The 57306-nt window shown below is 44.3% G+C and overlaps 1 protein-coding gene and 2 long non-coding RNA genes across 6 annotated transcripts; 2 read left to right on the forward strand and 1 right to left on the reverse strand.

The window, feature by feature from the left end:
* Window positions 1-2764: 2764 nt before the first annotated feature.
* Window positions 2765-34927, reverse strand: POMGNT2 (protein O-linked mannose N-acetylglucosaminyltransferase 2 (beta 1,4-)). 3 transcript variants are annotated; one of them, XM_086850106.1, is made up of 2 exons: window positions 34567-34927; window positions 2765-5103 (listed from the first exon to the last, which is right to left on the reverse strand). In XM_086850106.1, the coding sequence occupies exon 2, from the start codon at window positions 5009-5011 to the stop codon at window positions 3275-3277; it is 1737 nt and encodes a 578-aa protein (XP_086706232.1). In that variant the 5' UTR covers window positions 5012-5103; window positions 34567-34927; the 3' UTR covers window positions 2765-3274. The 3 variants fall into 3 exon arrangements, with proteins under 3 accessions (XP_086706232.1, XP_023775066.1, XP_086706239.1); XM_023919298.2 differs by lacking the exon at window positions 34567-34927 and adding an exon at window positions 33992-34095; XM_086850113.1 differs by lacking the exon at window positions 34567-34927 and adding an exon at window positions 26546-26734.
* Window positions 3359-23084, forward strand: LOC147655818 (uncharacterized). Its single transcript, XR_015276179.1, has 5 exons — window positions 3359-7734; window positions 7941-8006; window positions 8254-8366; window positions 19121-19533; window positions 19622-23084. It is a non-coding gene; the product is annotated as an uncharacterized LOC147655818 (long non-coding RNA).
* Window positions 34928-48064: 13137 nt separating the features above from the next.
* Window positions 48065-53856, forward strand: LOC111923525 (uncharacterized). Of its 2 annotated transcripts, none has more exons than XR_002861142.2 (3): window positions 48065-48273; window positions 50234-50354; window positions 53821-53856. It is a non-coding gene; the product is annotated as an uncharacterized LOC111923525 (long non-coding RNA). The 2 variants fall into 2 exon arrangements; XR_002861143.2 differs by lacking the exon at window positions 53821-53856 and adding an exon at window positions 50418-51893 and having other exon boundaries at window positions 50234-50332.
* The last annotated feature ends 3450 nt before the right edge of the window (window positions 53857-57306 follow it).

Here is a 57306-nt window from a genome sequence, read left to right on the forward strand (position 1 = left end):
GGCCAGACAGCACCAGAGAGCATAACGTATTCCCTTTGGGAGCAGAAACAACTGATGCAGTGGTAGAAGTTCCAAATCTCTTGCACAAAGCAACTTGTCAAAAGGAGCCCCACAAGCTCACCCAATGAAAAAGCTCTCCTGGAAACAGCCTAATCCAGCTCCAGTCCTGCATTCCTGCACACGTGAGAGATGCGGCCTCGGCCCCTGTGCACGGAGAGTCTGCATACATTACAGGACAGAACTTTGTCTCCAACACCTGCCAGGCGTGCATTCCTTCTGATCCATCAAGTGGCACTGACAGAGAAAAGCAAAGGAAAAAAAGAGCTCATGGGATAGGGGAGGTCTGGGGCTGAGAAATAGAACTGGCCTGCAAAGCACTGATGGCAAAGTTATTAAAAGAAAGAAAATTTACTATGGAAAGATGCCAGCACTCCAGAGCAGTTCTTGTGGTAGTGTAAATCAGCATAACATTACCATGTCCAATATATGACAGCTACAGGCTGCACCAGGGGCCCTCACTGCTGTGTGCTCTGGCAGAGAGAAATTCAGGTATAGCAGTGAGGTGCCAGCACAGACACTTTTACACTGGGCAGGTGTTGGAGGCAAATTAACAACACCACCAGCACAACTTCAGTGTTCAGCTATCTCAGAATTTGAAAAGGAAAAGGCCCTTCTTTTTTTTTCCACCTCAAAAAGCATTCATAGCACTGATGAGGAAGACAGAGCCTGAATGCACATTTCTGGAAAGCACATCTGATTATCTTCTGGAAAAAATGAGTCTCTCTCTGAACACAAGAGACTGTTTCATGCCAGAGTTAAGAGCACAGAAACCCACATATATGATTGCTCTGTAGCCAATTTTGTTGATTAGTCATTAGGATATGAGAAGAAAATAGTTAATGTGCTGTAACCAATCTGCAAATGTTGTAAAATCTGCAATCATATGGAACTAATTTTAAGTGAAATGGGATGATCTACAAATTACAGGCAAAGGATTACTACAAAAGGCATGGAGAAAAGCAGCCAGGAAGGCAACAAGCAGATCAATATCCTGCTGAGGATGAACAATAGTTCGAAGAACACAGGCAGCTCACACACCCAAAGAAAATTATTTTTGAGAACTGATACAAAATGAATGCTAACTAAATTTCAGATATCTGAAGACTCATTCACTACCAAATAGGATACCAACAATACCACCTTTGCAAGAGCTACCAGGATGGCCACTGGCCACAAGGTTACCTCAGCTCAAATGGATGTGGGGATGCAGGACTGCTGCAAAACCCTTCTGTGAGCAGGAGCCCATCAGCCAGTGAGTACCTGAGGAGCCACAAGTCCTGGAGGTTTCCACGAACAGCTTGCTTTCATTGTCATATTTTAGGAAGTTTTTCTCACCTCAGCTCTGACATATATGGCGTGGAATGTGAAGCCACATGAAGACTTTGGGGCTCAAATACTCATTTCAGCAAGAAACCCATTTCATTCTAAGAAAACAATAATGGGAATATTCCCATGCCCCTTTAAAATATCAAGGCAAAAAACTTGCCATGATAAAAAAAAAATTAGTTGGCAAGGTTAGAATTGCAAAGAAAATGCAGACTTTGGGACTCATGTTCTGTTTCTTCCCCTCCTTTAAATCATAAAAACCATTTGAAAACAAAGCAAGACATAATGAAAATGAATGCACAGAAATAGCACTTGCCCGAAGGTCCAGTGTTGGGCTGTTTTGCTCATTTTTCAATCCTTCTGTTTCTTGTCCAAATTTGTACAGCCATTTGTACTCCCCCTTTCCTTAGAACCCATATTTATAATCCTGCCTTGAGATGCTAATCTATCAGCCCAGAAAGCAAGACATTTATCCTACTCTTCAAATATCCATCCAGACCTTGGGAAGGTGTGGACTGGGAGGGAGAGGAGAAGAAAGCACTTTTCCTTTTGCTTCAACACTGGTTGTAAACTACAGAGGATGCTAATATCTATCAGGGAATCATCTCACACTCCTGCCAATTTCCTTCTCCCCTCCTCAAGAACTGCACTTGTGACTCAGAGCCATTTTTCAGACAGTGCTATTTAGGGTCTCCAGCTAAAGCAGATCTGAGAAGTATCAGGTCCAAAGTAGTGTGTTACCCTGGCAATGGAGCAAGATTCTGATCTCAGGAAAGATGAATTTTAAACTATTCCCCCCACTGGAGTAACAGAGGTGGGAGTATCATCAGCCTGATCCCTGCCACGTGCTCTGGCTAGCCCAATGCCCTGGCACACTTACCTGTTTCCTGCCTGACTCTACTTCCTTCCACCACCATCCAGGAACACCTGTGCACAGAAAGCTTCCCTTTGCCACCACCTGCCTATTCCCTAGCAAAGCATGCACCTATTAGTAGCTATTATCAACAGATTATTCTGATCAAACGCCAAAAAAAAGGATTTTCTTGAGCAGATTGCTGTAAGTGCAATCCCTTCCCTGTCAGCTCTCCCAAATCACCCCACTCCTTTCTCACACACCTGTACATAACTCACCAAATGAAAACTCCTAAAACACAGTGAATTATTTTATCTACTCCACTCCTTCTACATCTTATCTATTACTACAACCTTTTGCAATAGGGGTGCGGTAAAATCTGATTTTAAACATGAAGCCGTAGTCTGTAGTCATTCTCTTCAGTCAAAATATAAACACAGGAAGCTTCAGATACACATTTTATAACAGCAATGGACAAATCTATCACAGTAACGCTTTTGAAAAGTAATGAAATGCAAAAATATATTGAGGAGGTTTACAGCAGTTTAATGAAGGCTCTCGTACAAAATCTTGAACTCAAAGTTACAGTCAAGAATTACTGAAAAATATAACTTACAATGAAAAAGCTGATGAGAATTGCCCACTTAGCCATGGAATTAACTGCGCTTTAACGCTGCGCTTAAATAGTCACCACACAATAGGAACAAATTTAAATCACAACCAAGGTACACACAATTCACTTCCATTCTGTTTTCAATTACATGTATTCAGCATGTAATTTAACCTCTGGAAATTACTCTGAAGAACCCAGAGATTTCTCTTATTTTTTTATTTTATTTTATTTTTTTTTCCTTCTCCCAAACACTCACTGGAAATAAATACCATTGAAAGAATACATGTGGAGTGCAATAAAATGGACACTTAGGCACTGGTACAGTCTAGTCCTCTTCAGCCCTCTACAAACTACAAGACGAGAAGTTTTAAACCACAGATGGAGTGAAGAACAGGTTAGAGCTGTACAGGTAGTGCAGCAGGTTATGTACTACACAAGAGCACATCTGCAAAAGGTCCCAGGAGATTTTTGTTGAAGATGCAGCGTATCCACACCAGGTATATCGTGAAGGGCTTAATGTTTTCTGAGAAGGTGTGATTCTGATGGGACAATATATAAGGCATGTAAGTGTTTTCCCCTTGCTCTTGTATCCACACTTCATATTTTACTTCTCTGACCTTGAGATACCTCAGATTCCAGGGGATCTGCCAGGACACAGCAAGTTTAGCTTCACTCGTGCCCTGGACAGAGGCCTGACACTTGGCATCCCTCACTTTGCCAGGGTAGAGGCTACCAGACCACTTCTGCCTCTTGGGTCCCGGCTTAGACTTCACAGTCTGCCTAATGGTGTGTATGAGGGACGGGATGTTCACCTTGGTGTCCTGGTAGGCACGGAACAGCCACTCAGGGTTGCGGCAGCAGAGGTGCCGCGGCACCTCCGTGCTCTTAATGATGCGCTCCTGCTCAGCTTTGTCCAGATGAGCAATCCCACCCTGATCCCAGGGTCTGTCCGGGTAGGCTACGGTGTCTTCCCTGTCGGTGTTCTGCCAGGCAATGTAGTGCAGGTCCATGCCAGGAAGGGTTGCCAGGGTTTTGTAAGGGGTGTAGTGTTCGGGGTTGATAGCATATGGGAAGAGCTCCACCACGGTGGCCCCTCTTGGCAGGAAGAGCGACATGACTAATTGGGCCCCGTGCATGCTGACCAGCATGGACGCATTGCTGATCAACCGGACGATGTCAGAAAATGAATGCTCCTCCAGAGAGACGGAAATGGTTTTCATCTGAAACTCCTGAGCAAGAGCCAGGATTAGTTCTGCCTCATTTAGGATAAGTCTGTTGATTGTCCGACTGAACACTACAATGTACTCCTCACTGGAGCTTTCCTCCAAGCTGATATTCAGTTTCTGCATCATGAATTTGGTGAACTGCCTGATCTCATTACCAGAAACCAAGATGTTAGCCTTTGGCCCTTGTGGCTGGACAAATCCATACTGGTACCAGGTAGTGATTTTGGATAGTCCCACATAGGATTTGGTAAAGCAGAGGAGCCTGCCCAGGGTTTTAAGCTCCTCCCTGAGGAGCGGCTGCTTGTTACTCAGTAACTTGTAGAGGTCAAAGTGAACACCTTCACTCCACCCTTCCATGAAGAAGAGTCGCGCCTCCAGATCTAAGTCGGAGAACTGCTGCATGGTGTAATAGATAGGGAGGAGGTCGTCATGAAAGACGTGCATCAGGTTGTCTGGGTTGAACCTGTTGGCGATCAGCGCCACATCAGGCACGAAGACCGGCTTTGGCATAAATTTCAGCGCAGCAGCTGGCAGCTCCACAAAGTTGAAGTACTGGGTGTTGTGATCCTCCACAGAGGAGAGGTCGAGCAGAGCTGGCTGAAACCTCCGGGAGCCCAGGTTGGGCAGCATGACAGAGGAGTTGCTGTGAAAATAGACAAACTCCTCAGCCTCAGTAGAGTAGCAGAGGGACTCAAAGCGGCAGATGCGGTCGGTGTGCATCCTGCCAGTGCACACCATCCTGGTACCGTTCTCCACCAGGGCCTGCAGAGCTGCATGGTAGTCAATCTGAGCCTCAGAAAGTTCCTGAGACTGGCGCATGAGGACCAACTCCTCCTCCACCATGGCGGCATGATCGCGCAGTCTGATGTACTTCCACAGCACGGCAGCGAGGATGGACACGAGCAGGGCATTGAACACAGCTGCTATGTTCATTCTGTAGTTAGGTCCTAGCAGGATGACAGGTGGGGAATGCAATGGAGAGGGGACACATCATTAACACTCTTTGACATGGTGAGGGCAAACACCTGTGGAAAATAAAACAAGAGAAGAACCACTTAAACATCGGGTTTACAGCTCCACCAGAAATCGTATTTTATGGACTATTCAAGAGAGCTTCTTTCCAATTTTTCCCCCGTCCAGGGAATGAGAGGAAAGAAGAAAAAAGTGCCAAAGGTCTCCCCAAAACTGTAAAAAAATATAAAGCAAGCAGAACTGGGAACTGCTTTACAGGAAGGCTTCTCTCATTTTCATTTATATGCTTTTGAAGAAGAAAATATAAAGGAATTTAAGGATGAGCTCTATGAAGAACTGTTCGAAAGAAAAGTATGTTCTCTGGGACTTTGGATCTGGGATCCAGAACTCTGATTTTTGCAGACCACTCCCACAGTGAGGGGAAACAGAGTACTGCAATCCCTGGACCACCTGCAGAGGACTGGACACCAAGCTCCTCCTCCCACCCTGTACGGCTGAGAGCACTCAGCAGTGCTCCCACCTTCACTGAGCAGGTAGCAATACCTCGAGGAGTATTGCCAGGACAGATTTGCCTACACTCCAGTGTGCAATGTGAACTAGTGAACATCACATTCTATTTCATTTTATCTAGAGGTGGGGGAAGGACTTGCAGGTCTCTGGACTGCCCTGAGAGAGAATCCTGAGTCACTAGGGTATTGCTCTGGTTGCAATCCAGGATCAAAGGCTAGGAACTGACATCATCTTCCAAAAGAAATGCTGGCATAGGAGAGTGGAGAGCTCTGCTCTTTATGAGAGGAACTGATGTGCCATTAAAGGAATCAAACCTTCATTTAGTGAGAGTCTGGCTCACACAGCACAGCCAGCCCTTATACAAATGATAAGCTAATGCATTTGAAGGGTTTTGCTGTTGGCATTTCCCATTCCAACCTGAGAACCTTTTCTGTGCTGCTCTGAAGCCTCCCTGATTCTTTTTCTGTTAGAGCCTGCCACTGTTTTCCTTCTATGCAGAAACACTACTGGCTTATATCAGAGTATTGATTATGAATTCAACTGTGAACTTCAATTGAGGTATTGATTCACCTACAGAATTTATGGACTTCAATTTTCATTATGCATCAAGATTCACTGCTGGTCAGGCTGTAAATAATTGCACCCGTGACTCATGGGGAACTTTAGGAAGCGAAATTTCTGCTTAGTATTTACCCTACTATATTGTTCCTAGCTGCCATTTTTAAAGGTAGCAATTTTAAATTTCCTTTGGTCCAAGTTTGCTGTTGGGGGGAAAAAAGCAATGTCTCAAGCACATGTTCTGACATCCCAAGCATCCTTTAGCATTTTAACCAAGAGACACTTCTAACATGGCAATGTGGAGAAAATTAGGTAGGCATATTGGGGACCAAAGCAAACGCCTCCTCTATTGCCAGAGGAGTTCCTTGGAAAAGTGTTACTGCAACTTAAAAGCCTGACCCTGCAACTTGTAACTGAATGGAGAATCATTCATGGAACTCAATGAAGTCAGAAGGGATTCCTATACCTCATGAAATCCCAACAGCCTGGAGGATCTGTCTTGGAAAGAACTGAAGGTACCTCAGAGTCTGAATAACGTGAAATAAATGAGTGCTAGCTGTAAGCCACACAAACTCAAGAGGTGATATCTGGGGATCTGAGGAACAAATTCATTTCAATTTCTATCTACTCGAATGAAACAGAAATGAAGTTCACCTCCTTTGGAAAGTGGTCTGAAAAACTGCTTAATTTAGAAACTCCCTAAAAGCAAGCAGCAAATTAAAAATGTGTTGTTTTGATTTCAACCATGAAAAAAAATGAAAGGGACCTGGAGTGGTCATCTGATTATCAGGGCAGGATCAACTCTCCATAAAGTATACCCCAAAGATGCTTCTCTATCTCATTCTTAGTACCCATTCATCTCTTCAGCCAACCTCTATCAAGAGAGGCATGAAGGACTGTGATAAACTCTTTTCTAACACTTAGCCTTTGTTTCCATCACAGCAATTTTAACTGGGTCTTGTCCCAGGTGTCACAGATATCCAGCACAGAAAAATGATGGCTGTCACATCACATCTCAATCTGTCCTCCTCTGTCAATAGGGGATGAGTGCTGCTCCTTGTGGCCATGCAACTCCCAACCATGGTTATTCCATGGACAGCCTGGAATGGAAACCCACTGGGGACAGCACCATATCACTCAGGTTCTGCTAATGCAATCAAACCAGATTTCCAGAAGAGAAGTTTTTGATGGGGACAGATCTTGAATTATTTTATTGGTACCGACTCTCAAAGCTTTATTTTACTTCTTCACTGTCTTTGAAAAATGTCAGTAATCCAATATAATAATGATATGTAATGATATAATCCAATTCTGTACATCACCTCTCCACTACAAACCTCTCCTCTTGTGAGCATGGCTTTAAGCGACTTCAACAGCATCAGCAAGGAAAGGATCGAGTCCCAGCAGCCATGTGCAAAGCCTGATCATCATCAGTACATGGAGGACACTTTTAACAAGCAAGTCCTCTGCTGCAAGCACACACTTAAAGGAAGGCAAGTCCACAGGCATTGTGAAAGTTAACTCCTGTGGGTCAGAAGAACAAAGCACCTGCAAGATTTACAACTTGGGAGAGGAAGGAAAACTACACGACTTCTTTATTATTCCATTATGGCAAGGTGAGTGTGTATATGTGGATGTTTCAAAGGCATAAAGAAGCCCACAGTCTATAAAAATACCACTGCAAATACCACCTGCATTTCATGGGCATTTTGGTGGTGGAGAGCTCTGCTGACCATTACAAACCCCTTGAGCCAAACAGACCTCCTTGAAAACAGCCTGTTCAAATGTTTCAGCCCTGACTGATTTGTTCTCTCCCCTCCAGCCCCAAGGGAAGGGCGTAAGAGGCACTTCAGAGATGCGGCCTGATGGATGCAGCCAATGTTCAGAGGTTAGCAATTCTCATTTCAGACTCTGCCACAGCCATACCTGCTAAATGGCTAGGATTCAACAACTCAGCCTTTTAGTAAAAATCACCTGCAAGGCCCTCTTCTACTCTTTCCTCATTGCAGCTCTTTCTCATCTCTGCACTTGGCTGAAGTGAGTGTATGTGCTTAAGCCAACTGGGTGTCAGGAATATATGTTAAATGTTAGCAATGCTAAAGTAATCAATCTTCATTTCTGTTCCTCATTGCCAGTTCCTAAATCCTGATTCATGCTGCTTGGGAGAAAGCTGCTTTTGATGGAAGTAAACAACAGGATGTGGACAGGAAGGGGTGCTGCAGGCAAAAATGAAAGGAGAATTTCACAGGTACTCAGAGAACTGTCTTAATTCCTTGCCTGTTTTCCCACATTTTATCATCCACCTTTTTTTCAATCTGACACTTTCAGTGAAAACAGACCTCCAGAAGCTATAATTTTTGGTCCCTCGGGGAATGATAGAGCATAAATAGTAACAAACAATCCCACTGTTGGCTTTTACATACCCAGGAGAGGCTGCACCAAGGGAGTAAAGGCAAGCAATCACTCTCCATGTCCCCTGGTTCCTCAGTCCCCCAAGCTGAGATCAGTCATAAAGTGCTGTCAGCAGCAGTAGACCTAGGATAAGAAACTTTCCCAGGAGACAGAGGGTAACACTGAAACAGGTGAAAGCATTTAGATTTCTACCTGAAGAGAACTGCTTCACAATAAAAGAAACTTTCATTACTAAATCTCCCTCATGAAATGGATCTAGAGCTGCCACTCCCAGTGTCACCGGAGAACATTCTAAGAACTGAAAGGCACTTGCAGAAGTGGCAGGCTGGACACAGTGCTACTTTTCTTAAGAGCAGAGTGTTCTGTGCTGTTTCTTTCTACACAGAGGGCAGCCTCTAGGCCAGTTACCCCCCCGAGCTGCCCACAGACTCCCTCCTCTCCATCCCTACCACGTTCATCCACCCCCATGCTTCCCAGTGACACTGGGATAACCAGGGCTCTGCTCCACCTGAGTAATACGCCCCAGTTACCAAGGAAATCGATTGGACTGACATTTTTTCACTCTCTGCTTTGAAATGCTAAAGCATCATCCTTCAGCACCAGGAGACAGGGCAACTGATAGATCGGAGCCAAGCCAGAAGAGACGTGCATGTAAAAGCTGCACAGAGCTTCTCCCTGCAAAGCTGGCAGACGGCAATGATGTCCCATGGGAGGGGATGGGCTGTGCGCTTGAGGACTCCGGAGAGGAGCGGGCTATAGGGGAGCAGCAAGAGCGAGAGAGGGAGGTAGAAGAAGCAGATTTCCCTGGCAGTGATGCTGACAGGGCAGGGAGCAGCAGACGTGGGGAACCAGACATGGGGAGCTCAACAAAAACACCACTCAAGGCTGTACAGTGGAATTAAGAGCATATCCTGGAGCTTGCAGCACAGCCACAATGGATGCTGCTCCAGCAGCTAAGCGCCTGTGGGAGGCACTCTATTTTTGGTCAGCTCATCTTTACTCTTTTTCCAAGAGTTCACAGGCATGAAGAGCTTACCCCATTTTCTTCCTCCACCCCCATTCACTTAGCAAAAGCATCACAGTTTCATTCTCACAGCCCAGCGACTTCTCTAACGAGCACTGGCTGCTGATAAGCAGATAATGTCTTCAGGAGTATTCATTCGGTGTGCTCAGTAGGCACTTCTGGCAGAGCCCTCCAGTGTCTTGCAGATCTCATGCAAGTTTGGACACAGCAGCACCTTCTGCCTGTTAGCTACAGGTTATCTGATGTATTAAACATCCTCAGGAAGTGGGAAGGACGCAGGAAGCATAGATGGAGACACTGTTCTCCATCTTCTGTTAGCACGCCTAGGAGATCAGAGTGGGTGGGATGAGAGAGGAATTTCCACTAATAGGCAGTTGGCATAGAGAACTGTTTGGATTCATTTAGGAGATGAGTTCTGTTGTTCTTTTTTTAATTGTGAAGCTACAGTAGGATGAATCACTAAAAGCTATTAATATGATGGACAGTGTTCCAAATCTCCTCTCCATTGTAAAAACTCCAATCTAGGTAAGAAACAGGGAGAAAAGCTACAAAATCCACATTTTAAAAAAATCCCAACTACAAGAAAAGACAAACATACACTACTAAGACCTCCAAAGGGAACAAATCAAGAGCTTGATTAGGGAGAACAAGGGTGAACAGGGTGACCAGCATGCCTAAAGGGGGGTCACCTATTCCTGCAGGTTTTAACAAAATGAGAAGTGCTGGTTTTGTCTATTTAGGCCTTGATGAACTTTTTTTACCAACTGCCCAAACATTTTCCAGGCTGATGTTCAGCTTCCCATAGCTACAGCAGGCTAAAAAGCCTCATAAAATGGAAAACCAAAAAAGCATGAAGGAGACACATTTCCAGAGAGCATCACAACTCTGTGCACAGAGGGAAATGCCTCCTTATGGAGGCCAACTTGGCTTTGGCCCAGCTGGTCAGCTCCTGTGCACAGCTTGCCAGTGGTGGCAGGATATCCAAGAACCATCTCCAGAGTTCCCAGAAAGACAACACAACTGGAAGTGGACTGGGGCTGCCCTTGCCACAGGACAGCATAAGAATTAAGAGCAGAGCTGCATGGGCAGGAAATGGGCTTCTTGTTATGGTAACATAGTGGGAGAGGTAAGAACAGATATTCCCTCCTCAAGGACATTTTCCCCATCAGTACTCTCTCCCCCTGGATTAGTTTCATTCTAGACTGGCTTTCCAGGACCAGTACAGGAAAAGAAAAGCATGCAAACACGGCATTTTGCACTCCGCCTGCAAAATGTCTTCTGTTCTTTCTCCCATCCCTGATGCAAGAGGCTTAACTAAGGATTCAGTGTATATAACACATGCAGTTTTAAATACCTACTTCATTCATCCTTAAAGCAGGAGTTGCTAGAAGGCAACTTTCCCAATTGGAAGGAGGGGGAGTTGGGATTCAGCAGCCAAGAATTTGCTTTTATTCTCATCTCTGTCACAGATTCCCACAGAACTACAAGCAAGTCAATCCCCACAGCCCAAAAAGCTGTTATCATCTTATTCACTCTATTTATTTAATGAGATACATATATCTTTCACAGTACATAGCACATTAAAGAAAGGATGGTACACTGAATGATTGATATACTGGAACATTTTCTTTGTAAAAAGCAGCCAACTGTAGAACTGCTGACTTTAAATAGGAAAAGAGCAGATTCTTGTAGAGGGAGTAAGCCCAGTAGTTAAAGATAAAAATATCATTATTGAAGCCTGATACAAAGAGGGGACATGAAAAATAAGAATGTCTTGACTATGTGGTCTCAAGAAGAATTATAAAAATAGAGCTTTATTTAGGAAAAAAAACCAACAAAATATAACAATGTATTTTTAAAAACTCTATCTTATAAAATCCTTATCTATAGATAGCTGTGATCAAAATTAGGTCCATCTTCAGTTTGTATGGTTCAGCATAAGTGAGGAATAGAAAGCAAAACTGTAAATATTTCTATAAAAGACTGCAACCAAGGAGGCTCAGGCTCTGTGCAATGGGCCCTACTGCAAAAGTACCTTCCATATCAGCAGGAGAAGACTGGTGGCTGCAGGACACCTCCCAGCTGGACTCATGGATAGAAAACCCAAGGTTTCTTCCATTTAATTTCAGAGTTTCAGGGATAGGAAGAGACCAAACCTGATTTTCACAATGACTAGCAGCCGTTGATTTAATATTTCTTGATATTCCTGTCTTGATCTACAAAATAACAGGATAAAAAAAATTATTGGAATCTGTTGGAAAAGCAGTCAACGCACAGAAGCAAGCCACAAAGCTGAGTTAAAAGTATAAATCTAAAAAGAATACTTCTTGGGATTTTAAGATCTGCATTTCCAAGTTCTCCATCCATAATGGAGTATGAAATCCTTTCCCCAAACAAAATCCCAGATCTCCAGAAAATTCCCCTAAAAAAGATGCATTTCTGATAAGCAAGCTTGTGGCAAGAAATGTAAGAAAAATGAGCTAAAAATGTAAAGAAAAAGAAAAAAAGAAGGTATTTCTCTCAGCCCTCAAGTCTTGTTCCTTCTGAGAGACCCAAGACTAAAGATGAAAACCCAAGTTATTCAAAATAACCATGGCTAGATAGAGGGGAAAGCTTAACAGGCGGAGTTCATTCCAGCTATCTTTGTTCACTGGAGTATCCCACTGAAACCTATCTGGTTGCATTGTCATTAACAGCCCTGTCATACGAGTAAAAAGCCTCTCGTTTTGCTTGGTCCCTTGCTTTTAGTCTGTAAACAAGATACCTTTGTCAGAAAAAAAAATTGTCAAGAGAGCAGCAGGTTTATCTTACTCCTCTGGTCTGCCTAAAGCAAAGACAGAGAGGGGGTGGCTGAAGGGAAAATTTACTAATGCTGCAAAACTGAATTTAAAAGAATATGATGTGAAATCCCAAAGTACTGAACAAGACGATCTGCAGCTACTCCAACTGTGCCTCTGGGCTTTAGCTGCCATTTGTTATTCTCTGTATTTTATCTATCCTTTCTTTCTGTGTTCTCCAGTGGGCAGAGTACCTGTGTTATTCGGGTACTGGGACCGGTGCTTAGCAGCATTTACAGCCTGAGCTCTCCCTGCTTTCCATCAGCATGGTGCCCAGGACCGCTCATGTGTCCTGCAAATCCTGAGCAAGAGCCAAAATTGTTCAGAGCACAGCACAGCCAATAAAAACGGTGAAAATCCCTCCTAGGTTACCACAAGCTCCACATTAATATGTTTTTAGGGGAAGGAAAAAAAAAAAAAAAAAAAAAAAAAAAGAAAAAAGTAATCCCATAGGAGCACGTGTCCGGCAAGAAACACATTTCTGCAAACCTACGGAATTTAGTCCATATCAGAGATGTTTTCCCCATGAGCCTTTAGTTTAAAAATGATAAATCAAACCACAAGTCAAAGAGGGACTAAAAAGACGTGGGATTAGAAATGGACTACTGACTCCCTTCCCATAGAGGAGGGATTCAGCGTGAACTTGCAGGGAAGGGGGGAGCGAGGAGATCCCATCGCAGACATGCCAACCTCCCCCCCCCTTCCTCAGTATCCTCAGTACACTGCAACCAGGACTGCCAACAAAACTGAATTCAGAGCCGTATGTGATCAGCACAGCAAACACAGCACAGTTACAATAACACCCAGCAAAGAAATGCAGTCATTCACAGCATCTGCAACCTTTTTAGCCTTGGAAGTACTACCACTGGTAGATCAGTGTTTCAGCACATGCACGCATACCTGGTGTTGCTAAATAACAGGAAATGCTATCCGGTGCCTCTCTTTCACAGGAGAAAGAAAAGAAAAAAAAAAAAAGAAGACACCTTAAAGCTATGCTTTGCAGAGGAACGAACACTCTCCAGTCCTCTTCTTTCCTCACCACCACAAAGAACAAGCAAAAATCCCACCTAAGAGCTCTCGGCACCGTAACCCGTGCACCATCTGCAGCCTGAGCTACCTTTCTCCCCCAGGTCTGAGCATGCTCCGTCTGCCGGCAGTGTCCTATCGCTCCAGCTGGCTCACCTCAATTTGTTAGCCTCCCAGAGGTCAGCCTTGCATGCAGGATGATTTGCTGCAGTATTCCTGCAAATCCCCGACGGGCGGCCACACTGAAACAAACACCACCGTGCTGTTTCACGGAGCCCAGCGTGTCTTGGGAGACAGGCGGCGAACTGCTTCTGGGCAGCGGGGACACGCATTTTAGAAATCCTGCTTTTGAGGATCGGTAACGCCACTGCTGCTCCAAACACTTCACACAAAAGAAGAAAACAATAGGAGAGAAAGGAAAAAAATGCCCCTTGCTTGAGGATGTGAAAGCCTTTCGTCATGCTTTCTAATAATTCCCTTGGCACCAAGAAAGCAATTTCCCAGCTGTGATGGTCAGCAAATGGCTTAGAATTTAACAAGGCTGTGATTGCCCTCCTTCAGAGATCCAGGGAACGGTATTTTCATACTAAAGTTATTTTTTATGGTGGAAACAAGTCATTCCTAAACACAAAGGCACAGAAATTATCCAGGAGCTTATAAGAGAATCTCCTACTGCACACAAGCTCATGGAGGCGAGTGCCTTACACCAACCTTCACAGCAGAGCTTCAACCTGTGAGCAGCTTCATGAAGATGACAAACCGGATCGAACTGACTGGGAACACTTCCAGTTCTTATCCCACAATGGGATCTACATGCAAATCACAGCCCCCCAAAAGGCTCATGGCACGAAGCCACATCACTAAACAGAGACACGAGATCCCAGCCCTGCAGGGACACTCCTGCAGATCACAAGCAAACATACCAGGCTCTGCAAACGTGTTGATTGTATATTTGCAGGACTCGTCTTGTTGAATATCTGTCTGTGAGGATTTTTCCCTTTGAGAGCTTACAGGTAAAATAAGAAGGATGAAAAAGAAGAAAAGTTCTCTAACACCTCCTTCCATATGCTCGAGGTGAACTCTGAACTACAGCATGAGCCTATGCCTGTCCTGAGAGCATCTCAGAGAGACACTGGTCAGTCACATCTGCCTGGGGGAAATATATAAAAAAGAGCAAAGAGAAGCAAGCCCAGCAAGTGCCCTCAGCCTGTCCTACTGGGACTAAGGAAATCCAAAGTCACCCTTCTGTTTTTAAGACCATCTCATTTGTCTCATTGCCCCTCTGAATACAAAGATGTTCCCTTGAGCGGAACAAGTCTGGTATTTTTCCTCTGAATTTTGATACTAGAGGAGTGGAGTGACTTCACTTAAGAAAACACATCTTGACTTTGTGTTTTCCACACTTCAGAAAGCTCCACAGTGTGACCTACCTCCCACTGATGCCAACAGGAGCCTTTCCACTGACCCCACAGATCTTGGTTAGTGACTTTATCAGTTGGTCCCCAGATAACTCAGACACACCATGTCAGTCTCTTTTTCTTAGACAAGCTTTTATTTTACTGGAGAAGAAAGGACAACATATACAGACTGGTCTTCCATTTATCAATAAGCTTCTTCTCTACCCCTGGAATGAGTTTTATTAATGAGTTTCTTAGGTACAATTTATCACAATGCAAAGAGAGTTTAACCCCAGTCCTGAAGAGGGTCCTGTTCGTCAATCTGCCACACCACAAAATACAAAACGACATCATTATGGGGTGGGGGAGGAACCATAATCAAATAATTCCAGCAACTGGGAAATAATAACTGCCCATTACTATTGCACCATAAGACACTAAGTGTGGATGTCCCAAGCTCTTCACAGCCAGCACCTACTACAAGCTGGTAAGGTTTGAATAGGAGGTTTTGGCTCCAAACTAAGAATTTGATGAATATTTAATACCCGTCATAAAGTTGCAGCCTTCAAAAACAGCATCATGTTTTAGAACTCCTAAAAGGCAGTACAGCACAAACAAAACTCATCAAGCTAGCAAGGAAATCTGAATAGATCCCTCTTGGTTTAGGGCTGACAAAGAGCAGGTAAATCATTATTTATTGAATCTTTGCAGTGCACATATATGTTGCAGGGGTGCCTGAATTGCTCTGAATCACAACATTTATTATTTATAGTCCCAGAAGGACTCTCTATAAGAAATTGTTCTTCTTGCAGTGCTTTTGAACCAAAAGTGCATTTCAGTTTGAGAGCACACAAAAAAAAAAAAAATGCCTGAACTAACAAAAAAAGTCTTTGTACTGATAAATACAAAAAGAACACAAAGGAAGCATTTGGTTTCTGGACACCAAGATTGGGACTTCACACAGAGAGAATGACATTTTGATTCTGTAGAAGCTAAAATTAAAACTCATGTCAAAAGGACCAGGACTTCAGCCAAATATTGAAAATTCCTAAGCAAGAATATACCTTGACAGTGTAAAAGGTATTTTTGTGAAGAATATTTAAGGGGCCAAACCCCACTTTGCTCAAGTGCTTCCAGAATGACATGCTCCCAGGCTTAAAAGATGCAAGCTTTACATAAACATTAGGTTTAAAAAGGCTTAAGTATGATCAAACATATTTTACACACAGACACACACACACTCTTAGATTACATGTCTTGACATCAACCTGGCAAATACATAGATATCTATCCTCCTCTGCAGATATGTGCATGTTTTGTACATATAAAACATTTACTTGCCTGCTATCTGAATTTGTTATATGCTAAACTATTCACTCCAATAAACCCTCCACCCCTATTAGGAACCACCCTAGCAGCACTGCAGGACACGCTGGCCTGCTCCTGCAGCTATATGCAGTGTGTGCGGGCAAGAAAGGTGTGGGAGAGTTACCTGCCAGTTCCCAAGGCAGGAGATGGCTTTGGTAGCTGTTCTGATTCAAGTTAGGTGTCACCTGTGCTCTTTCAAGTTCCCATTTTGCCATCAGTAATGACAGGTCAGCAGGGTAAGAGAGAGAAATCAATTCCCTCTCCTACAGCTTTGCCAACTGCACACCTGCAAATGTAATTAGTGCCAATGTGTCTGCAACAGAATCTGAGATAATTCATGCTCATGAGAGCAGTTTGGTAAGTCAATGATGTTCAGTAAGACTGACATGAGAAACCAAGGGTAAAACATTGCTTGTGAGATCCCTGGGTACAGCCTCACCCTGGTGCTTCCCACAGTTGCTATTTGTTAACTGTATTTGCCCAGGCAGCAGGAAGATCATCTGCCCTCTCTGAGATGACACTTCAGTATTAAGCCACAGCCTCACCTGAAGAAACACATCTCCCATTTTACACACAAAAAGACTGTAAATGAGATCTGGGTGGGATACACCACACCAGCATGGATTAATATGAGAGCAGCTTCCTGTCAAAAATCTACCAACAATCAAAACCTCTTGTGTATTCCAAGGTTGTATTATGGGCTTCAGGACTCAAGACAGGAGCTGGTGACTTCAGGACCACAGGTGACAGAGTAAACATGGTGAAGGACAGAGAGGAATAAGTTACCAGCTCTGTCACTGTTGCTCTCAAAGAGCTGCAGGAGGAGTAGCCACAAATCTGACATGCTCTGCTCCCCACACACCTTCCTCCCATCTTCTAGTCCCACTGCACTTGCTGTGCAGAAGGTCCAGGGGCCTCCTGCATGCCTGGGAAACCCCCCCCAACAATTTAGCCTCAAGTTGGAGGGCCTTCTCAGAGTGACTTGTCCTGGGAATTTTGGAGGAAAAAGAAGAGAGCCTCTTTCCCTTGTCTGTTGGGACAAAGTAGTCATAACTAGCAAGTCTCACAAACGTCTTAGGAAATTAAGATATTGATATCACAGCAAAATACAGCTATTGATAGGGAAAACACCCCTGAATGTGAACATCACAGGGATGCCAAGGTATGGAAGAGACATAACAGAAATACAAAACTTGCTTTTCAGGAACTGACAGGCACTTAGATCTGTAGGAGTGAACAGATAACAACTGTGTGGAAGTATCCAAAGGATAGGGCTTAAGATATGCAAGAATTTAACTGCCTTCACTGGATTATGCAACTGGTTTTCAAGTGGGCTGCAGTTGTTCCAGAACTGATGAGAACATCTCAGTTCACATGCAGGATTACAGGAGGGCTTCAAGGATTGAGGTCCAGGACTTTGATGGTCCTTATGGGTACATTCCAACTCAGAATATTCTAGGACAGGACTGTTGCCTGAAGCTGCCTTTGTTCTAACTTTCCATTTTTTTCTATGCTCAGAGACTCTCTTAAAAACCTTGAGAATCCAAAGCTACAAAGTTGAAGTACTTCATGGAAAGAACTCCATGAGGAAGCAGTAACAGCATCTACCGTCTTGATCAAAACAGCAGTTTCGATCCAAGCTGGAGCATGTGCTTCAATTAGCCAGTCTCTGACAAATGCCTGGAAGTAGCTAGAACAGCAGCATGACAGAAAAATAGTTCAGAGCCAAGCTAAAGGAGAATCTAAATCAAATCAGGGGAAATAAAAAGGTTTAGTGCCATTTTGAGTCCCATAATTGCAAACTGATTGTTTTGCCTCCAACGCCCCCTTCAGCCACACTTGTACAACACATCCTCACATTCTAAAGGATGCAACCAGCACACAACCCAACCCTGTCCCTAGGACAACAGTGTAATATTAACAGCAGTATCACAGGATACCCTCCCTGTAGTGTAATCTTTTAGACTAATGCTAAGGGAGCACAAAACATGCATGTTCTGGGTGGGGAACATATCTCAGAGGTGTTGACAGTCACATGAAATTTCAGAACAGAGTATTAGGTCTCACAAATCGTAAAATAACTTATATGGGAGGTAAAAAAAAAAAAATTAAAAAAAAAAAAAAAAGTATGTTTCCTGATAGCATAACCCACAGGCCTAAAAAATATCTGCTGGCCAATTAAAAAATATCCTAACAACTGGGTTTTGATGAGTATAGAAGGCCCAGAAGAGAAGTAGTAACACATGGCTGCAGGCCAGGCATTTACTGTTGCTCTGAGGGCTACTGCTGCTACTGACAGGAAGGAGAAGAAAACAAAGGAATCATCTTTCTCAGCTTCAATATGAACCCCTTCATCCAATAGGGAAAGTGTGATGAATGCACTGAATTAATTGTAAAAGCCCATCTCAGCTCCTCCAGGTGTCTTATGCAACCATTTACGGTTCAATACCTAAGAAGAGCTTTTTCATGCCCTCAACAGCTTGAAAATTCATTGAAAGACTACTGAATGTAGGCATATTTATCAAGGGCACAGCAGTAAGAGGAAGAAGTCCAAGCCTGACCTGATGGGAATTTTTTGTATTAGACTTGCTGCTGTATTTATCTGAATACAATAATGGTATCCACCTTGGTAATAAAAACCAAGGTGGTTAATTTTTGCCCCATTTTTTCCCACTAATAAATCAATGTATCATTTTCCTACAAGCCCTCCTTATGACCTACTTGTGTGGAGGTTTTAAAACCCATAAGTAGACAATATGACATACAATACACACAGGAAGGTGAATGTTACAGACAAAACCAGGAAGTATCTGTTAAAAGAGGAACACCTGCAAAACTACTGACACAGTTGCTAATCACCTGTGTCCCTTCAATGATGGGAGATTCCTTACCCAACCCTGCCACACCAGCTCATTTCCATTCCCTTCCTTCCTACCAGCAAGATCTGCTGCCTGTTGTTGCATCAAATGCTGAGTCAAGTCTTTGGCAATGAGAATCTCTTCAAATAACTGAAGTGTAACCTGAATGTCAGTGAGAGAAGAGCAACATCAGCCCGATAAACCAACTGCTGTTTAAGACTGCTCCAGTAAAAAACATCTGCCCTCATTCATTTTGTACAGCTCTGGATCCATGTGCTGATATTTGCAATGCCAAGAATAGAGTGGTCTTTCAGCTACTTTGCAGAGTATTTCAAGACATCAAGGGCTCTCCAGACAGCTTCCTACATCAGGATGTGCTTTTCCATCTCTAGGCTTCTGCTGGCATTGATGCAGCCGTTCCCCAGAGAAGCCACATAGCCCAAGGGAGGGCTGGAGCAGGGCTGAACTCTCTCACTAGCAAAGCATTCCCAAGGTAAGTGCTGTTACACCCAGCAGCCTCAAAGAGTAAGGTCTTGTGACCTTGAAGACAAGACTAAAATATACATATGTATTTGCCATAGGCAGTGAATCCTATCCCAAGTCTGGAGAGGTCAGAGATAGAGGACGTTTACAACCTTCCTGCCTTGGCTCATCCTGCTTCACCCCTTCTGTGGCACAATGATGTGCTTATAATCTGACCTGGGGGCTGTCAGGAACAATCTGCTGAGGTAGCCAACCCTTCTCTCCCGGCAAAGGAATTAATGCAACAGCACAAAAAGCTTCTCTTGCAACTATGAAGACCCAAATCTGCACCTGTGCTCCTGCACCAAGTATGTAAAATGAAAAAGCATCCAAGTCGGGGACTTAGGACTGGCTAGAAAACAGCCATCTTGCTGAGTTACACAAAATAAGCACCCTTTCTTTGCCATCAAGGTGATGAACCAAACCAAAGCCCAAAATATACTGAAATAAAAACCCTCTTCCCTCATTTGATTTAACATATTTAAGGCTTAAAAATAAGCATGCAAGTATGCAAGAGTCCTGTGTTCCAGTGGGACAATACATGCACATAAACTAAGCAAGGACTAGAGAACTTTGTGTATAATAGCTTGCCTTGTGACCTCTGTGCTAAGTATATATGTATTTGTATATAATACATATGTATGACTATTGGAAAATTCATGTAAAAGATTACAATTAAGACAGACACTACATATTTCTTCTGTGTTTATACCCACATTGAAAGATGATTAATCAGTGATTTTATAAATCCTAAGAAGTTAATTTCAATGAGCTGCTAGCTTCCCAGCTGTAGCTTTATACTTTGACACAACCATAACATAGTCAAAAGCCAAGATACTGCAAAGCCATATATAAATGTGTGTGGAACTGTCCCAGGCAACCTTACAGAAGAAGGGAAGGTGAGAGCAACTCCAATCTTCATTTTCCATTAACTCTCAGGTCTCTACATGAACATGAGTAACAATCTAAGTAGTAAAGAACAAATAGCCAGAAGCAAAGAGCAGAGGTAAGAACAAATCATTAAAAAGTGATAAGCACCAAGGGCCCTAACTTAGCTAAAGGCAGTAAAAATGCAGACACACAGAGAAAATCACATCATGCTTCCTCAAAGTGAATAATCTGGTCATATAGTTTTAGTGCTGAGTAAGTGACTGCCTCAGTGCAACACCACAGTGTCTGCTAAAAAGGACAGTATTTAATCTGTGTGCTTAGAGGTCTGATAACCTATTTTCCCAGGTGTCTCTCCCTCCTTCTGAAAGAGAAGATTACACAGCAAATTAATCTTTGTGCACCTTTTTATTTTTCACCACTCCTCCTCTTCCCTCCCGCCACTCATCCTATCTGTTGTGAAAGGTAAGCAGGAATATATTGAAATTAAAATTGAAATAAATGACAACAGCAGGAACAGCCTGAGTCTGGTTTGGCTCACAAAAGTAAGTTTATGATACGGTTGAGTCAGTGCAAAAAAAGAGGTCATGAAAGTGCTGTCACACACCTTTCTGGAGAAAGCTTTTTGTCCACATAACTACAGATGAAACCCTTATCTGCTCAGGGAAACTAATTTTCCAGTGCAAAGGGATTTCAGTTTCAATCCACCACCATCCCACTCAATTTACATTACATGTGGCCAGCTGGAGAGGGGAAAACAACAGCAAAGTAAGACATGAAGCAATTCACAACTCACTCATTTCCAATGCATCAAAGGCTTACCAGTGAGTGTTCTGTGTGATGGACAGTGGTCATTCTGTAACTACATCTGACTGTTTGTCTGCCAGAAGCACATGCAAAACCCCATCACATCTGGGGGAACATTGACAATATACAGTGCATTCCTATTCTGTAGAGGGAGTGCAGTCCCTACACACAAACTCAGAAGGGATTTTTTTTCTGGGACAGGAGAAGGGACAGAGGCTGTTGATTTCAAATACCTTCAAGGCATTTCCAAGGTATGTTACATAGACTGTGCTTAAGTATTTCATCGGTCACCCGTAATTCAAAAGCCACATACAGCTTAAAACTGTACATGAGTCTCTGAGTTTCAAGAAACCAAGGTCTAAACTCTCAGCTGAGTACCACTCTTAGAACAAAGCATTCACATTAGTACACCACTGAAGAGAACTGAACTGCCAGGAGTGTTATTCATCGAAGAATATGCAAAATTGAGCCCTAAAACATAATGGGTGAAATTTTAGCACCAAAAGACATTAAAAACTCACAGCATGGCTTTGAGAAGAATGTAGGAGAAACATCCCAAACAGTCTGGTTTAGAAGCTCTGAGAAGGGAGAGCAAAGATTACTTTTCAGTATTAGCCATAAGGCTTCACAAGAGGAATCTTGTGGAATCTATATGGTTTTCTATCAGAGAACATAACTAGATGAATAAGAAAGATGTGTGCAAGCCCACTTTATACGAGGGGTACATAGAGCATAACCAGGAAACCCATCATAATTTCTTGATGTCATTAAAGCATGGTCCTAATACACAGATCTAAGCTGAAGAAAGAGATGGTTCACTGAAACAGAAGTAGTCTATGTCAAATTTACACAACAAGGACTTCCAATCAAGGGCTCAAATCCCTTAATTCAGCTGCTCTTTGCTTCTTGAGCAGCAAAGAAACCAGAAGATTAGACTTTAGAGATGTCTCTCCGTGCTAATTACATGATGCAGTTTAAAACCAAGATTGTATCACATCCACTGTCTTTCAAGAGCAAAAATACATGTGAAATCAAATTGTTAAGGTAAAACAGTAAAAAGATGGAAAGGCAATTAACACCATGTACAAAATCTTTGCAACTGAAAACACATGATCTGTTTTCACTGAGAATAACATTTTCTCAGCTGAACTTTGGCAAGTAAGCTGCATGGTACAAAACCCATTTTTTCATAAATATGATAAAACTTTTCTGTTATCAAATAAACTCTTATTCCTCTCATCTTTAATCCCAAGCTCCATATATGCCACCTCCACACAAGTACCAAGAAATCCTTATTTAATATTAAAATGCCCCTTGGCCCCTTTTTATGCATATGTGGCCTTTGGAACATCTAGAAAATTAGGAAGGGGCTTCTGGATGCAACTGAGCAGAGAAGTCCAACTGCCAGTGAGTACCTAGATCTCTGCTGCAGTTTTATAAGGAAGAGTCAAAGGTCAGAGGAGAGGAGAACACTTCCAAGTGTGTTTTGAAAAGAAAAGGTGAAACATTTTACAATGGAAAAGGGAAACATCAGTTGGTTTGGATATGAGAATTGTGCAGCACAGCCTCTCACAGGGATGACAAAGCAAGCTTTGGAGCACAAGATGGTCAAAAGACAATGAAAGCTGGAGGCAGGATGGGAAAAGTTCGTGAAACTTTTCAATTGACACTGGAAAAAGCTTGAAGAGATGAAGGGGCAAATTACTGAGCTCTTTGCTTACATGGCAGTTTTAAGGAAAACTTCCAAGTTAACTCCAAATAGCCAACTATGCTTAAACTCAGGTGTGTCTCTTCTCAAACCTAAACAAAACAGCCCAAAAGAATAAAGAAGACCTAGGACTAAAAGGGAAGGAAGAGAATAAATAAGTTGGAGGGGAACAGAGAACAAAAAGACGAGACACTTGGACAAAGGATGTACAACAGCAGAATGTGCAACCTTCAAAGACTGCTCTGGGAAAGAAAAAAAAAAAGAAAAAAAAAAAACCCTGACAGGGAGATTATCTTTTTGATCTGTATTTATCAATAAAACACCAAAAAATTTCCAGTCATGAGCTTGAGACCTCATCACACTGTAAAAAGTAAACAAAATAACTTAAAACACAGGAGAAGAATGTGAGAATTTCAGTACCAGCTGCAATGCTGTTGGATCAGCTGGTGGTAATTTAGTGAAACCGATACTGTAAAATCAATGCATCAGAAAAACAGCCTCCATCTCTCTTTTAGAGTCTCATGGATGCAAGAGGGATGACATATATTTCAGTACCAAGAAAACCCAAATAAAAACATTTCCATCTGTACACAAAAATGATACATCACCTCCCAGTTAGAAAACTAGCTCAAATCCATGAGGAAAGAAATAGATTACTTTACACTACCAGGAGTATGTGGACAGCAACCAGAGCAGAGAATACACTGCATCCTCAGAAAGTAGACATGATATCAAATACAAAGAAGCAAGAAACATGGCATGAAAACCACAGGGGAGAAAAGAAAAGAGTACTCCACCAAAGGACAACCAGAAAAAGAACCAGATAGAGAAAAGATCATAGAATCACAGACTATCCTGAGTTGGAAGGGACCCATCAGGATCAAGTCCAACTCCTGGTCCCATGTAGAGCATCTCAAGAATCACCATATGCCCCAGAACATTGTCCAAATGTTTCTGCTGTCAGGCTTGGTGCTGTGACCACTTCCATGTGAAGCTTCTTCCAGTGCTCAGCCACCATTTCAGTGAAAAACTTTTTCCTGATATGCAAATTAAATGTTCTCTGACTCAGCTTCATGCCATTTCCTTGGGTCCTGTCACTGGTCATGAGAATGAAGAGATCTGTACCTGTCCCTCCTTTTCCCCTCCTGAGGACACTGAAGACCACAATGAGGTCTCCCCTCAGTCTCCTCCAGGCTGAACAGACCAAGTGACCTCAGCCACTCCTCACCAGGCTTCCCCTCAGGGCCCTTCACTATCCTTGTTGCCCTCCTCTGGACCCTCTCTAATAGTTAAATATCTTCTTTACATTGTGGCTGCCAAAACTGCCCCCAGCATTTGAGGTGAGGCCACCCCACAGCAGAGCTGAGCAGGACAATCCCCTCCCTTGCCTGGCTGGTGATGCTGTGCCTGATGCACCCCAGGAAGTCATTGGCCCTCCTGGCTGAGTTGTGAGTTATTGAAAATTTCTATGTATTTCCCTGTTTGCTAGGGAGGGGAAAGTTATTCACTCCCACGTAACATCCTTGATCTCTTCTACTGCTTCCACCCTCTAGGCTGAGGTGCTGTGGTGCTGTATCACCTGCTGCAAACAAGGCTCTCTGCTCATGTTTAGCTGACACGGGCAGAGTGTGAAAAGTGAGAAGTGGAGGCATGCACTGTAAGGTATCAAGAGATCAGGATTTCCATCTACATCAGTTCACACTGTTGAGTCAAAGACAGGAACACGGAACAGCTAAACCTGCACTACCCTCAGACTGCTCTTCAAGGGGACAGGAAAAGGTTCATTTTCTTATCCCACCTCAAGCCACTGAAACAAGTCAAACCTCCTTTCACAGAATGAGCTTTGCTTACCCCACACAGCGTGCTGCCAGGTATATACACCCAATGGAAGCAATGCTTCTGCTAGATTTCAGCTGGATCAGCACTTTCAAACACACATCCTTGTGGGCCAAGGATTTGCATTCTTACACATCTTTAAACTTTCCAGGACATGTCATTTATCATTCTGACTGTGATAAAGGATGGCAACACCCTGCTCGTTTATCTTGCTCTCAGTACACTGCAGAAAACAAAAATATAGATTTTTTTACAGCAAGATGGAGAACACTAAAATCACTCTCCCTATCTGATAACATAACTATAGAATAACATCATCAGGTTTAAATCAGAAGAAGGGAGAAAAGACTTGAAGAAGAAAAAAAAAAAGTGGGGGAAGCAAAATTTACTGCAAAAAAAACAAACAAAAAAATTTCTTTACAGGAAAAGAAACAAACAAAAAAAAATTGTTTACAGACCGCATCTGAAAACAACATTTCTATTACATGTGATTTCAGAACTGACAAGCATAAATCCACCTTCAGCTCCATGTATTTCAGCCTAAACATGGAAAATACACATTATTCTGAGTTTATGAAGGGCTTAGTTTTATCATACTATTTATATACCCTTTCTTGGTTCATTTTAAACATATTGCAAGATCTCAAACCAACAGGCTTGGGTGCTCACTGATTTTGAAAGACAACAGCTCCCTATTTTTTAACATGTTTCTGAATTATTATATGGGCTGTGTACTCCTCCAGACAAAGAAACTGATAAATTACGTTCTGCTCCTAGCTAGGTGCTTCAAGTAATCTCCACCCTCCCACCTCTTCATCACATGAAGCAAAGATGAAGACTGCACAAAGATCAGTCACACTACAGACCTGTTCAGATGCTGCCTCTACCCAAAACATCACAATCCATGTGTTGAGATCCTCATCAGTCTCCATCACCAGAAGCTGAAATTTTTGCTAGAGTGGGCTCAGGCAGGTCCTGAGAGGGTGCTGACTAGAACACATCCTCCACAGCCACCATTATGCTGGACTGCACCCAGCTCCTCTCACAAGTTTCTCCCGATGGGATTGCTCTCCCTCCTGATTGACTTTCTATTTTATGCTCTTTTATGGCTAAGTGATTTTGGCTGCACCTGTGGTCTGCAATACATTTAACAAACAGCACAGTGTGCTCTGTGACCTGGCTGCTCCCGAGCCACGTGCCTGCGGGAATGCTGCCTGGAGCATTAAGCCCACTGCATGCGCTTGAGCGCACATGCCCCATTTTGGACCCGCTTCATTACCCTTTTCTCAGCAAGCTTGCCTAGAGTTAATTTAATGCATTTAAGGACTGAAGACCAGCTTTGCCACCCTGCAGTGCTATCAAACATGTTACAGGCAGAGGATCTGGCCATATTCCATCTATAGGTTTCCTTCAAAACCCACTTCTTCTGAAAATAGCTGAGCTGATGCTTGAGCAGTTTGAAGAACAGTGCTCCATCCAACACAGACCACCACCACCACGGAGAGCTGCTGCATCTTTACACTGACCCTTGTATACCCAATCCCTCTCCTATGACACCGCAGGAGTGATGATTTCCAAGTCTCCTTATCTGATACTCCAAAAGTATGGAACAAGACTGGAGTACACAACAGTGGTCCCTATATTCAGGTTCTTCTGGCCTGGTCAGCTTAATGCAATGTCTCTCTCTACTGCTACAGAAGGACACTCGCAGTGCCCAGACCAGAAAGTAGTATCAGGGACTCACAGGAGTAACTAGAGGCAAGTAAACACTTCCCAGCTTCTTCCTCAGCATGAGTCCCCTGGGCTTGGGGACTGTCATCTTAATATTCCAATTCCCATGGAAGAACGCTTTTTCCTTTTCAAGGGTGACTTCCAGCTTCATCAACATTCAGGCAGGATAGAACAAGCAGGAGGCCTGGTACAACCAGGACAGCTTTGAGAGAGAAGGAGAAGTCTTTGTTTAGAGCCACACCTGGATGTGCCTTTGCAGTGCAACCCCACCTCTGTCTACAAACAGGCGTCCTACCAACCCATTCAGAAATACCTGTACTATGCTACTGTGCTACTATTCTACCAGTACCATATGAAATAAAAACCTTTAAAGTTCAAACATAAATCACTTCTTTTCTGATCTAGCCAATTGAAAAATGATGAATGACAACAAGTTGTGAAATTTATCTTGTCACCAGCCTATAATTGCTACTATTGGAGCTTCAAATTATGGCAGAAAAAAAAATGAAAACAAAACTGAAGTGCTTATGGCTTGTTTGGATCCTGGTTTACAAAGTAGAGCACTATCTTCATCAGTGTATGAGGAAATGCAATTGCACTGTGGACCCCTACATCAAAAACCGTCTACTTTAATTAATTATTTGAGTATTACACCAGCAAGAAAATAATTACTGTAGTTATTTCAGAGTTGCTTATTGCTTTTATACATGTGATCTGTCTGCAAAGGTTAATACAAATTTGTCAAAAATCTAAGTTCATTTTACTACAGAATTATTATGGTATTCAGATTTAGGATTAGCATAATGAGATACTATGATTATTAGGATATCTAATGGTATCCGAACAAATACAAAAATATTTTGAGATCTTTCTAAGGAGGGACTGGATAAGGAGTGAGAAGTAAAGGAGGAAGAAAAGGCTGCAACTTTAGTAGATGTGAGATAGTTTACAGATGGAGATTTAAGGATAGAGAAAGACTAAGGAGCCCAATGTCAAAGGAAAAAAAAATAAAAATCAACAAAAAAACTATGGGCAGACTTCCAAGACCTTCCAAGTAAAATTATAGTACTTTAGGTGCACTTAGTTTAAAGTTCACTCATTCACCTTTCTTCACTAAAAAAGTCACCCATAAATACCAGATATAAAAGCCCACCAATCAAAAGCAATCAAAGTTACATTTTTAAAGGTAGCTCTCTCTGCCCCTCTGTTCTTCCCCCCAGGCTTCCAACTTCCCATTTCAGGGCTGTCAGTAGCTGTCAGCAGATCATATGAGAAATTCATCTGAACATACAACATAACTTGACAGGCAATACATCAGAAAACCTAGATGTGACAACAGCAAATTCCGCCAGATGGTCCTGGATCATATCTATCTATTAAAAAAATTCTGACAGAAAAAAATCATAACCACACATAAGCAGAGCTTCTGAGGAATGGAAAAAAAAAAAAATCTGGTATATGCACTGTTTGATCCTTTGTCCTAATCATGCCAGAAAAGGAGATACACCACAGTTCTAGCTTGTCCTCAACAGTTTGTCCTGTCATTAATATCTATATGTATATTTCATCCTCCTCCTGAAGAAAAGACTTCTAAATAAAGATGCCTCTCCATTAAAGGCAGTATGTACTACTAACAATGCTGCTTTTCAATTGAGAAAATTCTGTCAATGATTCTGGAGACTGGTCTTGCTCCAGCACCAGCCTAGTCTCCAGGAACACCAAAACCATGTGATTAGCCCTGGGAGTAGATGCAAACTTGAAGCACATTCAAGGTTCCCTGTTTGCCACCCTTCCCATCTCCCTGTTCCTCCAGCAAGCAGCATGTTCTGTTTGGGTTCATGCTGCCTACAAACCTCATCAGCCTCTGCAGTGACTCTTTTAGGAGAGACCTTGGATTGCCTTGTCCACTGTCAGCCATGCAGGTCCAACACTGATTGTCCAGACCTATGCTCAATCCAGGTAAAACTGCCTTTGATCCATGTGAAGAACAAATCACATTCCAGCAGGCACAACCTGCTCCAGCCTCAGGCCCACATGAAACAGCGCTGTGGCAGGCACAGGGTCAGGCTTGGGACACTGTGCCACCGTCTGAGAGATCAGCACAGTCTCATGGAAGAAAACACCAGGCTCAGAAGCAGCTCTATGGCTATTTCACTGATGCTGTCACTGTTCTTCAGGTGAGCACCACCAGCCTGGCCACAGCAGCAGCTCAGCTGTGACAAAAGTGATAGGCCTATGAAACGTAAATCAAACCGGAACAGGCTGTCACTGCTCAAGTGAGACACGCAGGGACACCATTCCTTGCTCCTGTTCTGCCCCTGCCTTCTAAAGCTGTGTGCAGATACATGTTTTACTCTGTGAGAAGTAATTGTGAGTAACTGCAAAAAACCACCACGTGTCCTTGTCCTCCCAAATACCCACATTTGGAAGTAAAAGGTATTAGTCATATGTATTTTTAATTGGTAAAACAATCAGACATGAATCTGAATGCACAGAGGGGAGGAAGACAGGAAGGATGTGGTGTTATTTTATCATTGTTTAATAGGAGAGGATAGTGCTCCAAGTCCTTTTGACGTCTGAGAGTTTCTCTGAATAAGAAGCTGTGACCGTGGTAGAAAGCAGATCAACTCCCTGCCAGTGCACAAGCTGCACTCCACAGCACAGAGCTGAGGAAACCTCTCTTCAGGCCACTGGCAAAATCAGTTTCCACCAAGAAACCAGACTGATCCTTTAACCAAGGAGTAGTTCTGTATACCACACATACCTTTTTTCCTTCCCCTAAGGACAGCTCCTTCCATCACAGACTCTCCTTTGCTGATAATCAAAGTGCAGCTGTTTTCTGAGTGAGAAACACCTGTGTGTGGGATTACTCCAGTGCACTGTTTATTGTCTCCATACAATCCATTTTACAATTATCACCTTTAGCACAAAGAGAAAGCTACTTTTGCATCGTAGACCTGAGAACAAAAAGCTTATGAAAAAGCCAATTCTTCCTTCCTCCGTGAACTTCAACAAGGAATATATGATTTTTCACTGTGCCTTTGTTGTTTTGACATAAAAGAAAAAGTCAGTGACATTTTCAAGTTTTGTTGTTGTACACCAGCAGGGTTTCAAATACTGCAGAAGAACATAATTACATTTACAGATGCTTTTGACTGGAATTTAAATGTTGCAACAGTTATAATAGTCTCATAGAGATAAGAAAAACAGGAATTTAGTTCAAAATGTATGTTCTGGTCAAACTGAAAATGGGCACCACCTTTTACTGGAGTACCTTTTGGCATCTAAAAGTTTTTTCTATAACTACTAGAATATAATTTTCCAAACCATCAACTTCCTACAGAGAGAAAAATATACATCTGACTATTTAATTGTTCTCAGCTGAAATAATGTAAAAGAGAAGGCATAACACATATTTAATAAAATTGATAGAAAGTCACTTCCTCCCATTCTGATATTTAATTATATCTCATTAAAAAAGCAAAAAATAGTACAAATCAAAGTCCATGAATCAGCTGTTTACTTTATTTATTTATAGGCATTTATGGAGTGCTCATCACCATAGCAACTAGGAATCTTTTTTCCCTCTTGTTCAAAGGAAAAGTTGTAATTTCAAAATGCGATCCTTTGATGTCACAGTGCAAATAGGTACTTAAGTCCTGTGCTGCAAACACTTCAGGCAGGTGCCTGAAGTACATGTACCAAGTCAAAGGTGTGACAAAGGAGAGAAACAGAGAAAGGAAAAATGAAAGGAACCATCAAACAAGTGATAAAAAGGGAAAGAGTAAAGGGCTTTCCTATGAAAATCCACAGTGTGCCGTCTCCCACAATAAGCCATGGTCGCCCCAGTACTTTTTATCTGTAATAAATAACAAGTGACTAGTTCACAGAGAACAGTTCAATTAATGAAGAGCAATCAACAAGTTCCAAATTTATGCTGAAGGCACTGGTGAGTGTTCTTAAGAATGATTAAGAACAATGATTTCTAAAAGGATAACAACTTAAAAATGAGGCTGCAGAGGGCTGTCTTCCTTTTGTGAGCAGAGAGGTCAGGAGCCTCACTTTGACTACTACTCTTCGCTGATCCCGCAGCAATTAGGCATTACCAAATTCCCACAGAATTAATAGACCTTTTTTAAAATGCCATCTGCTCACAAAACATCAAAGAAATGTGTAAATTAGAACACTGTTCCTGCATACACCATTATAGAATGAATTACTAGGTATATACTGCAATTGCAGTTTCTTCATGATATTGCTGTGAACTTCTTTTCAGACCCCCGAAAGAGACTGAAATTGGTTTGACACTATTTCATCTGGTTCCTTCCCACCATTGTATAGATGATACATATACATGAGCAATGTAGGATTTCAGGTTCTTTTTAAAGCTAATGAATTTCTAATTGGGACAGAAAGAAGAAGAAAAAAAAAAAAAAAAAAAAAAGATGTCTTTGGCCTGTTGTCATTTTGTTATATAAGAAACATTATGATGAAGTTTTTCTCAACGCACCAGTATGTGAAGTTATCTTCAACTCTGTGTTGAGCTTGATCCTGACTTCCTCATAAGCCAATACTGTCCAAAGCAGTTAAGTGTTCAGTTGATCCAAATGAAACACATAAATCTTTACTCAAGACTGGTGGTTATTTCGTAATCTTTTTTTTATACTGTATTCTAAATAGGGCAGAAGCTGCATGTATGACAGCAAGAAAAGTGACAAGTTCCTTATCTGGAAAAGCACCAGCAGGCTCTGTTATCAGAGTAGACCAGCTCTTTTAAAGTGGATTGATGAAGCTATTTTTAAAAACATCTAATAACATCACAGAGGAGACTCTGATCTCTGCAAAGGTGAGCCGCACAGCTCGATACTCCTGGGAGGCAGCTAATGAAACTGAAGCTTGTCACACACAGACTGCGTCCAGTAATTGGCTTTGAACTCTTGCAGCTGAGCCTCCCCCGTGCTGAGCTCAATGCTCCGCTCACAGCTTGCACCAAACGCAGGCAGAGCTTTGCGCTGTCTGGCACGACCAGGTGTGAGTGGCCCTCTTTGCCCTGCCCGTGCCACCAGGCACAGTCTGCATACTTAGAAGGCAAAGAGAGAAACCTGCTTTTTCCCAGCCCCTCACACCCACCAGTTGGCTTCCAGGACAAGGAGAGACAACTGTGTAGGGAAGGTGGCAGAGTGGTGTCGGAGCAGGTGGTGTGCTGATAGAGAAGGGAACGCGTTCTACCACAGAAGGTGCAGGGAAGGGCGGGGAAGACCTAAAAGGAGAAGGAAGAGGGTCCCATGTCATGCCTTCATATAGCACAGCAGAACCACCAACAAATGCTAACCCTCAGTCCGTGCTCTGTGCCAATGGTGCAAAGTCCCTTAGGGACAGCTGCTGGCTTCCCCAGGAAGGCAGCCAGCAAAACAGGGGAGCATCACTCATCTTCCCCAAAACTCCACTGACCTTCCTAGCACACTCTTCCCTGACTTTCGTGGACCCACAAACCCACTCTACCTCTCAATGTAAACTTTAACACTGAATTCTGCAACCACCCTGGAACACAACCTAAGAAAATACTGTCCCACAGTGTGAGAAGACTCTTTGTCCTCTCAAAGAAATTTTATCTGCATAGCTGAGGACCTCTGATGTGGTTCTGGCTCTGTGGTTTAATGCTCTTCTCTGCATCAACTTCTTTTCAATGATTCTTCCTGCCTCCCACTACTTCCTAGAAAAATCCACTCCTTCACAGCCTAGATACACCCTGACTGAGAAACCATTTTAAATAGAAAGCAGTTTTTCCTGCTGGGAAAAGTCATCTATGTCTCTGATCATTTGATAGTTTTACTCGCGGAAGATCTCTTAAGTCTCTATGTTCTAAAACACCTCCAAAGACCTTGCTATGTTAGAGCACAGGCCAGATACCTTAAAAACTCTGGGGAGCAGCAACTGAATGTGGGCTAATGTCATGTTAAACCCACAGCACTTACACAACACTTTAAAGCAACATTTCTTAAGAGAAAGGGGGTGAGAAAAAGGGGAATGAGAATATTCAATTTCCAGATGACTGAAGCAAACCTCAGTAAGCTCACAATGAGATGCAACTCAGGAGACTGGAAATGTAACTGGAAAGAGATTTCCATATAGTAAATCCATTTTGTACAATAATGAGTGGGCTCCAAGTAATTAGTCCCAAAACATTACCCAGGCACCTAGAGTACATGTTCATGGCACACTTCGCAAGTATTGGAAGCTGAACTGCAGCTTTGATGACAGCTAATTAAAACACAAAGGTGAGACTCCAACTAAAACTGCCACCTTGCAATCGTAAACCGTTCAAAATGCACTCTGGCAGAAAAGCAGACTGCAAGGCAGCTTTCCTGTATCTAGTTCATGCATTTGGTAAGCAAAATAACTACCACTGCAAAATAAACACCCTATCTTACAGCTGATGTGTTGAGCATAAGTCAGATTTGTTTCAAGGAGAACATCCTTGCAGAGAGTAAGAGCTCTTCTGGTTCTCAGCTAGGACAAGGCTTGAGCTAACAAGCCAATCAATCAGTTTGAGCGTTTTGAGATTGCTCTTAAAAGGAGCTGTTTCTGTTTTATTACCAAAGTCAGCAGTCACCATTTAAAAGTCAGCATTTGTCAATAGTTACCCAGCAATGGCACCGGTGTGAAAACACTGATAGGTTCCCTTGGCTTGAGCAGTTTTCCAGATACAGTCCTTATTCTCATCAACAGAGGAGAGTGTGCCTCTCGAATTTATTTATTTTTCCAAACATGCAGCCTTTATCTTCATAGCCCATTTAAACACTAGGTCAATTGAGGGGGGCTGGAAGGAAGCGAGGGGACCCAGCCGACACGCGTGGGCCCACCCTCGGAACATGCATGTACAGAGCATCCAGGCAAGAGAAACTTTTCCACCATGCTTAGTCAGCACGCAGTAATTAAAAAGGCGCAGGGTGTGATAAGCCCGGCATCCGTATCCATTGGGGCCAAACTCATTGCTAAGCTTTCAAAGCCGAAGACAGGTGTCGGGGGGCTAGGTGGGTGGTGTCCCAAGGCACGCAGCCATCAAGGAAATCTGTCAGGAGACCATAATTACATCTTTACCTGCCCCAGTAGGTTTTAAACCTGCAGCGCCTTTGACCTCTGGGGAGGTTATTAGAGTTGTAATTGAACAGCTGCCTGCGGGAGCGGGCACCGCTCCCCTCACCGCGGGCTCTCGGACCGCTCTCGCTGCCCTGACGCGCAGAGGCGGCCGCGGCACCAGCCTCTCTCCGCGAGGGTTCCCTGGCTTGTCCGCCTCCCCGCCGCGGGGTCGCCGCCGACCACAAGGGACACGGCCCGGCTCCTCCCGCTCCCCCATCACCCGCTCTCCCTCCGGGAAAGAGGAGGCGGCAGCCGCCGCCGCCGCCGCCCCCCACGAACCGCCCCCTAAGGGTGCCCGGGCCGCCCCGCGCCGCCTCACCTGCCGCCCGCGGCAGCGACCGCCCCTCGGCTCGGCCCGGCCCGGCCCCGCCGCCCCGGCCTCCTCCTGCCTCACGGTGTCCCCGCCCGCCGTCGGGGCGGGTGGGCCTCGCAGGCGGCGGCCGCGCATGCCCGGTGCGAGCGAAGGGCATTGTGGAGGCTGCAGTGCGCGGGGCCCTCAGGGCGGCCGCTCTGCCTCTGCGTTCAGTGCACACCCTGCCCCCTTCTCCTGCCCCCGCGTTCAGCTCACACCCTGCTCCCGCTCCTGCCCCCTTCTCCTGCCCCCGCGTTCAGCTCACACCCTGCTCCCGCTCCTGCCCCCTTCTCCTGCCCCCGCGTTCAGCTCACACCCTGCTCCCGTTCCTGCCCCCTTCTCCTGCCCCCGCGTTCAGCTCACACCCTGCTCCCGCTCCTGCCCCCTTCTCCTGCCCCCGCGTTCAGTGCACACCCTGCCCCAGGCCCTGCTCGGGGCTGCTCCCCGCACACCCTGCAGCCGGTGCCAGCTCCCACCGCTGCTCCCACCGCAGCCCGGCGGGTTCCCCTCCCGGCTTTCTTCCCGGGCTGCCCAGCCCTTACCTCCTCGGCTGATCGGTTTCCCGGAGCCCTCTGCTTTTTTCAGCCGTCTGCATTGCCCACCTGCAGGTCCTCGTCTTTCTCCGAAATCTCCTCCAGCCTCCACAGAATCCTCAAGGCTGGGAGAGACCTGTGGGATCATCCAGTCCAGGTGTCCACCCAGCACTACTGCTGTAACCCCTAAACCAATTCACCCGGCACCGGATACAAGTGTCTCTTGAACACCTCCAGGGGTGGTGACTTCAACACGGGCCTGGGCAACCTGTTCCAATGCCTGACCACCGTAACAGTGAAAAAATGTGGTTTTAGTATCTTATCTAAATCTCCCCTGTCCCAATTTAAGGCCATTTCCTCTAGTCCTCTCATGCTAGGCATGGCAGAAGAGACTTGACCCCCTCCTCGCTGCAGCCTCCCTTCAGGTGGTTGCAGAGGGCAATGAAGTCTCCCCTGAGCCCCTTCTGCTGTACCTTCCATCACCTCCCCACACTGTCCTTCCCCTGTCCCCCCTGTCCTCTGTGTCCCTTTCTAGCCCTCTGATTCCCCTGCCCGATAGGCTTCTTCCTTGCTGCCCACACTCCTTGTCCTCTTCCACTCAGAAAGAGGTGCTAAAGCAGAGGGCACCCATCCTGATGATGAGTACACGGCTCCAAATCCACCAGGGAAACATGACAGATCACAGACACCTGCATCCTTAGGAACCTCAGGAAGGTTCCTTCCCACCAGGGAAACTGTGACAGGGGTGGCAGGTCACATTCACGTGGTGGTGTTTGCTACAGTCAGGCTTCACCAGAGCAACCCAAAGACCATTACAGCTTGAATAAACCACCGAGAGCACGCTGAGCCTGCAACAAGAGGTTGAATTGCCTGAACAGGTGGATGTGTGTGTGTAACAGCACCTCCTGCTCCCAGCCTCTCCCAAAGTCAATGGGGCTTTTGTCATTCACATCATTGAGGTTTTGGTTTCTCATGGGAGCTTCCCATTTCCAAGCCCATACAGAGCTCTCACTCAATAGGAAGGACAGATAGAGGTTTGGTAGCATCTTTCACATTACTGGTGTTTGTATGCAAAGCTAAATGCTCTCAGAGTGACAGGACTGCTAAACATGCATGCAGGAATTTAATATAAAAGTTTAACCATTGAAAAGTTTGCTCCGGAAAAGCTGATAATCATCTGGGGGAAATCAAATCTAAGAGTTTAGTGCTCTTTCCTCCAGCCTCTTTTCTTCTGCTTTACAGATTTTGTAGCTAATAATCTGAAGGATTATCTTGTGTTACAAGAACTGAGGGTTTTCAGGAATGCTTGTCGCTACTTAAAATTTAATTTTGTTACAGTCTCTATGAATTTTAGTGTTGAGCTCCCATGGACAAGGCAAATGTCGGGCTTCTGAGATTTGTTTTTCAGTTTGTTCAAGAACTATTACACTAATGAAATCTATTGCAAGAGATACCATCTACTCTGTTTCTTGTTAAGTTTCTTTGTTATAGTCCAGTCTTGGATAGACTTCAGAATGCTGGACCTACATCCCTTTAACTAGAGCAACAGTGGCAAATAATCATTATCATCATAATTTTCATTATTTCATTGGAATTTTCACAGGAATAAAAAGTCACTGTTTCAACAACGTTTGGAGATAGCTATTTATCTTTCCAAAACATTTGTGAGTAGAAGTTCTGAATAAGATTTCACAAATACCTACTTGGATATTGACGTAAATGTCACCTGCAGTGCTGCTTTTCCTCCTTGTTATGAAATATTTAATGAACAAGTCAAAAGCCAGACACTACAGCAGTTTGAACCAAGTGGCCAGTCACATATCACAGACGATGAATGGCTAAAGACACAGACATAATCGTTCAAGAAAAAAAGAACACCCATAAGCTGAAATATGTTTCTATGAAACATTCATAGGGTTGTGGTGATTTATTGTCATGTCTGCTTCAGAATAACCTGCAGTGGGAAAAAGAGCGCAATCTGATAAACTTTTCATGCAAAACAGTTCAATCGTTATTCCTGGAGTAAGAACTTTGTAGACCCACATCTGTTTAAGCATATCGTCTATACAAGGTAGGGGTGCATTTTCCTTAATGCAGGGTTTTACAGGGGATACCTACTGGAAGCAGTGTGAACGTGCTAATGGCAGAGACAGTCCCTCCAAGTGCCCAGGCATAGGTGCCTAGTGCAATTTTGGACAGTTTAGGTTGCCCGAGACATCTGCACGAGGCTGGTAGGTACAACATGGGACCTAGAGGAAGATGCTGCCTGGTCTGAACCTGAGCTTCAACATAGTGTCACTCAGTTATATTGTCCAAATCACTTCTGATGTGACCATTCAGGGGATACATCAGCTTTTACAGACATAGGCACAGGATGAGTTCATAACTGGGAGCTAGAACAGTTGAGCCACCCTTTACAGTTCAATAGACAGAGCTGTATCTCGAACCTGAAACAAACACTGGAATATTTCCAACACATATGTCCACTCCTCACATCACCTTCTACACTTGGGCTATAGCACTCTCTGTATGTGCAGCCTCTTTGAATGAGAAAATACTAGAGGGTTGGGCCCTGGAAGCTGAGTTCACCCAGCAGAGTCACTGGTGTGCCTGCTCATGAACATCAACACGTGTGACTGCAGCACTTCAAGCCTTACTCAGCTGAAGTCAGCTAGATCCACTGGCTTCTTTGTTGTGTGTCTCTGTGTGAGGCTGCCTCTGCTTTTTTGGCCATTTTACCTAATGCCTCTGCTTTCCCTTGCTTTTCAATACCTCTGTGTGCTGCACAAATTGTGGGCACTTGTGCTCTTATCCTCCCCACAGCAGGAAGGAGAGAAGGATCTACACAAGCTGTCGGTAGGATCTTGCTAGGATTTAGCCACTCAGGTTTTTTTTTAATGTCAGCTTTCTAAAATGCATTTGGTGAGGGTAGTGGGATGGGACACACAATCCCAAAGGATGTGGTGTCACTAGAGGACACAAAATGATTCACACGAACACCTCTCAGTGTCAGAACAGAAAAAACAGTGCCTTTATTCTCTGACTCCAATATTTATAGATTCTCGACAATGACCAGGGATTGGATAACTATAACTATTGGATAAAAGTTACCACTTTTCCAAACACACTGGTCATGAGAAACGTCCATCAGAAGATGTTTCTTAGAAGGAATGTGATAAACAACACAGTTGTTATAAACAACTTAGGACTTGCATGGAAGAGTAACTAAAACTATGGAAACATTATCAGAAGGTTTCATTTTCAAAGCAACATCTCATCCTTTCTCCTTTAAAAAAGAAAAAAAGAAAAATGAACAATATTCTAAACAAAAAGGAAAATAAACAATATTCTAAACAATCAGAAGGCTCTAGTTTCAGGGTGATAATATGGCAGTGTGCCTGTGGTATAATCAGCTCAGCAGAGCCTGTGGACCAAAGTGATTCCAGTCTTGTAAGAGGTAATAAGCAACATCCGTGGAGTGTGCTGCTGCCTAATCATCCTGCCAAGGAAAACCATTTCAGCCAAAAACATCAGTGAGGCCATTTGGGACTAAAGGCACCATGGAACTGTCTGTGCATCCGCTCAGCATATTCTAAATGCGGGCAGCAGAGAGAGCTGAACAAGGGACTTTGAAAGTGCTATATGCCTCAAACCTCTCTTAAAAATTCATGTAATTCACTAAAGAAATTATACATATTCATGTCATTTTACCTCAGGACTATTAATTTGTTTGGAGGGGATAAATGCTTTCTTGCCTCCAAAGAGCAAGATTTCATTAAACTGTCTATCTTTTGGAAAAAGCAAGCAGTGACCCCAATCTCTGCAGTACCTGGCAGCCAGTAATAGCTGTATCATGATCAGTATCTGCCCTCTAGTAGCAATTTTTCACACAGTGATGTCAGACACATGCAGGAGTAAAAAAAGAAATAAATCTGCTGCTGAGCAACTCTGAAATAACTTGTGCCTGTGAGGCAGTGAGGACACTGGGTGTTCTGAAAGCACAGCTCTGATCCCGGTGTTTCACTCCTTAAGCCCAAGGGCTGCATAATTGCTGGTGTTGCCAAAGAAGGTTAAGGCTTTGTTTATCTTGTTGCAGGTAAAATGAGGTGAAATTAGCACTTGTGCTGTTCAACAGGTAAGCAAACGTGACTACTCTGTACAAAGAGAGATGAAACAAAAGACTTCTAAGGATGACAGTTGAAAGTATCCACTAGTTTCATGGTGATACTAAGAGAACAAGAGGACTTCCCAGTCCCTCCAGCAGGGAAGCAACCCCTGCTTCTGCTGTTAGCAGTCAGATCCCACTGAGTCCAGAAGTGAGCAGCACATGGCAATCCACACGAGCATGACAACAAAGCAATGGAGAGAGCAGCTCTTTCCTAACTCCTCCTGCAGTGGTGACAGCTTCTGCTTGGTTTTTGGAGTGGTCTGCTTAGTTTGGAATGCAGGACAGTTAGATAAGCAAACACCTGATTTATTTAGCCATTTGCTTATCTAACAACATGGTACAGGCAAACTATTAAGCAATAAGGAATTTTTCCTTATAACAGGAAATCTATTCATATATGGACTTGAAGTAGATGTTTCTGTTAAATATAGAAAAAGACTTGCACTAATCTAAATTCAATTAAATATAAATCTTCACAATACAAAAAAACAATAGGTGGATGCTAGTGACAATGAATAAAAAAGACAGAAAAATTGAGAAATCCAATGACAGTCGGCATCAACAGATGTGCCAAAAGCTCCCTTGTATAACAAAATGACTGTCTCATGAAATATTAGCAACTATCCAAAACTGGGAAAGTGTGAAAATCTTGTTGCTGTATAAATTATCTAAGACACTCCTGCCAATTATAGACTTGCTGTGAGGAAGAGAGACATTGGTAATCATGACAGCGACTATGTTCGAGTGTCATGTGAATATTCTCAGGCAATTATTGAAATCAATCATTTCTTGTCCGTGTAGGAAAGATTCATCACTCTTAGTACTTCGTGTCACTCAGTGACTGAATTGATGTGGTGTTCTGTAGTCTGCCTGGTTAAGGTGACAGCACTGTCACGTATTTAACTGCTGAGGTGAAGAGATGTCCAGCAGAAAGTAGGAGAGCATGGGCCCAGAATCATGAGAAACATTACACAGCTCATAAGAGACCAGTTCCCTTCCATGCTGAGCAATGTCCCACCCAGAGGCATTTTTGGAAGTGGCAGGAGCAGTGTTGGCTGTTGCCACTGTGGCAGGGCATGAGAGGGCTCTAGATGCAGGGGGAATGTGATCCATCTAATCTCTCTTCCTCCACACAGGATGTTTATGAGACCGGCTAGCCATGTCTTGTCATTACAAATCCTCCAACTTCAGTTCCTGGCACCTCTGTTCACTGAGAATGACTCCCATATTTGATGATGTTCTTGCCTCTTGCTTTCCCAGTCTAGTGTGCTCTGACCTATCCTCTCATACCTGCTGTTCTGCATAAAGAGGGCCTCCCATCACCACAACTTCTTTCATCCTCCCACCCTTCCTGGCAGGAATTCCTCTAATAGAAGGTTGTGTCCTGCTTTCATGAGAATTACTGCTTGTAAGAGACACGACTGAAAATGTTCAATGTCTCTGTGTGTTCACCAAACTGTGACTACATAAATTATGATCTTTGACTTGGCTTGATACATCTGGTCTTACCTTCCCTTTTTTTGTATATTGTGAGGTATAATTTATCAATTTACCTTTTTGTTTTTAATTAATATGCTCCATCTATTCCTTCTGCCTCTTCCTGTAAACTATGCATGCATAAAGGCTGATTCCAGCCCGCTGTCACAAGGGGACGCATTAAAGCTGCAGATCCGCCTTTGCAAAGCCTTAAGCATCTGATTTTGTAAATTAAATAAAATACCATTTACATGTTACTGCTAAAAGTACCCAGTATCAGCTGGGTTTCAGTACCACAGGGCTTCCCTGCTTCTGTTTGAGAAACAAAGCTGACACCAGCAAATGGTAACTTGAAATGGAATTTGTTCTTTAATAAAATAACAAAACAAAGTCTTCAGAGAGAAGTAGTTTCCTTTTTTCTACATGTGAGTGTTTGTAACAAAATAAAAGAGCGTTTACCTCTTCAGGCTGGTGATAACAAATAAAGATGTGGTTCACCTTGACTTTCACATGCTCTGTCTTTTTTCAAAGAGCTTCTTTCCTTTATTCATGAGCTCTTTGGGGACAGGATTTTTAACAGTTCTTTCTGCCAACTTGTGGTTAGCAGAATATTTACTTTCCTTTTTTTTTTTTTTAAGCGTGTGTTGTGGCTCCCAAGTATCCATCTGTAACTCTCTGAAAAATATCCAGTAGCTTGCGGCTAGAATATATTTTGGGATGCCTAGTTTGTCACTGGTTAGCTTGGATGCTGAAGTTTAAACTGACACCTGAAATTCACTAAGATGACCAGTCCTTTGGAGACCCCCTCTTCAGCCATCTCTTCCAGGTCACCCGCTGAAATCCTGAGAGATTATTGACATTGGTACTGAGCCATCACACATGAGAGAATTTTGGGTTTTTTGCTTTAAGACTGCTTATGGCACAGATCATCCTCACTCCCTGGATCCCTTCTGCACCTCTAATGAGCTATGATGCCTTCCATTCACGTAAGGTTTTGCCAGTGTGTATCTTATTTTTAGAAAGTGATTTTACAGGAAAGGAATTTGTTTTATGCGTTACACCTTCATAGCAAAAGCGTGAGGTCTGGACATAGATAACTATCCCTGCTTCACTTGACAGTTGAGCAGTCCAGACTCTTGCTCTTTGTATCTGCTTTTTGTAAGATGTGAGCTTTGCCCCAGTGTAGCATGGCCTAACTTTTGTCACCTTCATTTAATGACACACGGAAATGAAACAAGGAGGCATTATACCTCCTCCCAAGACTGCAGCTTGACAGCTGTGTCCATCCTGAAAAACAATGGGAAGCATCAAGCCTAAAGCTAAGGAATCCCAGTCTTCCTTCAGGACAGTTACTTTCATTTTCAGCAATTTGTTTGGTTTTGCATGCATGCACAAGTGGGGATGAGTTACAATGATTTCTCTGCTCCATAAATCCCACTGCCCACTACCTGGGGAAGTGGTGGTCATTCCACCCTTCTTCTACCTGCAGAGGAGTCTGGCCTGGCTGGCTCCTGCCTGAAAGTGTTCAGATCTTTCTTCTTATTGAGAGAAATTGCTCTCTTTATCTCTTCTTCTGAGGGCCAGACTGTGACAGAGAATGAAGACTGGTTGTCCTGCTTTTCAGGATGATCCTGTTCCAGGCCAGCCAGAAGGTAATGCCAACTACCAATCCTTGTGTGGCATTGTTTTCAAGTGAGAATGTATGGTCCCAGTGAACTTTCCCACAACTTAACTAGAAACTTGCTCTCCTTGACAGCAGCCCTGGGTAGCACAGAAGTGAATTGGGAGAGCCAGGCCAGGTAATAAAGCTGGCTCCCTTGTTGGATTCTGTCTGCCCTGGGAAGTATGTTCCTATGAGCTCAATTTTTAACTAGAACAGCAAAATAAATGAAAACAAGGCAAAGAATAATGCTCCACTTCTCTGGAAACACAAGGTGTCAAGGATGTAACATGAATTCAGCATCTGTCAGAATCTGTTCACTAGAGAATTCATACATAGGATGGAAAAGAACTCCAGGGCAACAGCAACACAGGTACTCTTTTTCCCCCTTCCCTTCCCTTCCCTTCCCTTCCCTTCCCTTCCCTTCCCTTCCCTTCCCTTCCCTTCCCTTCCCTTCCCTTCCCTTCCCTTCCCTTCCCTTCCCTTCCCTTCCCTTCCCTTCCCTTCCCTTCCCTTCCCTTCCCTTCCCTTCCCTTCCCTTCCCTTCCCTTCCCTTCCCTTCCCTTCCCTTCCCTTCCCTTCCCTTCCCTTCCCTTCCCTTCCCTTCCCTTCCCTTCCCTTCCCTTCCCTTCCCTTCCCTTCCCTTCCCTTCCCTTCCCTTCCCTTCCCTTCCCTTCCCTTCCCTTCCCTTCCCTTCCCTTCCCTTCCCTTCCCTTCCCTTCCCTTCCCTTCCCTTCCCTTCCCTTCCCTTCCCTTCCCTTCCCTTCCCTTCCCTTCCCTTCCCTTCCCTTCCCTTCCCTTCCCTTCCCTTCCCTTCCCTTCCCTTCCCTTCCCTTCCCTTCCCTTCCCTTCCCTTCCCTTCCCTTCCCTTCCCTTCCCTTCCCTTCCCTTCCCCCTTGCCTCTTTTTTCTTCGCTTTTCCTTTCTTTTCCTTTTCTTGTGGTGGAAGACATATAACATTTGCCTGTGTATTTTGAGCAGGGAGTTTGGCTCCTTCCATTCATGTCACATCGAGGCAGAGCATCTCTCAGACAGGATCATTTCCCTACTCTTTCAGAGCACCTCTGTCTGTGAGCGTGCCCCAGCTCTCCCCTCATGCACTTTGTGCTGACAGAAAAATCATCTCCATCTGAAGCTGCTCCATCTCCCTGCAGCTACAGCCCCCTGTGAGCTGTGGCTGCCTTCCCCCTGCTCCCTCACTTACAGATGACACATCCCCTCTCATTTATAGTATTAAAATTATTTCAACGGGGTCACCTTCTGCTTCACGCCTGAAATGATATAGAAAATTAAGCTCTTCCTCTTGTACCACTTGTGTTTAAATAGTAGATTTTAAATCTGTCCTCACTTCTCAATCCTTTAATTTTCCACAGGCAGCAAGACTGCAGCAGCAACTCCTAGTGACTGCATTAGAGGTTAAAAAAAAAAAGAAATCACAGGCTCATCGACTCATACGATGTTATGATGAGCGAGGTGGATAATAATAAACATGCAGTACTCCAGTCACCCACTGGGTCTCTTTCCATTTTCTTCACAGAAAAACTAAATAACCTGCTGTGTGGAGTATGAAAAAGGTTGTATCAAAAGAACATCTGCACATTAGCGTAGTGATTAGCTTGTAGAGTAGCAGCCAGTGGTGAAAGGGCTTTTATCTTCCTTTCCACACACAACAATATGTGTCACGTGAAGGAATGCTTACACTGAAGTGAGACCTGATGTCTGTTGTGACTTCTCAAGCATTTCATCAAGATTTCCTTGCAGGTGAGTCTGGCAAAAGGCATTGTGCTGTTTAAGGTAAAGTGCTGTGCTTTTTTTAGGAAGTGTAATTGCAATTACTGTGTTTTACAGGCAAAAATGCTGCCAGGAATGAGTAATTCTTGGTATGGGATGCAGACAATACAGTAAATATGCAAACTTTGGAAATTGTGTCTTTCACTTAAGCTTGATTTAAATGTGTGAATTCTTTGCAGCTTTCTGGTATTTCCTAGTCTTTACCATTGTCTTTCTTTATTGCAGGTCTGAAAGAAGCTGCTGCCATATGGAGAGCTGGAGCAGCCAAGAGTTATATTCACCAGCAATGCACTATTCAAGGCATTTAGAAGCTGCCAGTCCTCATGGTCCCAGACCAAAGCTAACCTTTGTAGCAGCACTATTAGTTTTTCTTGTTTCTTTTTCCAAGTCAGATGGTGTTGGCACTCTCCTGTGAAGAACACTGGGTCAGATGGTCTGAGGGGTTGCTCCTCATGGCAATTCCTGTGCTAACTCAGATGCAGCTGCAACCCCAATTACATTCAGTTCAGGGGACAGAATAATCCTCTGCATTTCCTCACTGTGTACAGCACAGATCTGATGGGTCTCACCTGAGAACTGGAGCAGGGATGGAAGAAAGGAGGAGCTTTTGCTCTCTCTTTGGGCGGATAACGGTAATATTCCACAGAGAAGGCTACACAATAAAAATGAATCCAACTCTTTCATAGTGGCTGGTGACTAAAGACACAACTGCTTAAAGAAGCATCAGGCTATCGGTTCAGCCTTTCTTGCAGCATATCCTCATATCCAGAGCATACTCCAGAATGTGGCTGGGGAGTGAGACGGGTCAGAGACGCTGGAAAGATGAAAGCTATTGGATTAGCATTTTTGTCCTAGGGCTGTAATAGAAATCTTTAGTAAGCAGAGCCCAGGCGTGAAAATCACATTGTAGCTTGAAGATGAAGTCAAATTTTGAGCTGAAATTCACTCCCTTTAGCAGTCTCAAGACCAAAGTATGCACAGAGTCTCTGTAAGTCCTATTTTCAGGGTGTTAGCAGCACGTCGATCCCTCTGCTGGTTCCTCTCTACATGGATGAATTGGATCCAGAGCACAAACACAAGCTCATGGCAGAGCACTGCTGTAGGTCATGTTTGAACACAACTTTACTAGTTCCAAAATCAAAGATTAAAAGAAAATCAGACCAGAGGAGTGCTGACACATTTGGAAAATTTAGAGGTGAAAGGGATCTGGGGTCTTTTAATAAACTGTTAAAAATGTAAGATTGCAAAGTACCACTCTTCCAGAAGAGTGGAAACCTCAAGGCATGGTTCCAACTTTGAGTCTAGCTTGTATTCCTCTTCTGTTCCCTTTTACAAGACACAGTGATATTCTGCCTTGTAAAGAAGGTCCATGCAAACTCCTCTGAGCTGTAAACATCTGTGAACAGCATGTGCTGTCCATTTGTAAACATATGGACAAATTTATGCTAGGGAACATTTCTTCAGATAGGTAGGAGATGTAATATGTGACTAGGACAGTTATAGTCTGAGCCTTTCAACTGTGGCTTTGGTTCTAGGATCAATAACTCCTGTAGGATTACCCACCAAAGTGGTCTGAGTTTTCTAGCAACCATCTGCTCAAGGACAGTCTTCATGCAGAATAAGGAATGGAATAAGGAACCACAGGCAGCACTCTCAGACCAGGCAGCCTCAGACAATAATGCCCCCTACTGATATTTGAACAGTTCCAGGGGAAGGAGATGTCTCAAAGAGCTGGCAATTCCAGTAATGGAATAACAGCAAGAACACTTGTGAGGAGCACAAACAGGCAGCTTGAGACTCCAGACAATTAAGTACATAACATGGAGGAAAGTAACTGCTCAGAAAAAATCAGATTTTGGGAAAAGCCTGGTTTGAAGATCTCGTATTTTTAGGATGAAGTAGTCTCAGTAGCTAAAAGTTAAAATTTGGCATGTCAGCTGCCACAAAAGCCTATGGATTGTTTCATCCAGGCCAAGGGAGCTGTGGGTATGGGCTGCCTGGGAGCTGCAGGAGCACCATGAGCACAGCTCACACCAAGGTGTTTGCAGACCCACATCATGGTCGATATTACATGGTCACTTCACTTGGAGGGAAATTGAGACGAGGTGGAAGTGACATGACTACGGGTGTAAGCATGTACAGGTAGGCAAATTACTTCCTTTTAATTAGGGTTTCTATAATGCCTGAGTCCTCTTACCAGCCCAGCAGTTATAATCCTTTACAGCCAAATGCTGACAGCAATTTCATTGCCTACGAACCACTACTTGTAACAGCTTCACCAAAATTTGGTGTTTGAAACTTGGGTCGCTCTGTGTTATGTTTCATTATTATATATAGAGCAGGTGTTTCCAGTGCTTCCAAGGAAAAACATTTTATATTTTATACTGAGTGTCTGTAGCCTAGGAATCACAAACTTGTATTTTTAAAATTAAAATAAAGCTCAGATATTTGAGCAAAAAGACTGCTGCTTAGTTTCCTCATCTTCCCAGGAACAAAGACATCCATTCTGTTGCATCCACTGAGAGCTGGCCTTGGCTCAGAAGAGCACTCCAGTAAACTTCCTGTGAGGTGCAGGTGACTCTGTGGCTCAGTGGAAATTGCTGTACTTCCATCCACACACCTTCAGCAAGCCTTAAATCATCCTAGGAGCCACATCTGTGCAAAAAAATACAAGGATGAGTATGTCATTTGCTTGTCACACACGTATCCACGGTCTAAGAGGAAAGAACAGCCTCCTCAGCCACAGGAAAGCTGTTTCCTTTCTGGTGATCAGGTTGAGGAATTTCTATAATAGAGTCCTGTGGACTGTGAGCCTCAGGGCAAGAGACAGGACCTGGCTCTGATGCTACCCTTAGATGAGTTACTTCCTACTGTAAACACAGCCTGCATTTCCAAACAGCTTCTTCCTGCCTATAGACTCACTTAGAGAGTCAAGGGAACTTCCTGCTAAGTTTGCTGTGGCAGCCTGTCAGCATCCAATGAAGAGAGCATTTGCAAAAATAACAAGACACCTTAAGAAATCCAAAAAGTGAGTTTGGATTTTACTATTACCACTACCCAAAAAACACTGTGTATCAGTGTGCCCTTGGGAATACATTCAGAAAGTAAAATCCAGTTTCCTTATCATGAGCAGTAAACACTGTGAAGTTAAAACCTTCGGTGGCTTCTTAAGCTTTTATCACTGGATTTATGTCAGCAAAATAGCATGGAAAGTGTATTCAAGTGGTTATTATGCATCACTCTGATCAGGCCGCATGAAGTTGTATCTGGCACCTTGTATGCAAAGGAAATCTGCTTTTGATGGAAACTAATGCATGGTTAATTTGCTACATTAGCATGTGATAATTAGTACGCAGGCCTTATGATGTATTACAACTACATCTTAGTATGCATGCATGCAAATAGACACATAATACATCAGTGTGTTAAATGCAGCCATCTCTAGGACAGAAGGTGATATAAACAAATCTAAGCAGAAGTTTTGGACACAGAATGAAGGCTGCATAATGAGTGCCTCAATTTACAGTCCAATAACATATTATATATTCCTCTGCACACCCTGAACAATGTGCATATATTAAAATCTCTAATCTGTCTACTTTCATATTCCTGAATATATTAGAACTTTCTGTGGTTCTTTCTTTTTAAATTGCACAATCCAGGGTCACTTTAATAGTTGCATCTTGAAGATGAACAATGTGGCTGTGTCAGAATAGGACATCTCATCACTCTCAGTTTTGTGCATCTGTAACCATGGTGACTTTGTGGCTGCAGCTTTCCCCAGACTTGGTGTAACCTAGGGTGGATAAAGGCATGCTTCTCCATCTGGTGTGGATGTCACGTACAGGATCTCTTAGGATACATTTTAAATTACTATGTTCTCTTAATTACTCCTTCTGATTTCCTTGGTGAATTGCTTTTCTCAGGTTTCAGTGACTCATTGTGAAACCAAGTGATATCTTCAGGCAGGAAAATTCATCCCAGACCTCTGCACCTTCTCAAGGACAGCACTTGTCTGCAAAGCAGTGCAACCTGGTGCTTTGTGCTTGTGGCTACCAACCAAACATGGTGTTTTACAAGAGCAGATTTCTTTCCCTCTGCTGCTGACCTTGCCAAACCACACTGGAGAGGGTGGCTGTCCTGTCCTAAGTGGCCTTTGAGGGCAGCCCTGCTTTGGCTGCAGGCTGGCTGAGCTCAGAGTGGGCTCCATCGTAACATCTGCTATCAGGGACCACATGGTGGTGACCCCAGGAGTGCAAAGGTGACACATAATGGGGTGTAAGGACAAGGGAGGCTCTCATCACCCCCTTGGTCCCCTCCACAGCTGTCAGGCACTATAGAGATGACCTCATAAACCTATGGGACATGGTGCCATAGAAAAGCTGTCTTGGTGCTCAGGGAGGGAAGCTGTGAGCTGCCCAGCACATACATCCCACTCACTGGGAGCTACAGGCAGCAGTCTGTAAGTCTGCAAAGTGTAAATCTCACCAGCCACTGCTGAGAGGGAGCTTAGCCAGGCAGTGTCCTCTGTCACCACAATCTTTTTAGATTGCTCTGCTACAGCACAGTGTGCTGGGACCAAACAACTCTGGATTTAGCCTTTCATTTGACAAGGTACATAGGTAAGAGCTGTAATTTTTCCCTTTTGAGCAGTCACTTCTCCTGGTGTGTTAAACCCAGGCTTGGGCAGAGGTCCAGGCTGCACGAGCCCTGCACCCCGGGCAGGCGACACAGGCCATACACACATTTTACCCACACAGCACAGGACTGAGCAGCTGGGGAGGGGCAGTGCCAGACCGTAGGGGTGTTTTTCTCCCAGTGTATCTGGGGGGCTTGTCTTCAACTTGGCCTTCATGAACAGGGAAGTCACCTTACACCGTAGATTAATCAGCATTTAACAGAGCACCCATATATTCTTCCACTTAAACTGCACTAAACACAAGCAGTAACTGCACTATTTCCCTTTTTTCTACCTGGGCAATAATAGATCTTGTTTTCATGAAGTCATCCTTAGCTGAGCCATCTCTGTAAATAGCTGAGCCGTTGAGGTGCATTATTTATCACCGTCAGATGTTTAGCACACGAAACCGAGCAGTGGGCGGCAATCGGATCGCCTTCTCGCTCAGATGGGATGAGGGGATTTATGGTCAAAAGCTGTGCCATGGAAAGAACACACAGTACTTTTTAATTAAGGACGAGCAGTTGAAGACCAGTACTGCTGCATTTCTGAAAGAGGGCAGCATTGAGTTTTTTATCATATAAAATAAAACCCCAACAAAACACTTCTTGGCTCTCCGGTGATTGCGCAGTTCAGAAAGGAGAAAAGCTTATCACTAACATTTTTCAAAAACCTGTAGTATCAACTGGCTTTTAACTATAATTTCCTTTTAAAGCTGGCTATTTTTTGAGTGTTTTGGCAGAGGAAGGGCAGGGTTGGTGTTGTTTGCTCACAGCTTCATGGAAAATGCTGCTTTCTGATCTGCTCCTTGCCGGGCCTTTGCTGCTTCTCATTTACCCAAGACCATGAAAGTCACCCGAACTAGATAGTGCCTGGGCAGCCTTGTAAAGGAAACAAGTCCTGTAACACCCAGTTGCTGTTCCCCTCTTTTGGGGGCCTGTGGAAAGGAAGGATCTAGGGGTGCTCAGAAATTATCTGGGGAGCCACCAGCTCCTGCTGCAGACAGCTGTTTTGTGAACCAGCTTTGGGCTTGAATCGCTTTCTCAATAAAAGCCTCTGTTCCCTCCTGAGTTTCAAAAAGACCAAATAGCTGTGAGGGCATCCCACAGCTACAGCAGGAAGGGATGCTGCTGAATGGCACCCTGGGCAAAGGGCTGGACTCAGGAAGTTTTGAAGGGAGGATTTAGCTGGTGCACTGCTTACAGACACTGTCCTCTAACACTCTGTTTTCTGTCAGAAACACATCTTTTATCACTGCCAGCAAGAAACCAATTAATTTAATTCCTGAGCAACATAATTTATGATTAGAAACAGTCCCTGATGTGGGAATTTACAGCAAAGTCTGTATCTAACTTTCTAGTGTTCCCAGCCTGTTGCATCTCTGGGCTCTGGCTGCACCTCCATTTGTAATTGAATTCCTATTTGAAATTGCTAGAAGAGTGGGTGCACCACAAACTTGAGCGGACAATTGGAAACTTGCCCACTTAGGAGACATGAGACATTTTCCAGTAAATGTGGATGTTTCCCAAAAACAGTGGGTGTGAGAGCGTGTGTGTTATCTGCTGCAATACCGCCTCCCTGTAGGCATTTTCATTATAAGTTTGGGAGAGAGCTGCTGCATATTCCATCTTTGCCCTGTCTCATTGATATTCATTCATTCTCTAGTGGGCTTAATGTTGCTGTCTGCACAGGGGAAAAAATTAAAATAACAAGACAAGGAAATAATAGAAGAAGGAGGTGATTCTTTTTTAAACCTTTCTTGTGAGTGAAGACAAGGATTCATTCGTCCCGAGCCTTTGTTCTGGGAGCCCTCGGCACAGCAGTTGTCAGAGCAGGTTGCAGGAACAAGGTATTCAAATGCCTCAGAATACATCTATAAATCATGTCACCACTTTTCTCTGCAGGAGCCAAAGAGTAGGAGGGAAGAGAGATGAGAACAGTGAACAGATCAAACAAGCAACCTTCGGAGGAGACATCAGCCCCACCATGATCCTTGGCGTGATGTGAGCATCTTTGAGGGTTCCTGTAGGTAGTTTTATTTGTCTAAAATAGGATGGACCCTAACCAAATATTTATGTGTCTCTCCAGTGGCTTTCAAAATATTTAAAGTTCTTGGCTCATGTGGACTGAAAATCTTCAAAGGAGCACAAGTCCTCTTGACTTGTAAGATGATATGAGCACCTATGTCACATGCCTGCCTTTAGAAATACTTCTTGCAAAGCAGGCTGATGGATATTGTCCAGCTATCCCGGCAGGCAGAAGTTGTGCAACCCCTCCAAGGCAAAGGATATTTGGACAATGAAAGGGAAATGAGGATATTCCTGCCTCGCCCAGCCCTGATTGCCTTAGGAAGGATGCAAATGTCTCTACTGCTTTACCTGGAGGTCAAACAGGACCTGATCAGGCCAGGGTCTGCCGAGGGAAGCTCAGCTAAATTGTCAGGTCTCACAAGCTGTGGATGAGGGTCCTGGGCCCACTCAGTGTTCCTGTGCCATAGTCTGGGGCCAGGCAATGGGGTTGCTTCCCAGCCCTGGTACTCCTCATGCCGCACAGCCAGTCAGCCTAACGTGGGCACCACTGACTGTCTGTGGAGCTGGTGTCCAGTCACCATGGGGGAGAGGCTGTTGTGCCCCCTTTCTGACTCCTTGGGCCCATTGTCCCCCTCCATCCCCTGCACATTGCCAATTACTGTCTTTCTGCTTTACTCTCTGCCAGATCTCATTCCATGTCTGGTCACCCATTGTGGCCCAAGGTGTGTCACTGGCTGCCATTGCTGTCCCTTTGATCACTGCCCACCCCAAGAGGACCTTGAGAAATCGTGTGCCCAGAGCAGCATAACATTTTGGCTGTAGCTGCCAATACTTAGCCTACTTTGAAAGGGATCTTAGTCTGAGTGAAATCCTTGAAATGCTGCTTTCACCTGTGTACTGCAGTATTTGTACAGAGGGGTTCATGATGCACTTTATAGGTCTGGCTTTATGGGCTTTTAGGTGCTGTGCTTCATTTGTGCCTTCACCTCCCCTGTCTGTCTTTCTATAAATGCATGTCTGTGATGTGGAGTGAAGAATTGTTGAAGGTCAGGTTAGCTTAGCCATCTCCTTATGTGCCTTAACTACTCAGCTCAAGACTAACTTAGGACAGCTTAAATTTGAACCTGCTTATATTTGCACCCAGAGCAGATAACCCACCTGTGTCCCACGAGCTGTGCACAAATGGAGAGATTAGAGACACCAAGAGTTCAACTAAGTATGAAACTATCCACGGCACTACCATGCTGCTGTCTGTCAGATGCACAAGGACTGAGCTTTACAGAGACCAAACCCAGCAACTCTGTTTATCTTCTGTGCAAATCCAGAATAGTACTGGTTATCTTAACCTTAACCTACCAAATTTTAAACTTTGGGTGGAAAGAAACCTTCTAAAGGTGGCAAATGCTTGCAGTTTTGTTGTCAACATCCTTTAATGACCTGCAGCATTCCGGATGTAGGTCATGTTTACTACATTAAATGCTAGCAAACAACAACAATACAATTTCACAGAATAAACCACAAATTTTAAGCAGCAAAAATGCTGCCTTTGGAGCTTCTGTTCTAGATTAAGCATCTTTTAAGCCTCAAAGAAACAAAAAAATATGCTTTCCTTTTTCGCACCTCACCTCAAGATGACTGAAGCATTTATTGAGTGCTCATAACATAGCTTGTTATGTGTAGTTGTAGTAGCAAGCAAAGCAAACTGGGCCACAGAAGAGCTGTAATGTCAGAGGAAAGCAAAACAACACCATTGAGCAGATAATTTCATGCCTGGAAGAACAATCCTCAAAATTCAAGCTTGGGGAACATGGAGGTTATGCACAGACTAGTCCAGTGCCAGGGCTAAGGGTAGGGTACAAACCTTTAGTGAACAGCAAATCACCATTTTGTATATGAGCAGCCTCCACACTGAGATGGGGAAAGCCTTGAAGGTTCCTCCCCTGGCCAGCCTGGGCACGTGGCTGTGTGTTTCATCCTGCCTGGCATTCAGTTGGTGGGTGCCAGCAGGAAAATGCATAAGGGCATTAAGCCAACTTCCTGAGAACATGCCACTGCTTCACCCTGCAGCCAACAACAGCGATCACCTTCACTGCAAGAAACCCAGCTCTGCTTCTGCAGGGACGAACCTCACATGCTCCAGGGCGCAGGACTTTGCCTCTGGAACCTGCTGGAATGGGTGTGCCAGCATAACTGGGAGATACTCAGACACAGGATGGCTTAAGGGAGTGGAAATGATGGGAAAGAAGAAGGAAAAATCTTCTGAGGGGAAACATCTGTTCTCTTTACCATTAGCTACAAGTGGTACCTTTTTAATTATTGAAATGCTGGATCTGGCAGAGGCTGTGAATTGACTTGGTAATTATTTAGAAGAGCCCCAATTGCTGGCAAGGATTCCCATGTAGTCATTTTCTAACTGGATAGAGGGAGAAATAAACTCTTCAAGTATTTATTATTATTACAGCTTGTCAATTATGAAGATTTATTCATTCCTGCTGAGCTACCTTGAGACTTGGCTTTATCACTTCACTGCTGCTGCCACAACACTATTATATATGTGAAAATGTGAAGGTGAGGCATGCTTTTTGAAGTTAGACACAATTCATCTTCCTGAGTTTTGACAGCTCCCCACCATGTACAAGATAACACTGTCTAACACACCGACCACGGCATTACAGCCTGCTTTTCCTAGGTTTGATTCAGCACAGCTTCTTAGCTCACACACTGTAACATCTTTAATCAAGTTAAAAGTGCAATGAGACCCAGTTTTAGTGTTTTCCACAGCTATCCAGACCACTGTATAAAACACTCTGGTCCATTGGCCTCATGTGCTGCTGAGGTCACATTTAAGCCCATTGAAATTGGGTTTTCGGTTGGTATCTTTCGGGTCAGTCAGGTCCCAAATTTAGGGCAGGTTGACCAAGATCTTTAGGAAATGTGGGGATGTTGGTGTCTTGTTCTGTGTAGCTCATTTAAGCCTGTTCATGGATGAAACAGAGGCTCAACACAAAGCTATTGTTTTCTGGTCCAAGAAAGAAGTGGCTTATGATGCCATTTCCCTCAGGATTTGTGTCCTTTCCCTTTCCCTTTCCCTTTCCCTTTCCCTTTCCCTTTCCCTTTCCCTTTCCCTTTCCCTTTCCCTTTCCCTTTCCCTTTCCCTTTCCCTTTCCCTTTCCCTTTCCCTTTCCCTTTCCTTTTTTTTTTAAAAAAAAAGAGCAGCAGCCTTTTATGGTTTTGTTTGGAGTGAGGGGTAGATTTATTGGGGCAGAATTAAGGACATAAGAGAATGGGAGTGTCCCCTCGTTCAGACCTTAGTTGGAGAGGCTATGCCTCAGGAAAACCTTCCCCATCTCTTCCTTCCCGGTTGTCTGTCTGTCTGCACAGCTGCCTGTCACACTGCTTGCACTGCCTCTCAAGGTGTACGCTCTCCGGCTGCTAGGTGACTCCAAAATTTGCTTTCACAGGCTTTATTTTGGGAGCTATGTGAACGACATGGACTGTCCGTGAGGATCTGAAGCCTTGCTGCCTTGTGTGCTGTAGCCAGGATTCAGAGTGCCAGCAGCGAGCCTCGAATGGCTGGGACCCCTCCAGTCCCACCCCAAATCGGCAGTCGAGGTCCTGGGCAGGGGACTTGCCATAAAAATGATCTTTGCAGTCTCATCCCAAGCAACTGTGACAATTTGGGGCCATCTGCAGATTTGCCACCTCACTGCTCACCTCTTTTCCAGATCATTAAGGCATGCATTAACACCACCGGCCTTCGGAAGGAATTTGAGAGCCACTCCTACAGCTAGCCGGCAAAATGATCCCAGCTCCTTATTTTCAGCCTCCATCTGTGTTTTTGCTGTGCTTTCCCTCGCATGATGGGGCGATTTCCCAGTCACGGTTATGCAAGGTGTGTTAGTCAGGATCCCACACATCCTGTGCAGAATCAGGGCTGGAATTTCTATGTGAGCTTTTGGGGAGGAGCAGGAGCTGCTGCTGTGCTTGCCAGCTTCCCAGCTGTGCTGCAAGGTCTCTGCTGCCTGTGTCAAGGTTGTGCCATGCAACTCTTCCAGAGGCATGGGAGAGGCATTTGGTGAAGTTTCTTCTATTGCTGCTGGTCTGCTCTGTGGCTTTTTGCAGGAAGCTGTGCTGCACCTGCGATCTGGGATAGGCAGAACTTGGAAAGAAAAGATATAAACAGCAGAACCAGAGTCACTGCCAGGCTGAGCAATTAGTTTTATTTATACAAACATGCCTCCCCACTGTAGTTTTGCTTCCCTGGCACATCTTCATTTTTCTTCCTCCTCTCTTCTTCTCAGAACATTGAGGGGCCATGAGTTTCCCAGCCTTTTCCTCTGGCTGGCCACCAGAAGCCCTGCTGCTGGGTCAGCACAAGTGCAGTGCCCCCATGCAGCAGCCCCGGTGCAATAACCGAGGTGGATGAGGGAGAGGTGAGGGGGAGCCTGTTGGGAAATCTTCCTGTGTGCTAAACTGTGCTTGCTGAAAATACAATACAAATATACCATGGAATACAGCCCTGAGGAGGCAAAACAGTCTGGAGCCAGCCTCAGATTATATCTTCCCTGTCCACCAACCATTTTAAAGAGAGGCACACAACTCCAGTCGGGTGGTTTGTACTTAACACATGGGATGGATGGCAAACACATCCTTTGCTTACTTCCCTGGTTGCCAGTGCAGAGACCTGGCAGCTCCATGGCTGGATGGGGCATCATCCCAGATCTCAGTCATGGGCCTGGACATTGGCAAAGCACAATCCCTTCTTCCTAGCATCCAGCCACTCAGAGGAGCCAGCATTAGAGGGGACAAAAAAAACCCATTACCAGCTGTGGGATCTCATAGTGGGGAGTGCAGAGCCCTGGCTGCAGGTCTCTGCTGGAGAAGGGGATGTTTGCAGCCCTGGGGTGTCAAGGTTCAAAGGACTCTCCAGCCCAGCTGGGCTGTGTTTTTTTGGATGCACTGAATGGAAAATATTAGCCTGTAGACAAAACAGACGCTGTGAGGAGGAGCACGGGGCAGTATGCCCGCTGCAGGAGCCGGGGCTGGAGCAGTAAGCTCCCCACATGGCCAAGCTATGCCAGCTATGGGCTGCTGGGGAGCGATGCTGGCACCATCCTCAAACACCCCATGCTGGGAACAGCTTTTACTGCTTCAAGTCACCTGGGCACACTCCATGGAAAAGTTTAAAGGTGAAAAGTCCTCTTTGCTTTCCCACCGCCTGCTGAGGATGTTGGGAAAGGGTTCAGCGTTCATCCGCCCGTGTCTCCAGAGATAATGGGGAGGTGGCCAGCAGCTGGCCTCCTGGTCTAAAAATGGCTCTCTTTTATAAACATCCCACTTGTCTTTGGCAGGTAGTAACCACGAAGCAGGAGGTCTAACACACAAGCAGGACAGGGCTCATCTCCCCGTGTGATAAATATAGAGCTGGAACTGCATCACGCTGGAGGTGACAACCTAGAGCAGCCCCACAGACACACACAGGGGAAAATCCCAACTCTGGACATGCACCTCAGGTCAATTTTCCATAGTGTTTTTTGACTCCTACTTTAAATAAACCCAGAATTCATTAATTCAGAGCCTCTCTCTTTCTGTACCATCTGCTTGTGGGCCAGCATAACTGAGAGTACCTGGAGTCAGCTCTCCTGCCACCTGCTCCCGCTGGGTTTTCCTCCTCTAGCAAAGCTTTAACCTTTGGTTTGCAGCCTGCTCAAATGTGGTTCATTATTAATTGGCTGTAAAAGTGGGGCCACTGCAATGGACTTGTGGAGCTCCTCCCTCCCACCCGTCTCCCTGCATGACCCGGCCTGGCCAAGCAGGACAGGCAGAGCATGTCTCTGAGCCCAGCCAAGGAGGATTGCAAAGAAGGGACACACTGCATGGCATCCCACAGCTCCTGTGTCCAGTGTCCTCTGCAAATTCCCATCCAAACGCTGGGAAGCCAGAACTGATGGAGGGCCCTCAGGAGGAGGTACCGATTTAGGGACAGCCTTGTTTCTACCTTGCAGGGCGGCACAGCCTTCCCAATGCTCTGGTTTTACCAAGCTAGGCTTTGTCTTGCTCTCTTGCTGACCCTCATGCATGTTCAGGCCAGAAGAGACCATCACCATAATCTGGTTTTATCTTCTCACAACTCAGCTGTAAATCTTCACCCAGTGATTTCTGCACTGAGATCACAAGCACTGCCAGAGGTAGCACCTGGCTTTTCAGAGGTCCAGACCTGATTCAAAGACTTTGAACATCATTACAAAATTCTTTGGAATCTCTTCAAAAGGCTGATAATGCTCCCTGTGACTTGTTCAGATGGGAAACACAGCTTTCTGTGCACCCATCCTGACACAGGGCATGGCAGGCTATGTGCACAGCCCTGGTAGATACACGCCAGCCCCCACGAGAGGCTCCACACCTCCACCCCAGCACTAGTGTGGAGCTTAAAGAAAACAGCAACCCCCCCTCACCAGAAGATGAGTTCCAGATGTTTCCATCCTGGTCCTTTAGGGAAGGGGGAAACAGCAGCTTACCATCTGAAATCATAGCCCAGCTGGTGGGGTTTCCAGGCAGGTTCTTGCAGTACAGTTCTCCAAGTCTCTCTCTCCAAACCTGGGAACAAGTCCCCGCAATGTGGGGTGCCTGCACAGCCAACACCCCTGCTGCTGGTGCCACAGCCCTGCTGGGGGACATGGGGCTGGGGCAAACCCTCCACAGCTCTCCAGGAATCACTGGCCATCCAAAACAAACTTAAAACTCAAGCTTTCCATCTGACCTTCTTTTTGTAGTCCCGGAGAGAACTTTTGGGTACAAAAAAACAATTCCAAAGACCTAAAAATAATCCTGGACTTCTTCAATAGGGCAGTTGTATTTTGAGATATGTGGAATATTATCGAACACTGAGACCTCCTGCTAAAACTGTGGAGGAGATGAAAGCCCCTTAACTCTTTTCCTCTTGTCAC

This window comes from Cyanistes caeruleus, chromosome 1, assembly GCF_971803275.1.
Source record: "Cyanistes caeruleus chromosome 1, bCyaCae1.hap1.1, whole genome shotgun sequence".
NCBI lineage: Eukaryota > Metazoa > Chordata > Aves > Passeriformes > Paridae > Cyanistes > Cyanistes caeruleus.

What these genes read in the sequence shown, in the direction of transcription:
- POMGNT2 (XM_086850106.1), bottom strand. Translation starts at nt 5,011, where the DNA reads ATGAACATAGCAGCTGTGTTCAATGCCCTGCTCGTGTCCATCCTCGCT.